The sequence below is a fragment of the Danio rerio genome, chromosome 13 (genome assembly GCF_049306965.1).
Source record: "Danio rerio strain Tuebingen ecotype United States chromosome 13, GRCz12tu, whole genome shotgun sequence".
Lineage (NCBI taxonomy): Eukaryota > Metazoa > Chordata > Actinopteri > Cypriniformes > Danionidae > Danio > Danio rerio.
In genome coordinates, this window is record NC_133188.1 from 22,387,278 (window position 1) to 22,459,366 (window position 72,089).

The window sequence follows — 72,089 nt, forward strand, 5'->3', positions numbered from 1 at the left end:
GTCTGAATCAGTCGTCTGATCTCAAAGCACCGTCACAGTACTTTGATGCCACATGCGACAGTCACGTGGCGTCAGCGCAGCATCAATCCGGACGAAATTCCTAACCAGCATGCACCGATTTAAGACAAATGTTGATTGTTTTGCGCACCTAAAATCTCAAAAATAGGATGAAAATGGGAGTTGGATCATTCTTCTTGTTAAAATAAACCAAGTAAAATTTATTATTTTAAAAATGTATGCCACCAACAATAAAAAAAAAAAATGGAATAATTTTTAAAGATATTGAAGGTCATATTAATAACTTGCAATTAAAATTCCCTTCTGCTGAAGTTATTTGGGGTGGTGACTTTAACACTATCTTTGATGGACAACAAGATAGATTTCCCCCCAAAGTTGACTATAGTGCAAAAGAATTAAGTAACGTATGTTTAAGGTTAAATATAGTTGACATTTGGAGGAATAAGAATACAAATTCCTTAGCATATACTTGGTCTAATAGGGACGGATCTCTTCAATAGCGTATTGACTTTTGGCTTGTATCAGAAAGTATGAATTTTTTTTTTTTTTCTGTTTTATCTAATCACAAGGGCATATCGATTAAAATTAGCGTTTCAGGTCAGTCAGACAGGAATAATGGGATGCTGGAAATTAAACAAAAGTTTGCTGAACAGTAAAGAATTTAAAGCTCAAATCAAAACTTTAATTATTGAATATTGGAAACAGGCATGTATGATCCAAATGTATGGAAAATACTGGGAACATATTAAATTTGAAACAAGAAAACTTGCTATATCATATAGGGAAAGTCCATTGCGAAGAGAGAAAAAAGAAAATGAAAACAAGATAATTAGTGAAATTTTCTAATATGGGCAGAAGTATATCAAGCTGTCACCGACTCGGTCTCAGTCATTCCCCTCGCTGGCCAGCAGAGGTCACCATCACCGGACTTCTAAACCATTACGTCATGCTCATACACTGATTGCTACACACACCTGCAGCACATCACAGTGATGATCCATGTAAACACTTATAATCAGCTCACACACTCAGTCCTGTGCGAATTGATATAGAAAAAGCATATGATATGATGTGGAAGGAGGGGCTATTGATTAAACTAAATGAGTTGGGAATTGGAGGGGTTATTTACCTGGATAAAAGATTTCCTTTCTAGAAGGAAGATTCAGGTTAGAGTATAGGGACTGATGTGTCAAATGTATGCAAAGCAGAAAATGGCACGCCTCAAGGGAGTGTGATAAGTCCATTACTGTTTATTATAATGATCAATGATGTGTTTGCAAAGGTACCAGAAGATATAGGTAGGTCTCTATTTGCGGATGATGGCGCTTTGTGGAAGAGAGAAAAGAATATGGAACATATAATTAAGAGGTTACAGGAAGCAACTAATAGGGTGGTAGAGTGGGTATATGATTGGGGGTTTAAGTTTTCTGTTGAAAAACTTAGTCGGTTTTCTTCACTAGGAGAAGAATTGCAGAGGAGCTTAAGATACAGATGTATGGAAAAGATGTAGAGAGGGTTGGGAATTTAAAATTTCTAGGAATTAAGTTAGACTCGTTTAACATTTGTAGACCACATTTATAAAATGGAGGAAAAATGCAAAAAAGTAATTAACGTAATGAGATGTTTGAGAGGAAGGGATTGGGGTGCAAGCACACAATCACTGTATAGAATTTATGTAGCTTTAATAAGGTCAGTGTTAGATTATGGTAGTGTAGTGTATGGTTCAGCAGCCAAGTCAAACTTGATTACATTAGAAGTAATTCAGGCGCAGGCACTGAGAATATGTAGTGGAGCTTTTAAGATAATTGTAATTTATCCAGAAATTGCTCCATGGAGGTTAGTTTGGCCAGAGGTAGACTGGTTTATTTTAGAGAAAAAGAATGAGGCAAGAGAAAGCATAAATCTGGAAAAAAATCTTTAATCAAAGGGTCGAAGAAAAATACAAAGAGTACACACAGATTTTTACAGACGGAGCAAAGAATCCAGATACTTGAGTGTCTGGATTGGGGGTAATTATACCAGCAAAAGAAATTGAAATAAATAGAAGGACATCTGATAATGTGGGAGTGTACACAGTGGAGATGCTAGCCATGCTAGTAGCATTAAGATGGGTACAATTGACAGGGCAGGAAAAATTTTGGTATGTTCAGACTCAGCATCAGCTCTTGAAAGTCTAAGATCATTTTCTTCAAGTAGACAAGATATCTTGTATAAAGTACTCCAGTGTATAACTAAAATAACAAGTCAGGGAAAGGAGGTAAGATGTATATGGGTTCCAAGTCATGAAAGGATAAAGGGAAATGTAATGGCTGATAAATTAGCAAAAAAGGGCATTAACAAAAAAATATAGAAATGCAAATAAGGGTTAGTAAAGCAGAAGTGAAAAGTCTAATATGGGAAAGAATAAATCAAAAGTGGCAAGAGAAGTGGGACAGAGAAAAGAAAGGAAGGCATTTGTATGCAATTCAAAAGGCTGTTAAACACAAAAGAGTCAGTAGAGGTAATAGGCGAGAAGAAATAGTGATAAGATTAAGATTGGGTCATTGTTTATTAAATAAAACACTTAAATTGATACGAAAACATGAAACTGGATTATGTGAGGGATGTAGTGAAGAAGAGCCAGTAGAACATCTGATACTAAAATGCAAAAGGTTTGAAAAGCAGAGGGAGGAAATGAGAAAAGATCTAAGGGAAATAGGGATTCAGGAAATAACATTAAAAGGTTTACTAAGTACAAAGGACAGGATTCAGACCAGAATACTTAAAGTATCTGAGAGAAACAGGTGTTTATGATAGGATATAAAATAAATAAAGTTATAAGGTAAAGGGAATATAGTTAAATATAACCAAGTAGTGGAAGTAAAAGTAGAGGTAAGAGCAATGTGGTGGTTATTATTATTATTATGGTATTAGTGTAAATAGTAGTATGAGAGTATTATGGTTATTATTATAACATAGGAGTAGTGTGTTTGCGCTTGTGTGTGTGCAAAACATGCCAAAGCCCGAAACTGAAAGCGAGACATGACTAAATCCATTTTATTTGCTCTTAAAGGCTGTCCCTTAAAATAAATTAGTGGTATACAAATTAAAGACACTGTCACATATCTTGGTGTAATAATATGCAAGGATTTGAAACAAAGAAATGAATTAAAGCCCACCATTGAAAAGATCAAAAACAGATATAATATGTGGTTGGTCAGAGATCTGTGCTTATCGTGTGTTGCTGTCTAAGCAGAAGGAATTTCAAGGTTTGTAAATTAACGTCAATGGAAACTCAGAAAAATGTTAAGGAATTATATAAAACTCTGATTTTATTTGGCTTAAAAAGGCTCACTATTTTAAAAAAAAAAGTGATGCATTTTACAGATCTCAAAGAGGCATTTAAGATAAAATGAATAATTGAATACATTAAAAAAAAAAAGAAACTTTGTGGCATATCTTTCCAAATTTTATATTTAACTGTGTGGGTAGCATACAATTTCTTTTAAAATGTAACTTCTCTATTGATAAAATCCCAATTAAATTGGCAAGTTTTGATAAGCAGGCACTGCTGGCTTGGCAGCTATAAACATCATTTTACACCATCTGTACTTTCTTTGGAATAATAAAGCTCTCCTGTACAAAAGGAAATCTATATTTATGTAATCATGGTATGACCATGAAATATTTTCATTTTGTCAATTACTTGATGAACATGGATTGCTTTTGTTACACTCAGAATTCCTTAAATGTAAAGTTCCTGTAAAACCAGAAGAAACTATGCTGTTATGTGATGCAATACCAAGAAAAGTTGTATCTGTAACGAGGAGACTGACACGGAGGGATCCATTATGCAGTATTTATTAATCAAGCTCTCACTCAAACACACAATATGCACCAAAGTGCAAACACACAACAATAGTCTGAAAGGTTTCAAGACTGACGGTAAACAGACACTGAAGGGATTTACCAGGCATGGGTCAAAGGCAGGCTGCGAGAATCAGAGTCAGTGTATCAGGCTAGGATCATGGGCAGACAGCGAGTATCAGAGTCCGTATATCAGGCTTGGGTCGTGGGCAGGCAGTGAGTATCAGAGTCCATATATAAGGCTCGGGTCGTGGGCAGGCAGAAGGCGAAGCAGAGTCAGAAACAGGCTGGAGTAATACATGAGAGAACAAGCAGGGAATAGCGCTCAGTAATGCTGGCCGGGGCTAAACAAGACTTTGCACTGACTGAGTGTTTGAGTGCGGCTTATAAAGGGTACGTGGGTCGTTAGCTAGATTCAGGACAGGTGTGTGCACAATCAGCGTAAGTGGATGATGTAATGCTAGAAGTCCGGAGATGGCGGCCTCTGCTGGCCAGCGAGGGGAGTGACTGGGACCGAGTCGGTGACAGTATCACTGTTGCGTATTTCCATATACAATGTGGACCAACAGCCAAAGACAAGTAATGGTTTTATTTATTGCTGATATTAATGTTGTTAAAGATTAATGTAGTAATAGATATATTAGAAATCTATTTAAAAAGAATCATATACCATCTTCAACAGTCTTCTGGGCCCGGTTTTTTAAAAAGTTTAATCCGGATAAAACTGATCCGGATTTAGTAATCCTCTTTTTGCGATCCGTGATCATGTAATCCAGTTTACTTTTTGAGCCAGTTTTTCAAAGCAACATTGGATTGGATCAATTTGATCCGGATAGGAACTTTTCAGGATCACTAAATCTGGATTACCAGTGCTCAATCACAATGTAGTTGGATAGATAGGCCTATGTAAAGAGCAACAAGTAGAATAGCCAGTGTGGGGTCAATATGACTTTATTTTTTTTAATGAAAACACACACATTTAAATAAAAATAAATACAAGCAATAAAAACCCCACCCCATCCTCTTCCAGCAGTCCGCTCATCTGAGACCTACAACACAAACACTGTACATTCAGGTATTTTTAATAAGTGTAAATAAAAAAGACTTAATGTCAAAAACTCTGCAATAAGTTCAGACTTTCTCATCTGATGTGGAGAGAGCAGCTTGTCTGAGCAAAGCCTTTAGGAGGCGAATCTCAAGTCTGGCCTTGGTTTGCAGCAGTTTAGTCAGAGTCAGTTGTTCCTCTGCCAGATGAAGTGTGGTTCTGCCCAGTCTCTTTTTGCAATTGTTGAAGGTGATTTCAAAAATCAGTGATTGCCATTCTTTGCATTTTTTTTTTTTTGGTTATTCTGTAATCATTGCATGCATCACTAATAAATATTCTAAAAACAAAAATATTTTTTCCATTGTGATGAATATATATATATATATATATATATATATATATATATATATATATATATATATATATATATATATATATATATATATATATATATCAATTACTGACAGAATAAAATGTATTGTTTTTGGTCAATTTTGACAGCTGTTTGGGGGATTATTTTATGAGGCCAAGCTATTTCTTTGCTGTAGCGCTATATTGAAAGGCTGAATATGCTAAAGCCAAAAATTACTGTAGCCTGACGGTTGAACAAATGAAAATAAAACCTTATGAATAAATAGTATATCTCGTAAGATACTGCATGATCCAAAAATAGTATTATTTAATACATTTTTTAAGTTTTCATTACATTTTGGGCATGAAATCCACACTAAATCCACCCTTCTGATGGGATCAGTTTAATCCAGGTTTTTTGGATCAAAGTGATCCAAATCCTACAAAAAAGGTCTGAAAAACCCAAAGTAAAGGTTTGATCTGGATTAAAACCAAGATTAGATCACGTGATTTAATCCGATTAGGTAATCCGTTTTTTCTTTTGAAAAACCCATTTTCAAGATTTGATCCAATCCCTTATCCAAAATCCTATTGGATTACTTTTGTAAAACCGGGCCCAGGTCATCAAAATTTGGAAACATTGAGGGGAAGAAAGTATGGTACTAAAAAATTATTTTAGTAATGAAGTAAGACAGGTGTCTTTTAAAGTTTTACACATAATTTATCCTGTAAAATAGTTATTTGAACCATTTGTTATTGATAGAAAAAACTTTTGTGATTTTTGTGGTACTATTAAATAATCTATTACTCATCTGTTTTTTCAATGTGTATACTTACTAGATTATTTTGGATTGATGTTTCTAACTTTATTTCATGGACATTTGGTACACTAATACAAATTGGGTTATATGAAGTCCTATTTGCCTTAGTTGAAGATAGAATTGATTCAAAAAGTACAACCTATTTTCTTATACAACTGATAATATTACTTGGAAAATACCATATACATGTCAAGAAATGGGCCAAAGCTAAGCCAAATTTTGAACATTTTATAAAGGAGATTAAACAATATGGTATTACACTAAGTAACAATTACAAAAAAAAACATATGAAGCATTATGTAAGTTTCAATTGATTGAATATTGTTCTTTTTAGGGGTTCAAGCGCGAAGCGCTGAAACCCTATTGTTTTTTTTTCTTTTCTTTTTTTTGTTAACTTTTGCTCTTCTTATTATTATGTTTTTTTCCGCCGCAGTTACTATTGCACAGACCCAACCATAAGGCCTAGAGCGCTGAAACTTGGTCAGATGGTAGTACTACAGTGCACTACATGCTCAACAAAAATCAGCCAAATCGCTTTGGCACCAAAAACCAACATTTTGGACATTTTTGGTCGCCATTTGTAGACCGTTTGTCGTAGACTCAAAAAACGTACATATTTGTAATCCCTGGATCACCCCAACCAAAAGTAAAGGACTCTTTACTTTTTGAGATTTTCCATACATTGGAAAGTTTTTCTGCCACAATTTATCCAAAACCTACTTTTGCAAACTAGTCCTAGGTTTTTTTGCCCAATCTGAACTAAACTAGTTCAGAAATGTACTCTGGACTCTGAATATCAATAATTATTTTAAAAAAAAGTTTAAATTTTGATTCTCGCACGAAACAGTAGACAAAAATGTTCAATGCTAATTGAAGCTAAATGCTAAGTGTAGCTATAACTTTTGAACGGAATAAGATATCATCACCAAACTTGGTGCAAACATGTGTTTTTAAGGGTCACAGTGCAAAACACGTGGACTTTGGTCACATGGTGGGGCTTTAAGGTTTAAAAACCATAAAATGACCCTAACCTTACAACCATTAGTCCAATCAACTTGAAATTTGGCATGCAGTGTCTTTGACCAAGTTGTCAAGACATAAGCTGCGTCCCAAATGGCATACTATACACTATGCACTATGTACTTATGCACTTACACACTCAACAGGATAGTACATGTATGTAGTGGCGTCCCAAATGGCACACTAATGTTTTTTTACTAAGCGAAAATTCAAACCGTTTCCCTGATGACGTTTGACGGTTGCCAAATCAGTGAAATAAACGACCGAATTATCAAATATTACCTGCCGTGAGTGTTGCCGCATTCACCATCGGGAGGCACTATAATCACTCTCATAGAAGAATTTTGTTCTCATCATCCAAAATAAATAAAGTTATTCAACATGTGCGTCCGATAGCTCCGCCTCTTCCGCCACGTAAGCAAACCTGCGGTCGTTGAGTGCGTGAAGTGTCCATCATTACACACTTCATTTTAGCGGCTGAATGAGTGCATCATCCGGGAAATTAAAGTGCACTTATTATTTTTAGAGTTTTCAGTGTGAACACACTACTTACACTATTTATACTACAAAATGGCGTAGAATAGTGCATAAGTATGCGATTTGGGACGCAGCTATACTATAAGGACAATGGCTTATCTCAAAAAACATGGCTGCCATTAGCTAATTAAGATTGAGCAGCCATTAAAGTAAGTTAATGATGAGTAATCAAAACGAAACTTGGTGGGCATGTTCGATTCATTGTCCTAGAGGTCTGTAAGAGTTTTGAAAGAAATCGGCCACTAGGGAGCGATTTTGTGTGTTTTGAGGTTGTAATTGATTGGTTATACACAAAGTTTTGCACATCCACACAAAATACATACCATATGATAGGTCTGCTTGTACTGAACAGTTTGACACTAAAACCACTGCTGTCACTTAGAACCTACTTTTGCAAACTAGTCACTGGTTTTTAGCTCAATCGCAACGAAACCAGTGTTGTTAGAGTCTCCTGACTGAGTAGATCAATAATTATCAAAAAAAGTTAAACTTTCCATTTTGGCTAGCTGTAACAGGCTCATTTACAAAAGGGGCATGTCCTCATGAACCTACATGTCTGTAAACCCATAAGGAAAACTCAAAACATCACAGAAATTGGTGAGCACGTGGCATATCAATGTGAAGAAACACTCAAACTTTTGTGGAGATCGGGCTATAAGTGGTGCTATAATAGTAGAAATTGTCCTAAAAAACATCCTAAAAGCAGTAAATGTGCTTCATTTACACACTTTTACAAGTTAGTCCAAGCTTATCACTGAAATTGTCCATCTTTGATGTTTTAAAGGTCTCAAAAACACATATTTTTAATGTTTTATAGTTTTAGCCACTTAAACAGACTTTTAATTGTCACCTACTATATTTAACCACTAGATGTCAGCACAAGACCACTTATTTGTTCATAACATTTGCATACCTTTTTTTTTTTTTTTTTTTTTTTTTTACATTTTTAGAGGTTAAAGTATGGAAATTGCATTTAGGATCATTCTGAGTCACATGTTGACATGATGCGAACACTGTTATTCATTAAAAATCTAATTTAGTCCCAGTTTAACTCTTCATAATAATTCTAATACTAAAAAACTGGTTCTATAGTTAAACACTGGGCCTGGTTTTTCAAAAGTAATTCACTAGGATTTTGGATAAGGGATTGGATCAAATCTTGAAAATGGGTTTTTCAAAAGAAAAAATGGATTACATAATCAGGTTAGATCATGTATTGGTTTTGATCCAGATCAAATCTTTAGTTTGGGTTTTTCAGACTTTTTTTGTAAGATTTAGATTACTAAAAAATCTGGATTAAGCTGATCCCATCAGAAGGATGAATTCAGTGTGGATTTCATGCCCAAAATGTAATGAAATTTTTAAAAAGTATCAAATATTACTATATTTGGATCATGCAGTATCTTACAAGTTACCCTATTTCTTGAGGTTTTAATTGTATTTGTTTAACTGTCAGGCTACAGTGATTAGGTAGGCTTTAACGTATTCAGCCTTTCAGTATAGGCCTAAAGCAAAGTAGAAAGAGTTTGGCCTTATAAAATAATCCCCCAAACAGCTGTCAAAATTGACCAAAGACAACAAGTTTTATTTTGTCACTAATTGATATATATATATATATATATATATATATATATATATATATATATATATATATATATATATATATATATATATATATATTTTTTTTTTTTTTTTACACAATATTTATTAGTGATGCATGCAATGACTACAAAATAAACAAAAAAAAATGCAAAGAATGGCAATGAATGATTTTTTTAATCACTTTCAACAATTGCAAAAAGAGACTGAAAGGGCAGAAGCACAGCTTCATCTGGCAGAGAAACAGTTGACTCTGAACAAACTGCAGCAAACCAAGGCCAGACTTGAGATGCGCTCCTAAAGGCTATTGGGAGCGGACTGCTGGAAGATGATGGGGTGGGGTTTATCTTGTTTTTAGTATTTTTTTTTAAATGTGTGTGTTCTCATTTCAAAGAAAAATAAAGTTATATTGACCCCACACGGGCTATCCTACTTGTTGCTCTTTACATATCTATAGTTCTATATTGTGATTTCCCATCCTGTTTGAGCACTGGTTATCCAGATATAGTTATTCTGAAAAGTTCCTATCCGGATCAGATTGATCCAATCCGATGTTGCTTTGAAAAACTGGCTCAAAAAGTAAGCTGGATTACGTGATAACGGATCGCAAAAATAGCATTACGGATTACACCTTTAAAAAACCAGGGCCCTTGTTTTAAAACATATATTTAAAAATTACAACTCTGGCCACTAGATGGCAGTAACAGACCACTTATTGTTTATTTTACTGCTCTGAAGCAAAGAATGTAATGTAATGTAATGCCTTCTGAATCCCAAATTGACATGGCATGAACACGGTTAATGTAGTAATGCATTCAAGATCAAATTAAGTCAAAGCTTGTCAAACTTTTTACTCTGTAGATAATTATTTATTTTAATATAATACAAAATTTTTATTTTAATAACATGTTCATTCATAAAAGGGATTCCTTTATGCACACTAAAATTGCTGTAATCACATAAATTAATTACACTGGCCACTAGATGGCAGTAGGAAATCACTAATAGCTTATTTCACTGCTGTTTTGTCATTTTTATTGTGAAGGGCTAAAATAACCATAACTCATGGATGAATTAAAATATCTTCACCAAACTTGTTACTCATATGCAAGAGGTCAATCTAAGGTCATAGCATGAAATTTGTAGACATTGGCCTCATGGTGGCCCTATACATTGTAAAATCCTTTTATCTGAGTAACCATTTATCTGATAAAAATTTGACATGCAGTTTGTTTGTCTAAGGTGCCATGACTTGATCTACTCATTTTGTCATAGGGCTGCTTATATTGAATACTTTGACATAAAAAATGTCACTCAAAATGTTCATTAAAAATGTCAGTATGTAAAAAACTGAAGTTGCTTTTTTGGAGTGTGTAATCAAACATTTGTTAGCTCACTCTATAAACTCTAATACTCTAATAATTTATTTTATTGTCGAGTAAACTACTCACAGACTAATTGCTAAAATACCTTATGCTGCTAAAATGCTTGAACCCCGTTAATTTCTGCTTGCAGCTATTATAATAATAATAATAATTATTATTATTATTATTTTCTTACCTATTTATTTATTCATTTATTTATTTTATTTAACAGGGACAATGCTTGTTAATCAACAGTAAAACGGTTAATAAGCCAGAGTTAGCCACAAGGGCTAATTTAATTGTTAATTGAGAATCTAAAATTAGACCTAAATATTTAAAATCAGAGACAACCCTGAGCTTTTCTCCTTTAACAAATACATCAGGATGATGGGTAACTGTCAAATATTGAAAAACATACAAACCGTTTTACTTGTATTTAATTTAAGATGTGATTCACACAACCAATCAGATACATGAACTAATGCCTCGGTTAAATAATTTGCTGCCAGTTGTTTGTTTTTCGCGTGCACATATAGAAATGTGTCATCAGCATACATCTCAATATTAATATTAGGACAGACTTGTGGGAGATCATTTATATACAGACTAATCAGGATAGGGCCCAAGATGGATCCTTGAGGAACTCCACAATTACTGATTCTGTATACTGATTGATTATTACCAAGGCGCACACATTGTTTCCTATTTGTTAGATATCAAGTTATCCACATAATCGCCTCTGATAAAAGTAAAAAGAGTGAGCTTTGAAAGGAGTACCTCATGATTTACTGTGTCAAATGCCCTTTTTAAATCTAAAAAAAAAACTGCTCTTATTACTCCACCTCTGTCAAGTTTGGATTTCATATTCTCTAAAAGAAAACAATTAGCAGATTCGGTTTAATGATTATTTCTAAATCCAAACTGCCAAACTGCATTGGATGTAAAGGGGTATGTCCGGCATTCAAGTAAGCAATTATTTGCTGTGTGGCTTTAAAAATCGGTGTCACTATGGCTAATTTCCAAGGATCTGGGTATACCTTGTGTAATTGAAAGATTTAAAAGATGAGTGATAGGGCCAGCTAGTATATCCTTGTATGTTTTTAAAACACAGAATCTAATCCATAAGTGTCTTTTGCTTTTGAAGTTCTCATTGAGTCTATAATGTTTAAAACCTCAGAATCAGATATATCATCTATTTTAAATATTGGTTTATTATGATTTATTGGACTACGTGTCGTACATTTAAATGAAAAGTTTTTAGCTATAGTTCCTCAACAGAATTAATAAAATAATCATTAAAAATATTTGCAAGTCTTTCCTGATCATGAATGAGATTTCCATTTATTTTTAGTCATAATTCACTTAGTCTATGGTCAGTTTTTTTTTCCAGTCAGTGTATTAATATTTTTCCAAATCATTTTTCCATTACCTCTAGCATTATCTATTATTCTTATAAAAAACTCCGCCCTAGCCTTCCTCATATTTTTTACCACTTTATTTCTTAGAGATGTAAAAATGTGCCTATCATTGCAAAGTCCTGAATTAAGTGCCGTTTTCAATGCAAGGTCACGCTCTTTCATTTGTTGCCACAGGGCTTGATTAAGCCAGGGTAGTGTCATTTTTTTTTGTCTAGTTTTACTTTTACCTTTTCTATTAAAAGAAGATATTATTTTATTAATAATTTTAAGAAACATATCACTGCTGTTAATATCTTGACTACTCAGTAGATTTGACCAATCAATCTGCTGTAGAGGGTTTTCAAAGTTTTTCATTTCATTTTTTGGATAGCTCTCATGAATAATTTTTTTGCTGTGCTCTACTATCAAAGCGTTTTTTTTTTTTTTGTAGTTTTCGTAATATTAATGTAATATTATGATCTGATATACCCGTCAAAAGATTATATGTTTTTGTTATTCTTTCTGGTTTATTTGTAAACATCAAATCTATTTGCATCTGTGAAGAACTAGTTCTTGTTGGGCCTTATTGGGACTAATTGGATATAATTAAACATACAATTTCTTTGAGCTTTTTCCTATCTGTTTTATTCTCCCAGTTTATATTAAAATCCCCCATGATTAGCATTTCTTTTGTCTGATCACATTCCTTTAACATTTTGTTAAATTTTTCATAAAAACTAATATCAGCAGATGGTGGCCTGGCCTATACAAACAAATTACATTTCTAGAGATGCATTCCAGGTCATTCCAGGTCTGTTTCATTTGACAACATTTAGGCTAAGTGACTCTTTAACATAGACCAACACACCTCCCCCTGCCTATATTTCTATCCCTTCTAAACAGATTATATCCAGAAATACTTAAAGCAGCGGTTGGGGAGGATTTAGTTAGCCATGTTTCCTACCAAGGAAGTCCAAATTTGAAGCAGACAATAAATGTTCCAGTTGATTACTTTTCGAAACTATACGGATATTTAAATGTCCACCCAATATTCCCGTTGGTTTAGAACAAGGTCCCATATAATTTTTGCATAATTTACAGTTTAAAAAATTCCCCTGGCATATGTTTATACTTTGTATAACTGAGATATTTCTCTCATCTTATTTTATTATTATTTTGTTCATAATTGTTGTGAGAAGTATTCTCTTGTACTATATTGGTAAATATTTACAAAAAAAAAAAAAAAAAAAAAAAATACTGGAGCTGCGCGTGTGCAGAAACGCGCACATACGGGAACTCTTGTCCTCCTCGCTGGCGCAGTTCACGTGCGCGAGTCCTTTCTCGCTAGCGCAGCGGTAAGTCACAGCGCGGATGGACAGGCAGAGTCAATAAAACAGCCTCGACTACCTAAAAACTGCCTGCTAGCAAGCCACAACCATGCCAGCCTATTTCCAGCGACCGGAGAACGCTCTCAAACGAGCGAACGGTGAGTGAATATTGTTCCCGGTGGTCTGTAGACTGCAGTCGTGCATTTAGCCGTTAGCTCGATATGGCGCGTGCTAGAGAAGCCATATTTCCATCGGGCTCGTGCAGGCCGGATGTCACAGTTAAGTTACTGGGCCTGCGTGTCATGTATGAAGAAGAGCGTTAAATGTAATGTATTACCGTGTCTCCTCTACTTTTTCATAATGAACTTAAAGAGAAGATATAGATTAGAAATATAGGCATATTGGCTAAAAAGTAAACAAGAAACCGTTTTTGTTGTTGGCGTGCGTGTTAGCAAGCTATTCCAACGTTAGCTTAGCGGTGACAACTAACGTTTGTAGTTTATGTAACTTGGGTTGAGGATTTGCTGACGATATGCGACGAAAATGAAAAGACTCGTCTGCTAATTTATAAATGATAAGAAAATTCGCTGTTAAATGAACAAAAATGTGAGCGGAGTGGCACCATTGTGCACCTGCGATTAGGTTTAACAACGTTTGACCTTATTCCTTTTTTATTCATGCCTAATAATATGCATAGTTTTAAAACCATAGTAACAGGGTTAACAAAAGACGTACAAAAACCAAACTAATCAGGAGCCAGATGATAAGAGTAATGTATACAAAGAATGATGAAGGATTGATTATTAAAGTAATTTAATTCATATTTTTGTTTTTTCTTACTCATAAGTTTTCACTTGTACGTGAAGAAATTGCCAAGTATTAAAAACATACTGAATATGAAAACTTTTGTTGTAAATTATACTGAAAGTGCTTACATTTGTACTACTGACACACATAATGTTTTCAGAGAGACATCTATAATTCAAAGTGCATTCACAATAAATACTGTGCTCAGCATAATTGAGTACACCACATTTTGAAAATGAATATTTTTATCCAATTGTCAGTGAATATAGACAATTTATTTTGGTGCATTTAAACAAAACAGATTTATTAAACATATATTTACTAAAATAATATTTTAGTCACCAAACATATTTCAAAATTAAAAGATAATACAATTAAATTCAAGCTAAATATTGCAAAATAAAAAAATTACAACCTACAAAATTTCAACTAACATTTTCATTTTTTTTTTGCTTCTCTTTATCCTTCCTCTTTTTAAAATTTGTATTTAACATTTTTCAATAACTTATAAATTTGGATGTACTATTGTTTGGACTGTTATCATGAGTGTTTTTGTTAGATAAGCTCCAGATTTGGCTTTAGTATTGACTAACCTAATGTATGTATGCACAAATATAATATTGCATAGCTTCCTTTTAAAAATATGAACTTAAAAGATAGATTTGTGAGGGAAGTACTTGTATATGCTGAGCACTGTATGCACAATTGTCTCTTTAAAAAAACAAATAAATCTAGTGCCATCTTTTAAAATAGAATTTCAGGATTTTCATCTTCAAACAAATAATAGAATTGCTCTAAATAAAGCAAAGGTTAGGTGAAAGTATGTAGTAACCACATTTTCATTGTTCATGTCAAAAGTGAGCAAATTTCTTCAGGTTGTGACCATCTTTTTGTTTCTCTTTCTCAGAGTTTCTCGAAGTTGGTAAAAAGCAGCCAGCTTTAGATGTGCTCTACGATGTCATCAAGAGCAAAAAGCATCGAACATGGCAAAAGATCCACGAGCCCATCATGCTCAAGTACCTGGAGCTCTGTGTGGATCTCCGCAAGAGTCACTTGGCAAAGGAGGGACTGTATCAGTACAAAAACATCTGTCAGCAGGTTTGTACCCCTTTTTTATATTTACAGTTGAGTTCATTTGTCATGTGAACAAACAGAAAAACCAGTCATATTACATCTGCTTGTCATAGATAGTGATAATAGCCTTATGAACTGACAGTGATATCTATGGATTTTAATAGCATTCAGCTAACGTCTTCACTTCATATTATTGTAGATAAAAAAAGTCTTTAATGACTTTAGTAGCTTTTAACATGTACAACATAAATCAAAACCAAACATACATAATAATAATAAATAGTAAAAAAAAAAAAAAAAAAAAAAAAAAAAATATATATATATATATATATATATATATATATATATACACACACACACACACACACACATACTTATACATAAGTAAATGCATGTACTTACACATACAATATTAAGGTACATCATAAAATAACAACCACGTTTTATCAATAGCGGATGATACAAGTTATACAGAGAAAAGATTTTTTTATCAGCTTTTTCAGGAATCCTACAACAGGATTCCAGATTTTGAAAAAATTAAGTTTTTTTCTTGATTTGTTCTTAAGCCAAATAATAAGACAATCCCAGCAACCATTGTCCAAAATGCGGGCTTTCTGTATTTTTCCGAAAGCTAGCTATTATAAGTTTTGCATGTAATAAACAAAGTTAACAGTTTGATTATTTGAACAGTAAAAGTGTGTGTGATAGAATTTTTTCTAAGTTTCGGACATTTGGTTATATTCTGTTTCAATACTTTCTATTATTGCCGAATTATTTGATTTTAACATGCACAAGTAAAGGACAAAGATTCAGAAGCCTTTGAATGAGCTACTAAGCAGTTTTACAGAATACAGAACTTTGCTGTTCATAACTAGAATTTAAAATTTCAGAAGGAAGTTAGACGCTTTAAAGTCAGCTTGATGTGAACGTATAAGGATGGATGATTTTATTAGGACTACACAATGTTGTAAAATCGGACATTGCAGTATTTTTTATTTTATTATTATAATTTTTTTGATTCAACGATTATATAATGCAATATTATTACAATTCCACCAGATGAGTTGAATAACTATTTGGGAAGAATTTATAAATAAACAATCCACAAGATACAAATTAAATAAACAGCATTGAATTGATTTCCAAGGAGTATTCAGGTATACAGTAATTGAATAATGTAATGTATAGTAATACTACATAGTCTACGTTTTTTTAAATAATTCAGTAAGATTCCTTTTCAACGGTAAAAAAGTTACAAATGGTTCAATTTGTTATGCCTAAGGCTGGGCGACTTTTCAGATTTTTTTCGATTAATTTAAATGTATGTTTTAAGACTATTAAATTTTGAATCAAATCAAGAAATCGCGATTTTTAAAAATATATGTATATTTAATACATTATAATGGCACCAATGCGCTTTGGTTCTCTCTATGAAGCAGGAAGCACACCAGAAGCGCTTTTTAGCGACGCGACGCGCAGCACCGCAGCGCCATGGATTTTAGAATTCTAAACAGGTTTCTATACACACACCAGCGCCGCCCAGCCACGATTCACGAAGCAGTTCACATTTCAGCCGCGCCACAGAGTGCCATCTGATTAGTTTCATGTTAAATATCATGCGAATATGCACATTTGGTGTGTGATAGTTTAAACTGTCATGTGCACGCCGTGTTGCGGCGCTTCTGGTGTGCGACCTGCTTGACTGCCTGTTAAAGCGTGAAGTCATGTAGGATTTTACTTGTTGCATTAGTCTGAGTCACGTCTGTGTGGATTGTCAAGACATTCCCTTATCAAGTCGATAAACTCGATCTCAACATGTATGAAGGACGTAAAAGCCTGCCATGTGAAAAACCGCGCCGATCTTTTGGTTTGAACACGAGCAGAGGTGAGGGTCAGTAGCAGTGAAAATGAAAGTACCCGCCCCAAGACGTCATTTAGCGGACCTAGTTGAAAACCAGACAGATCAGGCAGCATAATGCAGAGAGTGGTGCAAAGCGCATCAAATGATCGGTATTTAAAAGGGGGGAAAAGAAAAATAGATTAAATATATAAGTTTATATTAGACACACATCTGGTGCTTGTATTTGCTCCTGCTATACGTTCACAACTTAACACATTGGGTTAAATTAGGCTTTACAGTTTCCATGTTCAGTCCTTTTCTTCCACTGTATCTTTTTAAGGAAAAGGCAGCAGCTTTACAACCTGTCATTCAATCAGAAGAAGACAAAGTCAAAGCCGAGCTGACAGCCAATCTTTCCTAGGCTCAGCAAAACTTGCAAAAAATACCTCTGTATTCGTGCAAGTGCAATATTTACACAAATATTTCTTATTCAAATCTTCAGCAACGCTAATTAACTTGTGAATTTGTTTTATATTTATTTACACCGTGACCAATTTTTGTATGACATGGCCATTAAAAATACAATGTTCCTTAACCAGATGGTTTTTCAAGTTACTTTTAAAGAGAATGTTACTTCAGTCATGTTGTTGTAATGTTTTGAGAAGACTAGTAACACAATAAAAAAAAAAAGATAAGAAATCTAAATCGTGAATCGGTCAAACTTTATAAAAAACCTTTTTTTTTTTTTTTGCCAAATCGCCCAGCCCTAGTTATGCCTGAACTGTTTTAAACCCCACACACAGTCACATGCCTAAAAAAAAAAAAAAAAAAAAGATAAATTATAATCCAGACCCAACATTCCGTGTACTCACGATGTGACCATTGCGAATGATGCTGAAACGATATATTGTGCAGCATTAGTGTACCAGATCAAAGCAAAAAGTTTTGATTAATGGAAGTTGACATTTTGTTGCATGAACATAAAGGCCTTCCACTATTTTTTTACAGTTTTTTACAGTTTCATCTTTGGGTAGAGAAAATAACACTAACTTACCCTTACTTTCAATAATATCCAGCTGAGCACAGAGTGACTTCATTCAACCGGCGTCTGCTACAGTGTGTGTCTAGTAGGGCTGTGTAATTAATCGAAAATCCAGTTTTGATTTCGATTTTGGCTTCCAACGAATATGAAAAAACATTAAAGCCCTATTCTTCCCTATTCTGAATAAAATAAATATAAACAGGGTTCAACGCTAAGGATTTTTTCTACTGGCCCGATCGGGCCAGTGGTTCTGATTTTTACTTGCCCTGCCCAAATTTTCACTGGCCCCACCCAAAAAAAAAAGAAGTTAATTGCTATTTGAATGTGTGTGTGTGTGTGTGTGTGTGTGTGTGTGTGTGTGTGTGTGTGTGTGTGTGTGTGTGTACACACACACACACACACACACACACACACACACACACACACACACACACACACACACACACACACACACACACACACACACACACACACAGTTGATTTCAGAGTTATTAGTCCCCCTAAATTATTAGCACCCCTGTTTATTTTTTTCCCCAATTTCTATTTAACAGAGAACAGATTTTCTCAGCACATTTCTAAACATAATAGTTTTAATAACTCATCTCTAATAACTGATTTATTTTATCTTTGTCATGATGACTGTAAATAATATTTTACTAGATATTCTTCAATACACTTCTATACAGCTTAAAGTGACATTTAAAGGCTTAACTAGGGTAATTAGGTTAACTAGGCAGGTTAGGGTAGTTAGGCAAGTTATTGTATAATGATGGTTTGTTCTGTAGACAGTCTGAAAAACAATTAGCTTAAGAGGCTAATAAATTTTACCTTAAAATGGTTAAAAACTGCTTTTATTCTAGCCAAAATAAAACAAATAAGATTTTGTTCAGCGGAAAAAATATTATCAGACAAACTATCAACATTTCTTTGCTCTGTTAAACATCATTTAGGAAATATTTTAAAAACAAAAAACAAAAGGGGGCTAATAAATCTGTATATATATTTACGGTAATTTTTAAAATGTTTTTTAAGGAAAATTATTCAGTTCATCAAGGCTGTATTTATAAATGTAAAAAAAGGTTTAATTGTTAAATATTTATCAACATTTTAAATAACTGCTTTGTTATTGTATGTAGTTTCAAATAAAATCATTACTCCAGACATTATTGATTTTATAACTATTACCACTAATAAATATAATAATAATTAATATTAGTGATTTCTGAAGGATCATGTGACTGGAGTAATGAAGCTGAAATTTCATCTTTAAAATCACTGGAATAAATGAATAAATTATATGATAAACTACTTTTGAACAGTTATTTTATAGTGCAACATTTCACAATTTGTATTTATGATAAAATAATTGCAGCCTTGGTGAGCAGAAGAAGCTTGTTTTAACATATTTAATCACACTGACCCCAAACTTTTGACCAGTTGTGTATAGAATATTTTATAAGTGAAAATGTGCACTAAAATTTTAACAACCCACAGACATCGTCACCGAATACAAATCGAGGTCAGACTTTCTCATATATACAGAGCCTCATTTCAATTGTCAGGTTTTGTAGAAATAGATCTATTGAATTAATCAATCTATTAAAGAAACGTTGACTATAATTCTGTATTTTAGGCTTAAATTATAGAGAGACATAGCAGATGAACCGAGACTGCATCAGATCAATGTAAATCTTTCTTTCGAGCTGTCAAAACAGCTGTCTTTCTTTCGAGCTGTCATGAACAAAACAACAGGCCTAATACAACATATTATACGATTAAAATATTGAAAAATTAACAGATAGTAATTTCGGTCAATTTTCCTGACGGATAAACCGAGATCAGGCTGGATAAACAGCTCTCGGTATTATTTCAGCATGCTTTCACTTTCGCATTTACCGGTAAGAATGACATCTCGCCCAGCTCATCATTCTCTCTTCATATAGCCGTATATATGGCTAATACACAATCATAATACACTGTGATATAGCCTGGGTCGTTAGTTCGTTGCATTGTTTTGTTTTCTCGCTACAATCAATCCGCTCAATAGGACAGAGACCGCGTCTCATTCAGGCGATCTTGGACTGATTGATTTGGCGCGGAAGCGAGCGCAACTGCTGGATATATGCCAAAAAAAAAACGCGCTAAGGGGTGAAACGAGACCGATTCCGAAACAAACATCTATGTGTGAAAGCACCGTAAGATTGTATTTGCACACAATTGACAGACAGTCGCAGCACGCAGCTCTGGCTCGATCTGGCTGGCAAAAAGGCAGCACTGGCCCGATCGGGCCAGTAACATTCTGTACACTGGCCCGAGTGTCTCGCACTCTGGCCCCGGGCCATCGGGCAGTCCTTATTGTCGAGCCCTGATAAAGATGACATTCACCTCTTACCTGATGTCTTTAACAATACATTTTCTACGTGTTTGCAAAATGGAAGTCAGACTTCAGTGACTAATGCTAAGACTGCAGTGAATAATGCTAAGCTGGCTCTCTGCTTTTTCACTGATCTACTGCCATGTCCCGCTCTACACCCGCAACTGACCTGCAATTAGCTAGTTATAATGTATTTTTTTTATTACCCGACCCGCGGTTTATCCGCAGCGCCCGCAGATAAAACTGTCATTTACGCATCCCTAACAGGAGGCAAAAATACAACCTTTACGGCTCCCCACATGTTTTTGTTGTGATGCGCGATTTGTAAAATAAGAGTCTGCATAGGCCTATTTGTGATAGTCTGTCAGACAAATTTTGTTAAAACATCCGCGGATATAACTGCACACACTTGATTATGTAATGCGTGGACGTGTCTCACAGCGCAAAGCATAACTAAACCTTTACATGTCCATGTTTAATCAGTCTCATCGATAAGATCTATCGATTAAAGTGTTATTGACAATCAATAGAACATCAAGTAATCGTTAGCATCCCTAAATAAAATATATTAAAGTATATTTCACCCTAATTCATCCAAAACTGAAAATTCTGTGACCATTAACTCACCTTTACTTGTTCCAAACTGGGTTTATTATTTTTAGTTTGGAAAAAGTCAGGAAAGTGAGTGTGTCTAGCTCTGTTTATGGGGGAGTGTTGGAGCAGGGAAAGAGGGATCGTGCATAAACATTTGCATGAAAATGGGAGTTTTGATTTAGGCACATGCTGATTTTCACAGAGCCAAAACAAACACAGACGCAGGGGAGAAAGACAGTGACTGTTTACATGGACATCAGTAATCGAATTATGTTCCAAATTATTAAATGGTGGACTTTAACAGCAGTTTGGCACTTTCATTCAGGAACATTACATACATGCCCCTCGTGACAAATGAGAAATTTGATTCGAGGAACTGCAGGAAGTGTGTATTTTAAATGGAATGTTTGATATGGAATCAGTTTAGTCTCAAAAGAAATTCATGCAAAAGACACGATGTACACATGCGTAGCCAAATTCACGTGCATAAAATCAAATTCATGTGCGTAAAATATTTATTTATATTCACAAAAATTTTCACGTGCTCAAAATAAAAATACATTTTCATAAAATGTTTCACAAATGCATAACACCATTTGCAAATGTATAAGAGTGTACAAAAAGTTTTGAATGTTTAAAACTTGCGAGTTTATCCTGAATGAGAATGTGCAAATCCTCTTTCACGTACGACTCCACCTGGATACGTGTGTGAGTATTTTTGAGACTTTCCTGCCAGAGGCAGGGTAACTCGTACCTTTCAGCCAATCAGATGAGAGCTGTAGTCAATGACACCAACTCTGCACTTCATTTGCGCAGACTGTTTCTCTCCAGCATGGCGAACAGAGAAAGCAGCAGTCGCACTTTTTTTCATTTATTTAATTATTTGACCATAGCCTCACACTTTTTATCCATTATTTTGCAGCAGCTCCGCTCTTTTTTGTGAATATAAATAAATATTTTACCCACGTGAATTTGATTTTATGCACGTGAATTTGGCTACGCATGTGTACATCGTGTCTTTTGCATGAATTTCTTTTGAGACTAAACTGATTCCATATGTTTGATACTGCACGACGAATGGGGGAAAAATCCCTTTGCATTTCTCTGCAACTTAAATGCACTCAGTAGGTTGCGTCAGAAAGCAGTGTGTGTTGTTCCTGTGTCAAAATGTGGCAAATCCTCGACGGAAAGTTTAATTGCAGTGTTTACATGTTTACACTCTGAGAGCTGCATTTATAGCAGATCTTTCGGTCTATAATATTGAAGCGATATTAACGTACTATAAACTTAGTAACTTAGAAATCATTTTGACTAAGTTATGTCTTTATACACTGAAAGAGTACTGCTGACGATACAAACTAACTTTGCCATCTGAATAAACAAACAAAGACCACTAATCGATCGCTTACCAATCCAACCATCTGTAGAGACAGGACAATCAACACCAACTGAAGCCGTGTCATTTTTCAAAGAAGACGAGCAGCAAATCCCGATTTCACCATTTCCAGATGAGAAAAGCTCTCGGATACAAAATGTTAGACGTGGACAAAATGGACACGTGAGTCCAGCTGTACTCTTATAGCGGGAAAATGAAAACAAAACCTTCATTGCAGCAAATTATAAAGGCAACACTGATGACCCGTATCTCCAAACAATTCTTTTACCACTTGTTTTGGCAACACAACATGGCGTCTCTGCCATCTGAACACTGTACAGGTAAAAACAGTCTTCAAAGCTATCATGCATATTAACCACTTAAACTCTGTGACGTCATCGACTTTCGGTTTAAGATTTAAAGGGCTAGCATTGCACTAGACCCCCGTAAGTGGTTTCGTTTGAAAGTGTAGAACCTATATTTTATGCACATATGCACATCACTTTGGTTTTTATTCTACTGTACAAAAGTTATTTACACTTTAATACACACTATTTTGGATACCCGAGCTAGGTATATTACATTGGTTCATTTTCATATTTTTCTCTTTTTACTCTTTTAAGGACATTTTTAACCAAATTGAACCAGAAAAGATTTTAGAATTTTTATCATGTATTTACACAAAAAAAATCTTATTTAATTGTTTTATTTTGTTTGTTGATTTTTAAATTGTATATTTATTGTTGAAAGATTCCTGCCATGAAAATAGCCTTGGTTGCTGACATGGCATTAAATAAAAAAATACATACATCATATTTTTCATGACACATGTACAAGTTATAGCTCAAATGAAAGCTCTTGCTTGTGCTCATACGGTTCTAGCATTCTTTTTACTGAATTATATTCACATATCAAACAGTTGCCAAATGAATTGCAGTGTTTCCATGGTGCAGAAATGAAAACAATACATTTATGATCACTAAGCAACCCCAGATAGCTTAGACAGCTGTCATCTCTTACCTTATGCTGTGCACTTCAGGGCCATTCTCCTCTGTTTTTGAGGTGATGTGCATAAGTAATCCTCTTATATGTCTGACGTGGTTCAAACTGAGTGAATCATGTTTGATCAAACAAAAGAATAGTGAAATATAAATACAATGATCGGTCCCTGTGGCTTGTATAGCACCTCTCATCAGTTGGAATGCAATAACTTTTGCATAGATTATGGTAGACACATTTTTCTTTTTTCTTATGATTACAGGCATGTGCAGGAACCACCAAAATTAATTACATCTCCGCTAGACCACACAGAACCTAAAAAGAACACTTTCAAATTTGAGTTCATAAAAAAAAAATACAAAAAGCGCCTCTTTTTTTCTTTTAGGTGTTTATTATAACACAGACAACATATACAGATATTTTAAACACTTTCAATAGTGTTTTATGAAAATTTAAAGGGTTTTCTTTAAAATGATCCAGGCAGAAATCCCAAAATAGCAGCAGAGTTTAACTGGTTAATGAAGTTGCACCGCATACACAATAGAGCGCTGATTGGTTAAAACCAAGCCTTTCTCATGAATGAATGCAGCACGCTCGGAGACGTCACAATGTACTCCCAGATACAGACAGCCAGTCTACATTCTGGAATACACGCAAGGATCTAATCGCCATGACGCAGCTTCTAAAATAAGTTTTAAACCGCAAGAACGAATTTGCTCGAAATAATGCAAAAACAACAGATTTTCACTTTTTAGTGCAATATATGTGTCCTAATAGTGTGTTTAGCAGCGTGGGACACATATGACTGTCAACAGCTCAAAAAATGTATTTTTGTGTTTCGTGACCCTTTAGTCATAATAAACGATTATTGCATCATATACCGCCTCCTTTCTAGTTGTACACATTTGTTGCTCTGCAAAGCTCAGTTCCATGTGAAAATGATTAAAAGCATGTAACTTCTGCAGCATGGGGTGTGCATCATTTATCGATGTACATTTTAAATCATTTATGTTTTTAAATGCGCAAAACAGCGCATGCTGTTGTGTGTGCGCACGCTTAGCCTTGGAGACGAGCAGAGCACACACATCTAACGCCATCTTACTGAGAGCACTTTAATGGTCAAATACATGCACTTTTGTGTCAGAGTGCAGTGTTTAGTGATTATTCATATTAACCCTCATTTGTGTAATAAATGGTTAAAATTTTCCTGGGTTTGTGCGCACACCAACTGGTAGGGCTTAAGTTTTGTATCCACGTCACATTGAAACGCCTAAAGACTCTTTATAAAGACGATTAATTTGAAGCACTATGAGTCGACTCTAATAGATGAATCAGTAGTTTAAACACTGTCCACTTTCAGATTTAAGCCTTAGCTGGATATTTCACTTCACTTAGAGCTGTGTTAAACACTCCATGAAAGGTCATTCTCAAAAACCCATAATAGGGGCTCTTTTATGGGTATAAAAATTCATTTTCCATTTTAACAAAAGTTTTTTAAATATATATTTTTTATTTATGTTTGTGTTTTAATTATAATTCACAATAAAATAAGACACAAATTGACATTCTAGTGTTTAAGAGTCATACAAACTTTAAACCATTTTATTTTATTAGGAAGACAACCTCTCTCTCTGGTTATTTGTGCAGTTTTTGCTTGTAAAAGAACCGACAAGTCAATTGTCCGTTATCTTTTTCACTGAATTGCTGACTTTTTTGTGGTTTAGGTGAATATCAAATCATTAGAGGATGTCGTCCGTGCTTACCTCAAACTTGCGGAAGAGAAGACCGAGACCGCTAAAGAGGAGTCTCAGCAGATGGTTCTGGACATTGAGGATTTGGACAACATTCAGACCCCAGAAAGGTACGGGAATCTGAAAGTTCAAACCATTTCTTCAAACCTATTGGTTGTCAGTGATTTAATCAAGCATTTCAGAATTTATCAGTAATTAGAAGTGACGTCTATGATCAATTTCTGTAAAGTATACACTATTGATTTAAAAACAACCAAAATGATGAAAGTATTAGTTCCAGCTTTAAAGGAATTTTAAGTTTTAATTTTTAAGTTATTTTATTCACCTTCTTGATGTTTCAGAACTGTTTCAGCTTCATTTTGCTGCTCGACATAAAGGACAAAAAAAACAAACTATGCAGTAGTTGGTAACTACTAATTTAAGAAGAATAAACGATGACTGTTCATTTTGAGCTACACTTTGGCTAAAATGGGACCTTTTCTCCTTCTAGATAATTTTTTTCTGTGTAATAAATGACTGTTTGAAGCTCTAAATTTCTAAAATGTTTTTTTTCAGTGTTCTGTTGAGTGCCGTCAGTGGTGAAGACACTCAGGACCGTACTGACAGACTTCTGCTGACACCCTGGGTCAAGTTCCTGTGGGAGTCTTACCGTCAGTGCCTGGACCTGTTAAGGAATAACTCCAAAGTGGAGCGTCTTTACCATGACATTGCTCAGCAAGGTCAGTGAGGACAAAACCACCTGCTTATTGGAGTTTAAGCAAATGGTACAGATAATGTTTATTTCTGTGTAATGTAGTTTGTTCCTGTTGATGTAGTTCAGTGTTCTGTGGAGTGATATATAAACTATAAATATATATATAAATCTATATTTATATTATAGTTTTGATTAAACTATAGCATCTCTAATGCTCAGGAATACTGCATTCAGTACATTATAAATAGTCAATTGGTAATATTGTGAAATACTGATAACATCAGATCATCAGTGTTGAAAACCATTTTAACTGTTTAATGAAAATGTGGGATTCTTTGTTGAATTCAAAGACCATAATTTGTTTTTATTTAAGGTATTCAAACTTAAACTGTTAATACTTTATTTTTTTTGTACAGCATTTAAGTTTTGCCTGCAGTACACTCGTAAAGCAGAGTTCCGTAAGCTGTGTGACAACCTGCGAATGCACTTGGGGCAAATCCAGAGGCATCACAACCAGAGCACTGCCATCAACCTCAACAACCCTGAGAGCCAGTCCATGCATCTGGAGACTCGTCTTGTCCAGCTGGACAGTGCTATCAGCATGGAACTGTGGCAGGTATGTCATGCTTGATGCATTATACCCTGATTGGAATGTGTTGCATACAAATACATTAAATTAAAATTTTCTTTTGTACTTAAGCTTTAAAATTTGTGTCAGTAAACAAGAAGGTGTTTAGCATAAAAAAAAACTACATTTTATTGATTACAGAAAAGGACAGTGAGACTGTTAGGGGGGTGGGGGGATTATTTATTTGCACTTCGAGATTTGTGCTTGCTACATGTTGCACAAGCTTTGACTTGGTAACTACATTTGCTTGTATGATTTGCAACCCATGCAGGAAGCATTCAAAGCAGTTGAAGACATCCATGGATTGTTTGCCCTCTCAAAAAAGCCCCCTAAACCCCAGCTTATGGCCAACTACTACAATAAAGTCTCAACAGTTTTCTGGAAGTCTGGCAATGCCCTGTTCCACTCCTGTACTCTACACCGACTCTATCACCTCTCCAGGGAAATGCGCAAGAACCTCACGCAAGAAGAGATGCAGAGGCAAGTGTTAAATATGAGCAATTTGGAAATAAATGCTTTGTGGAATCATTTCACTTGTGTTACGGTTTGTGCAGGAACTCTTAAGGATTTAAAAACAAATGTCAGGGAGGGGTCTATATATAGTTTATACATTTTGTAAATATTTAGTCCCCTGATGTAGAAGTCTGCAGCAGTGGGTCTGCCCCAGACTGTAGAACAAACAGTTAATTTTTTTTAATGTTGGGAGAATATCTTCTGTTCATGTATTCATTCATTTTCTTTTTCAGTTTAGTCCCATTTTTTAATCAGGGGTCGCTATAGCGAAATAAACTGGCAGCTTATCCAGTATATGTTAGTATGCAGCGGATGCCCTTCCAGCTGCAACCCATCACTGGGAAACATCCACACACTCACATTCACACACATACACTACGGCCAATTTAGCTTACTCAATTCACATATAGCGCAAGTCTTTTGACGTGTGAGAGAAACCAGAGCACCCAGAGGAAACACTGAGGGAGAACATGGCAATTCCACACAGAAATCCCAACTGACCCAGCCGAGGCTCGAATCAGTGACCTTCTTGCTGTTAGGCGACATCGCTACCCGCTGCGCCACCTTGCTGCCCAATAATCTCTGTTCTTTATGGCAAAATCAATTTTCATCCATCAAGAATATTTATCAGATTTTGTTTTACTCTGTGATTAGGCACAAACAAATAGACTTACTTAAAAGTTTAAAACCCTGTTGTTGTACTTTCCCTCAGAATGTCTACTCGAGTGCTTTTGGCCACTCTGTCTATTCCCATCACGCCTGAGCGTACTGATATTGCTCGGCTGTTGGACATGGATGGCATCATTGTGGAGAAACATCGCAGACTGGCTACTCTACTTGGCCTCCAGTCTCCACCTACCCGCCAGAGTCTCATCAATGACATGGTTAGGATAGCCCATCTCTTGTCTTACTGATCTAATTATTGGTCATTTTGTTTCTAATCCTCATGTTGTTAAAAATCCTATGACTTCAAGAAATTTTCAAGAACAAGTGAATATGTTATTGTAACCTAAGAGTTTTTTGATCTTTTACATAAAGTTGTAAGTTGTTGTTGTTGAATGTCAGTTTAACCAAAGCTTTTAAGTAAATGGTGATGTGAAATTTTTTAATTGCAACATTATGATTTTTTTGAAAAAAAAAAAATATTATAAATAACACATTTTGGGGGTTTTCTTTACCATAGGTGAGGTTTAACCTGCTTCAGTATGTTGTCCCTGAAGTCAAAGAACTCTACAACTGGTTGGAGGTGGACTTTCACCCTCTTAAACTGTGTGGAAGAGTGACTAAGGTGAGTGGAACATTATAATGTTATTTTGTTAAAACTGTTACCAGACTAATTTCTATTAACTGAATTATTATACAGAGGAAGTGTATAGGTCCTAAAATATTGAAATTGAATTCCTAGGTTTTATGGATGAGAATAAGTTTGAAATACTTTCCACTTGTACTGTATACTGTTAGCAAACATCGTAAGAGACCGATCACACCTAACACACTTTTACGTTTCAAAAACATGAGGCACACCACACTGCCTTTTTTGTTGACAAGGAAAACAGTTTTGTGGTGTTTTTTATATCACTACACCACAACTGAATCAGCTGCATATTGTGTGTATGTGTGTGTTGCTGTTGATATTGTTATAATTGTAATATTTAATAGTATTGTGATATTCAAGATCTCTTAAGGCATACAGAATACATACTGGACAACAAAAAACAGCAACTACTAGTTTCTCCTCCATCTTTAAAAGTCACTGTAGTCATCTTGACAACACAAACACTGCTGTCACCGCAATGAAAACCCCGGCTCTGCTTTCATTTGATTAGGAAATGAAAACGCAGTGTGCAACAGCAAAAATGCAAGGTGCAGCAATTCATTAAAATGCGAGGGGCACAGGGAGCATAAGTGGTGCTCAAAACACTTGTTAGACCTTCCGGTGGCGCAATAGAGATGGCGCACGCTTAAAAGTTAAGCTCCATCTTATTTTTTTAATAAATCCTGATTCAGGTAACTAGTTCTAATATAAGAAGAGTTTTCAGAATGAGTATGTCGACGAGATATAAGAGTACATAAAAAAAATTAAAATACGGAGAAAGAGACGACAAAATCACCTAGCCCTGCTGGACAAGCTAAAGCTAATGTTAGCCCGCGGGTGCCCGAGCTTTCTGAAGGGATGGACAAACTGAAATCGTTTGAAACGAAGAGAAAATCAAGACAGGCATAAACAAACGAAAACATCACTGACAAAATTGGAGACTTCAGTTGAGGACCCGAAATGCAAAATAAACGGTTTGGAAAAAAGAATTAGAGGCCGAGGAACGTATCAGAGTTGTTGAGGAGACCGGGATGCGGCATGAAAGGGCACATCGATATCCGCTGGAATGTGAGGCGGATCGCACAGAAAGATGCGAAGACTTACAAAATAGACTTCGCCGAAATAATTTGAGAATATACCAAGTACCCGAGGGCTGTGAAGGTTCTACAACTGCCTCAGGAATTGTACATAAAGATTGAAAGAGCACATAGATCCCTCTGCACCCCCTAGATCAATAATAGTGAGATTCTTGGAGTTTGCTGTTAAAGATGCAATCCTACGACACGCCTGGTCACAGAACGAGGTAATGTACAATGTGAAACGGTTCTACTTTGACAATTACTACTCACCAGAGTTACAGAAGAAAAGAGCACAGGTGCAAGACGACATGAAACAGCTCAGGACGAAGAATGTGCGGGTGCAGTGTGTCTATCCAGCACAGATAAGGATCTATCTTGAGACGGGAGTAAAGACATTCTCTACACTGGTGGATGCTGCTCTGCAACTACGTGAGCTGGGAATTAATGTCCGAGTGAATGAATGAGACAGACAAGTGAAAGAAATACTGAAAACTGTAAAAAAAAAAAACTCTGGACACAGAGGTTGAAATATATATATATATATATATATATATATATATATATATATATATATATATATTGAGAAAATGACTGCAGATTTGCTGCTGAAATCAGACTTTTTTCAACAGCCGTGGGCATTAATCGAAATGTACATAGTTGATTTTTGAAAGGCTGTCAGGGGATTTGTCTTTGTCATAGTTATTGCCTTTATATTAGAGTGTATTTATTTGTTCATCCCACCCCTCCTTTTTATTTTTATTAAAATTATTATTTTTTTTATTTATAATTTTTTTTTCTTTAAGCTGTCACTATTATTTATCTATTATAATAATTTATATCTATTATTATTTTCTTTCTAATTGTTTCCTTTTTTTTGTGATTGTAAACATTTTAAGTAAATGTTATTTGTATACTATGTTTATAAAAACTTAAATAAAAACAGTTCCAAAAAAAAAAAAAAAAAAACACTTGTTAGAAAACAGAAGATGCTCCTCAACACAAAAATATGTGTTTGGTGTGATTGGCCCTTAAAGCCTGGATTATACTTGTGTCAAGTGATCGGTGTGACCCACGGCGCATGCAACACGCATAGCTGTGTATTCATACATGCAATGTGTAGTTACATTTTTTTGAGAGGTGCGCATCGGCGAGGCCTATGCGTCCACGCGAAGGCTGCGCCGTAGCATGCGTGTGCGCTTGATGCAGTAGTATAAATCAACCTTAAGATGTCATTACTTAGCTTGTTATTTAGACTAAGCTTAGTCACAATATTCTTTCTTTTTAGTCTTAAGTCAGTTACAAAAATGTTGACCGCTCTACTTTAAATATAAAAAGCAAGACCGCTTACCCCTTGGCTGCAAGTGTCCAACCCTTTTTATATATATTTTGAGTTTCCAAAAGAAAATATTACTTGCATAATTTCTCATGCAAAAAGAGACTTACAGATCTTGCATATGCTTTGTATTTACTTTAACAACAACAACAACTATAAACAGTAAAACATGGGGAGCTGCAAATCCTTTAGAACAGGGGCCACCAATCTTGTTCCTGGAGGTCTGTTGCCCTGCAGGGTTTAGCTCCAACTTGTCTCAAACCACCTGCCTGGGTGTTTCAAGTATTCCTAGAAAGACCTTGTTTAGCTTGTTATATATGTATAATGTATATAATTAATGTATTATGTATATTATTAATGACATTCAGAGTGTCTGGAGCAAGTGTCTGTTCTCCGCGTCTCATGGCTTCAAACGCCCCCACGTGTTTATTGTGTGTCAGCATTGTTTTCTGAGGCACAAGTTCATTTATTAAGTAAAGCAAAGATTGATGCAGCTTCTTTTACCGCAGTAAATTCTGCTTTTAATGTTGATATTTGGCGCTGTTTAATCAGGAAGTGATTTTTTTTTTTTTTTTGTAATTAACATATTTGGTTGGAAACAGCTATTTTTTGTCTACATTTTAGTCACACAAAGAACAGTCACGTACGAGAACGGCTTGTCCTCTTAATAAACAAATAGCTTAAATTCACTGACCTTCGACAGGGACATGTAATTTTACTAGATTAATGGAAATATTAAAAAAAAAAACTTGTTTAGTTTTGCTTACATTTTAAATGTCATATCAACCTCTATCACTTGATCAATAAAAAGGCAGACACACAAGTGCACTTTTAAATCTATTAAAACTGATCAACGTGTATAAAAGTGGGGACGTGTAAAATTTAAAAATGTCACACAGAACATTACTTATTTTATAATGTTACACAAATGTTTTAACTTTCATGTAAAATTGCACATTTACTCAAGCTGTTTTCATACGCTAACTGTCTCTGTTTCACTGATGCAGCAGTGTTGCTTTTTAACATATATGCTCATATTTGCTATAACTTTGCTTGAGCACATCAAGTTCAGCTGGAGAAAGAAACAGTGATCTCTTTTTTTTCAGGCGTTGCCATGGTCACTCGTAATATCTGTGCTCCATTGATAATGCCTTTTTATAGTCACGGTGTGCACGCTTAACTCTGAGTTGGTCTACTCAAAGTTGATTGACCCAACTCAGATCTTCTGTTCTGAAACTGAAAACTCCAGAGTTTTTATTCTCTCTGTAAATCAACTCAGATTTCAAGTTTAAACTCTGAGTTGGTTGAATCTTCTTACTAAAACAGGCCACAGGTGTGTTTGATTAAGGTTGAAGCTAAAACCTGCATGACGCTGGCCCTCTAGGAACAAGTTTGTTGACCCCTGCTTAAGAAGATTGCCTTTTAAAGAAAATATAAATATTTATACACATTAAATTTAAAAGTTACAATTCAAGAAAAAATCCAGGCATATTGGTGAAACACCCAATCCATTTATTCCAAGTTAGAAAAAAATACTCAGTCTGTGTTCTTAATTACAAAGATAGTTTTTCCCATTACATTTGTAGTGTGACTATTAATTCATTCTTCAACTGTAGGAGACTCTAATTTTAGCCTTTTTTGTAATTACTTTTTACTAGCTGCCTGAAGATTAAATAACAGTTTTGAGAGTCTTTACATATGTTTATGCAAGTGACCACAGTTATTTTATTGCATTTGAGATTAATTACATGCTCAAGATCATATTTATGTTGACACATAAGTCTTCAATGTCATGATTTTATTGATGACAACACATTTGTGATTCCTGTTGTTTAGGTATTGAACTGGGTGAGAGACCAAGCTGAAAAGGAGTCAGACCTGCAGCAGTATGTTCCTCACCTGCAGAACAACACAATCCTCAGACTGCTGCAACAAGTTGGTTTAATCTACCCCCAGATTACCTGTTTGAAGAATGTGTGCCTGCCCCACTTACTTTGCTAATTTTCATTTCATTTTCCTTTCGGCAATAAATGTAACAGGTGGCTCAGATCTACCAGAGCATTGAGTTCAGCAGGTTGGCATCTCTGGTACCATTTGTTGACGCTTTCCAGCTGGAGCGCTCAATTGTAGATGCAGCACGGCACTGTGATCTGCAGGTACCATAAAAATAATTTTGTAATTAATCAATTTCTCACCTTCACTTGTCTTAAATTGTTTTTAGCATGCATGTGTGCTGAGTAATTTTTAGTGTTTGGGTATTTGCATGTGTAAGAGAATCACCAAATAATCAAATTTATACACATTTTTTATTAAACCTAAAGGTACGCATTGATCATTCATCCCGTACCCTGAGTTTTGGCTCTGATCTGAACTACTCTACAAAAGAAGATTCCCCAGTAGGTCCATTCCTACAGAACATGCCCTCTGAACAGATACGTAATCAGCTCACTGCTATGTCATCCTCCTTGGCCAAAGCCATCCAAGTCATCAAACCTGCTTCCATCCTGGTAAGAGAGCCACTCCGTTTTATCCGTTATCTCCCTGCTTCCTAGTTTAATTTTTCAGTTAATTGATCCATTCGAACTTTGTCCACAGCAAGACCATGAGGAACAGAGACAACAGGCGATCACAGCCTATTTGAAGAATGCCCGCAAAGAGCACCAGCGCATTCTGGCACGCCGACAGACAATTGAAGAGCGAAAGGAGCGTCTGGAGAGCCTCAACATCCAGAGGGAGAAAGAGGAGCTGGAGCAGCGTGAGGCTGAACTTCAGAAAGTGCGCAAAGCAGAGGAGGAGCGACTCCGACAAGAGGCCAAAGAGCGAGAGAAGGAGCGCATCATGCAGGAACACGAGCAGATCAAGAAGAAGACTGTGCGTGAGCGACTGGAGCAGATTAAGAAGACTGAGCTGGGAGCCAAAGCCTTCAAAGACATTGACATTGAGGTACTGAGTTTGTTAGGGCAGTGGACATTTTAACTTAGAACCTTTTTTTGTTTTTCCCCAAAAATGCTATGGCAGTAACATTTTAAAGTGTTTTGTTAGTTGAAATGGTTTCATTTTGTGTTGTAGGATCTAGAGGAACTGGACCCTGACTTCATCATGGCTAAACAAGTAGAACAACTTGAAAAGGAGAAGAAAGAACTTCAGGAGCGTCTGAAAAACCAGGAGAAGAAGGTACTGCTTTAATGACTTGTTAATGACATGCTAAGCATGCTGGTTAACATGTGTGCATGAATTAGGTTTAATTCTGTGCAGGTGAGTAGACTACAACCAAACCTTACACTAGAGTAATTTTATTATACATATTCCAGATTGACTACTTTGAGAGGGCCAAGCGCCTTGAGGAGATTCCTCTGATCAAAAAAGCCTATGAGGAGCAGCGCATCAAAGACATGGAGTTATGGGAGCTGCAGGAGGAAGAGAGGGTAATAATTGCATATAGCTTTTTGCTCTTGTCTGAATTACATGCCATTTACTTTGCCCTCTGGTCCATGTTTCAATTTTTGGCTAAAAGTAGCCTCAAATCCCCAACATACTTTTTCTCTAACTGTAGCTTGCAATATTTTTTGAGGTCTTGTGTTGTTAATGCCTGGATAATGACATCGCCCAAATGTTGTTTTGGGCAATAAAGCTAAAATTTGGTGTGTGTGTATATGTTTTCAGATCACTAACATGAAAATGGAGCGTGAGAAAGCACTAGAACACAAACAGAGAATGTCCAGGATGATGGAGGACAAGGAGAACTTCCTTTCCAAAATTAAAGCTGCTCGAAGCTTCATCTATGAGGTAAACAGAACTTTTAACTTCATGGCATTTAATCAGTCATTGATTTGCAGGTTATAATTCTGCTTCCGTTATGGGCAGTATATCATTGTTTAGAATTAGAGGTGTTGTTGCTCTTCACTTGCTTCACGGTTAGGTTAGGATTCAGAAAGTAACGATTTGATGATATAGTATTTCTTAATGTTCTTAATTTTTTTCTTCATTTAAAATAATACTTATATAGGTAGAAATTCCATGTTTATTAAAGTTGTTATTTTAGGTAGCTAAGCTTTAATTTTCATGTATCCAGGAAAAACTCAAGCAGTTCCAAGAACGCTTGGTTGAGGAGAGGAAAAAGCGCCTTGAGGAGCGGAAGAAGCAGCGTAAAGAGGACAGACGAAAGGCCTTCTATCACCAAAAAGAGGAGGAAGCTCAAAGAATCCGTGAGGAGCAGCTTAAAAAAGGTTGCTCTTTTTTTTAACCCTCCATTGCTTTGATTAAATTAACCGTTAAGTTTCTTTGCAGATTATGAAAAAAAAAACCATCATAAAATGATAGCTCTCTTTTTTAATCTTGAAGTAATGTGTAATTGCTTTTTCTCAATGATCTAAATTTTTTTTTGAATTGCTTTTTTAAAAAAAATTTTTTTTTTTAAGAACGGGAAGAGCGCGAACGCTTGGAACAGGAGCAAAGAGAGGAGGAAGAGCGTGAATACCAGGAGCGTCTGCGCAAGCTGGAGGAACAGGAAAGAAAGCAGCGTGCCAGACAACAAGAAATTGAGGAGCGCGAGCGGCGTAAGGAGGAGGAGAGGAGGGCACCAGAAGAAAAACCAAACAAGGTATCTCGTATGAAGTTTAAGCTTTGCAAGATTGCACACTGTTGCATCTATTGATCAAGAGTACAGTAGAAACATTAAATAGATGGCCTTTTTTCTAGTAAACACAAATGAAGGTGTGCGTGTGTGCGTGCAAGTGTGTGTGTGTGAAGCATCCTATAAATATATTATCTTGGAAGAGAGATCTGAGTGGTTTACTAATTTATGCTGAGCACAGTAACTTTTTTCAAATTATTAAAATATTTAACACAGGAATGGGCTGAGCGGGAAGAAAGTGGCTGGAGGAAACGAGGTGAGGGAGAGTCAGAGTGGCGACGTCCTGTTCCTGACCGGTAAGCGCCAGGTAGACGCAGAGGGACAAATACAGTTAAAGACACCAGGTATTGAAATTGAGCATCTGCTTTTATTTCACCCCAGGGACTGGCGTCAGGAAGGACGAGAAGGCCGTGAGGAACCTGATCGGGAAGACCGTGACCTACCCTTCAGAAGAGGTGGAGAAAGTGCTCGTCGTGGTGCTTCAGATGAAAAAGGACTCCGCAGAGGCTGTGATGACGATCGAGGTCCACGTCGAGGAGGTGATGATGAGCGTCCACCCAGACGGGGCTTTGATGATGACCGCGGGACCAGGAGAGGCTTTGATGATGACCGAGGTCAACGGAGAGGCGATGACGACCGTGGGCCAAGGCGTGGGATGGATGATGACCGGGGGCCAAGGCGCCCAATCGACGATGACCGCGGCCCCAGACGAAGCGATGACGACCGTGGCCCGAGAAGAGGATTTGATGATGATCGCGGGCCCCGTAGAGGCATGGATGAACCTAGAGGCCCTCGTCGTGGTGCAGATGATGACTGGGGCCCCAGAAGAGGGGGAGATGATGAGAGGGGGGGCCGCAGGGGTATGGATGACTCCGGCCCGCGTCGTGGAGAAGACTCTAGACCCTGGAAACCTCTTGGAAGACCAGGTGCAGGCATGTTTTTTTCCTATATTGTCAAGCATATGAGTTTAAAGGGGATCGAATCACAGGGAAATCACAATAATTAATTGATGAAGACGGTGTTTATATGGTCTTTTACAGCAGCAAGTATAATCTTATTTTATCCTCCATGTAAACTTTTGCAGGTGGATGGAGAGAGCGAGAGAAGGCACGGGAGGAAAGCTGGGGACCTCCTCGTGATTCTGGCCATGATGATGATGGTGGCGAGCGTGATGGAGATGACCAGCGGGAAGGAGAACGATTTAGAGAACGCCGCTCTGCTAGGTGAAAATCTTTCTACTTTCAGATAATTCTGTCTTATTGTCTTTTGTTTTGATCTAATTTGCTAGTAGCTCAGTCATGTTTGTTTTCTATGGTGTCAATTCTATTCATGTTTAAATCGGGAACACACCAAGCTGACATCAAAAGATCTAACGTGCCGTGTCTTGTCTGTTTTGACCAAAAAGCAGTGCTGAACAGCAAACGGACAACTGCTCACTGAAATTAGAATGTGTCCTTTTCCTGTCTGAGAGGATCTACCTTTCTGTACCTACAATAGCCTCACCAGACCGTACTGAAACACTAATACTGAGAACACATACAAAGTAGGGCTAAGCGATTTATCGACACAATTACATTTGCAATTTAGCAAAAGCTTCGATTATACTGGTCAGACTGGTCCGATGGCGCATAGCACGTCAGAAGGCATGAATTAATTTTGCTAATCTGCGACATGGTCATCATCAAATATTACCAACAATCTATCAGGTAATGTTTTTCTCTCTTTCTGTTGGTAAAGTGCTGTCAACAAATATTTTACTTCCATATCCCATAATGCACAGCACATTGGCCTTCGGCAGATGGATTAGTCCAAAAAGGTTGGGTCTGTTTTAGTTCGGATCAAATACTCACTACAAACAAACTGCTTCAGGGTTCGTTTGAATGCGTACAGAGACCACCTCTTCAAGGAGCTACGCATTTTTTGGTCTGCTTTTGGTGCGCACTCGAGTGTGATTGCTACATTTACTCCTGCCGCACCAAGAGGGAAAACGAACTCTAGTGCGATTCAACCGAACTAAATAAGGCAGGTGTGAAAGCACCCTTAAATCTAAAAACAAAAGTATTATTATTGGTTTATTAAATTTTTATCATTTTCACAAGTGAAAATATTTTCTAACTTGGATATTCGAAAAATATCCTTAGCAATTAGCCCTGTTTAAGACTAAAATGTCATTCATAATGGTCTTAAACACGTCTTGAATTTAACTTAATGAAACCTGCAGAAAGCCTGTTTTAAATAATGCACATGACAGTCACATGCAATTTATTGTTCAGCCCTAATAGAAAGCAAAATGAAGCAACTTTTGCAGTCAGTTTTCACAGTACTTTGTAGACCACCACAGAGGGTTTTGGTTGTGCAAACATGTCTGATAATCTGGTAATCCATATCGATTGGAAATATTTGAGAAATGCTATGAAATGAGTCAGATTCTTTGTGTTCCCTCTTGAATCATTTGTTTGGTTTCGTCAGTTTTTGCACTTGCATCTTAACCACAGCTTAACAGCCAATCAATCTCTCCATTTTACATGCCAAATTGGACAAACTCTCGATGACATGAGCCTGATGACAGAGGCTTATCAACAGACTGACGTAGCCTTTGTAGGTGTTTGGGAAACTGAAAAACAGAAGTTAAGATGTAAGGATTTCTGAAAGAAAACTTTAACATGAGTCCAGCAGATTTCAAAGCAAACAGCTGTCACTGTTGTGCATTTTATGCATGTTCTTTGACTTGTAAGAGCATGTGAGGTCATTTCTAAATTTAATGCGTCTTGCTTCAGGTGTCATTTGGTTCTAGCTATTTTTAGCTGTATGAAACAGTTCATTATGTTGCTTGATATTGAATACTGGTGCTCATTCTTGTGATTCAAAGCCATTTTTTGCAGCCATCAACTAAAATCTTCAGTGTCACATGACTCTTCAGAAATGTTGGATTATTTGATGCACATTTTGGCTTATCAAAGTTTCTTTAGCTGTCATCATAGATATATGTCCGAAGGTGACAGTTATGGAATACTGATTGAGCAGCAATACTAGAACAGCACTGAAGACTAGAGTTAAAATGCTAAAAATTCAGCTTTGCCATCACAGCAAAATTTCATTCAAAATATGTTCACATAGCAAAGTTTTTCGTAATTCATAATTTTACTGTTTTAATTGTATTTTTTTACCTAGCAAATGTCATGTAAATGTAAGCCTGTTGGCAAGAAGTGTAACTGTATAATGTGTGTATGTGTGCAGGGAAGAGGGCAGTGCCTGGAGGAGAGGTGGTGGCGGAGGTGGTGGTGGAGAAGAACAAAGCAGCTGGCGAGACTCTCGTCGTGAAGACTTTGACCGCGAGGATCGTCGTGAACGGCGTGACATGAGGGAGCGCAGAGACGATAGAGAACGGGATATCAGAGGCCCACAGAGAGACCAAGATGAAGGTGAGAGTCTTAAACACCATACACTGCTGTCTTTACAGGTGCAGTCAGTGTTTCTATACAAAACTTTTATTTCCTTTAAAATTTTACAATTGCTTGATGACAAAGCTGAATTACAGCGTTGGGTCATGAGTATCCGGATTTACTAATAGCAGCTGTATTCCAGAGAATAGTCGATTTATTTCCAGATGGTTTTTTATTAATTAAATCTGAAATGTGCTTCATCAGTTTTTTTCTGAATACGGTTACATTTAAAGGATTTGTTGTGGAGTAGGGGATCTGAGATACATATTCATAATGATGTTTGTAAATGTTTTATTTGGGTCTAGGTGTTTTAGATTGTTTTAACTGAAAATTACAACATTTACACCATTGCAACTTCCTCTAAACAATGCAGTTTAAAACTTCTTTTTTCTTTAGAAAATATAGTACATTGTTTACTTTTCAAGCGAAAACTAAAATGGGCTAACTTGTTTGCTAAAATTAGATTAAAATTAAACAAAAAGTCTTTGTTCACCAATGCAGGCCCGTCTCCACGTGGGGACCTTGGTGGTTCTGGCCCACCCAGCCCCTACATCAGTTAACAACATTTTTTTTTTTTTGCGATGCGTTTCATAACTGAGAAAGCAGCATAAGATGTAACTGTGAGCTTCAAAAAACATGTTTTTTGGCTCAAAATTGCGACCTTTTTGGTCGCATATGCGCCCGAAATTTTACCTATGCGACTTCAAAATATATTTGGGAGTATTTGTGCGAGTGCAAAAAATTGTTGTGCGCAACCAGTTTTTACTACAATATGTTCACCACATGTGCAGATTTGGGAGACATTCATGCATCTCTGCACTTGAAACGCGAAACGCAGTGCTCAGGAAAGGTTTAAAACAGTTGTCATGTCAACATGCTATAGTAAACAATGCCAAGTCCGTAATGCTCGTCCCGCCTTCTCGCTCTTCTTATTGGCCCACTGGTCTAGCACTGAAATATCAGCTGTCAATCACTCAGTCAATGCCTTCTGGCTTGGGATGACAGAGAGAGCTACTACCGCGAAAAATTGCAAAGCGCTGAAGATGAGAATGAAGATAACACTGACAGATTTTGTTTTAGAAACCATGGCATCTAAAGTTACAAATGACACATCTTACTAGTGGTCGTGTAGATGGTGGATTAACATTCAGCACTTTTCGAAGAGTGGATAAAAGACTTCCATTGGCTTCAAGTCCGCTATGAAAAGTCTGTGGGATGGAATTTTCCGGTAACTGCGTGCCACATCTAGCATGAGAGCTAGCCATCGCAAATAGGCTACACAGAGTAAACTAATATCAATACTCATGAAGACCGGTATGGCTATTAACATGATGTATGCATATAATATAACAGTACATGTCAAATCATCACTGCATTATCAAACACCACCTTGTGAGAACAGCACAGTTATATTGTTAACAGATTCATTTATGTCAAACAGTGTGTGCAGGGCCGGTGAGCGCTCCATGTACCTTTTGGTCACTCAGTTATTTAAAAAAAAAAATCTATATTCTTGTGATAACGGGATTTCGTTGAGACATATTTTCCTCACGCTTGCATATATATTTTTTTGCTTGTTTGATTAGTGTTAATTTCAAATGCAAAAAATATTTTTGTATAATACTTGTAGTAATGGTGCTTATAAGTGCGACTAAATTTTGTCTGATGCGCCTACATTTTTAATGTTAGGAGCACCGGTGCTACCAAGCAAAAAGGTTCATTTTGAGACCTGTTTCTACACATATAAACATAGTATTGCTTTTGCTTTACTCTCTAAACGTTCGCTCTTCTCTTGACGCACGCTGCTGCGTGTCCCTTATCTGTATAAACAATATCGAGAAGTTAGTAACTGAACTCATTTCAATATTACTGACTCAATTAATTAAATACGAAAGCCATGTAACATGGTGACGATTGATGTGTTGTCTTTTTTTCCCCTTTAAATCTCTCAAATTATCATGTGATCTCCTCTGTTATTGGACTTTTTAACTGATAAGGGAAAAACGTCAAAATCATACACAAGATATCTTAAACTGTTACTGTTCACAGTTGTGCTCAACAATAGTGCAATACAATATTCAAAATTCAGAGTTCAATAATGAATAGAATAAATATTGATAATTCAAGATGCTTCAAGGAGCAGGCCGACGCGCGCACACACAGAGCGCTATGATAAAGCACTTGAAACGCTGTGTGTGTCGATTAAAACATGTTATATGCGAAATAAACTTAGATTTTTTTTTTTTTTGATAGGCTATAAATGATAATGTATTAGATATCTACCACTAACAAGTAGGCTAATATGCAAAGAAAATTTGCTATTCAAAAATTTGTTTATGATAGTTAAAAAAAAACTAATGTCTATATTGGCTCTGGTGCATTAAATTATAATTAATAATAACATTAAGATTTTTTTAAATCACAAAATATAGAAAATGGTATGCAATGTTGATATTTTTGAAGGTATCATCTTAAAGTTGTAAATTCCAGCACTGTGACAACACAAAAGTTATTGTAAAGATTATTATATACATTAAAAGCAATATGGGTAATTATATTGCATGTATATTTTACATTTCAAAAACAGCTATTATTTCCAGTATCTTATAGAAAGCATATTTATTTTTTATAATTCAGTTTTTGCCAAACATACATGATTAAATGTTTTAACTTTAGGGATTGAAAAGTTTTTTTTTTGTTTGTCAACTCTGTCATGGATGATTTTAGTAATGTTTAGAAATTAATAATAAATCATAGCAAAAAAAATCCTAACGGGTAGTTACTAAATTGTTACTGAATTGACAGTATCAATTTTACAGCTTTTTAGCCAAACATTACTTGCTATAACTGCAAAGATCACATAATACTAATGAAGTCAGGATTAAAATATTTTTTAATTGTCCAATGTGTGATTGAAATATTCAGTTTTCCTTTTGTAATTGTTGTAATAGTATTGACAGTTTACAGTTTAAACATTTAAAATTAAAATATTGGTGAATTTTAATTACTTTTTTTTTAAAGAAAAGCAAAATAAAATATTTTTCATTGCACAATGATACATGATGGAAAGATACACTGACTAATTCGTACATCAAGAAATCATGATTTCTTCGTATGTAATCTTTGAAAATGATGAACACATTTTATAAATAATCGAGAATGTAACAATGTAGCATAACAATTTTTTAAAAGCTGAAAAAAGGATTGCTTTGGTCACTAAATATACATGCAACTATAGAATCACCCATATAGTTCATGGAGAGCAACATGTTTTTCAGGAGTTTTCTTGCAAACCTTGGCAAACATCACTAAAGCAAGCAAAGACTGAGATAAATATAATATGCAGTAAAAATAATAGTTTTAAAATAAAAGTTAGTTTGCTCTTAATAAAATGACAGAGAACATTAAAAAAGATAAAAACATTCATTTTAAAATGCTATAAAATTGTATTACCTTTAAAAAAAAAAAAAAAAAACACACACACAGGGCTCGAAATTAACCTTTTTTTCTTGGTAGCACCGGTGCTCCTAACTAAAAAAATTTAGACGCATCAGCCAAAATTTAGTCGCACTCACCAATTATAAGCATCGTTACTACAAGTTTTATACAAACAGATTTATTGCATTTAAAATCAACAGTAATCAAACTAACAAGCAAAAAAAAAAAAAAAAAATATATATATATATATATATATATATATATATATATATATATATATATATATATATATATATATATATATTAGAGCTGCACAATTCATCGTTAAAAGATCGCGATCTCGATTCGACCCCCTAGACAATCTTAATCAAGCATTTCTACGATTCTGTCAATCATATTTTCAAGTTCAGGAGAGAAGAAAAGGCGGCTGCACGAGTCTTTTCATTGTTTCACATACGTTGCTCAGTGACATTGACACCTCCAAATGATGTTGAATGAGTCACTTACTGTATTTATAAGGTGTAATTCCTTTACATTTAATGATGTTTTTGCGGCCGGGAAATCACACATGTTAAATTGTACATATCGCTGTCACTTGCACGGCGGACAGCATCTGGCGATTAAATGAAGGATTAAACTGAAGCTCTCATGCTAGTAGTGGCACGCAGTTACCGGAAAATTCTATCCCACAGACTTTTCATAGCGGACTTGAAGCCAATGGAAGTCTTTTATCCACTCTTCGATAAGTGTAGATGGTGGATTAACATTCAGCACATGATCACTACTAAGATGTGTCATTATTTGTAATTAGATGGTTTCTAAAACAAAATTTGTCAGTGTTATCTTCATTCTCATCTTCAGCGCTTTGCAATTTTTCGTGGTAGTTGCTCTCTGTCATCCCAAGCCAGAAGGCATTGACTGAGTGATTGACAGCTGATATTTTAGTGTTAGAGCAGTGGGCCAATAAGAAGAGCGCGAAGGCGGGACAAGCATTACGGACTTTGCTTTGTTTACTGCAGCAAGTTGACATGACAACTGTTTTAAACCTTTGCTGAGTACTGCGTTTCATGTTTCAAGTGCAGAGATGCATTCTGCGTGAATGCCTCACCACATGCTCAGATTTGGGAACATTTTGCAGTAAAAACTGGTCGCACACAATTACATGCACTTGCAAAAATGGTCCCAAATATATTTTGAGGTCGCATATGCGACCAAAATGGTCGCAATTTCGAGCCCTATATGTATATGTGTGTGTATATATATATATATATATATATATATATATATATATATATATATATATATTAGGGCTGGGCGATAATTCGATATCGATAATTATCACAATATAAAATTTTTCGGTAAAACGATAATGACGGTTCGATAATTGCTCTAATATATAGCTTATGTTTCCTTTTTAATATTAAAATATTTGTTTAGAAATCTGTAATACCACTATTGTCTCTCACCGACAGTAAAAGAACCAGCCTTTATATATTTAAAGGACATAATCACAGAGGAGAAATCAGATGCTCAAGGCATAATTTTTTAAATAATGACAATAAAAATGCAGCAAATATATGACAGAAGCACTTGCTATATGCTTTAGCGCCAAAACAATCCATCAAACTATTTTCACGGCTTCATTGTAATTCATTAACTAAGCGCGGTCTGAGCAGCATGGACTGGACAGTCTTTTCGCATCACTGATAGATTTCTTGGGTTACCTCGGAAGAATAAACTTGGATGGAGCTCAGAAGCTCAGTGTGTAAATAGAGAGGCTCCCCGCATGTTTTCGTTGTGATGCGCGATTTGAGAGTCTGCATAGACCTATTCGTGCTAGTCTGTCAGACAAATTTGGTTAAAACACGCGCAGATATATCGAAGATATTCGCATAACAAGGTTTTATGCGACCAGCAATATGGGATGTCGAAGGTGAAAGCATAAGTAAGGTAAACTGCACACACTTGATTATGTAATGCGTCTCAGCGCAAAGCATAACTAAACCTTTACATTTCTATGCTAAATCAGTCATCGATAAGGTCTATCAATTAAAGCCTTATCGACAATAGATCAAGTAATCATTAGCATTCCTAAAAAAATACATTAAAGTATATTTCACCCTAAATTCACCATACTTACCATTAAAAGGAGAGTTCATCGAAAACTGAAAATTCTGTAACTATCAACTCTCGTTGTTCCAAATCGGGTTAAGTTTTTTTTTTTTTTTGATGTTGAACAATAATATCCAATAACTTGTAGCTAATGTCTTTGGTTGTTGAAAACTTGAATAAGTAAATGCTGAATTTAATTGTTCTTTTGTTTATTATTTTATTATTTTTATTGTCAGACAGCTAAAGCATTTCACAAAATGTGTTAAATCAGCTGCACAAAGCGATTGGCATGCTGAAAATCTTGTATAATTGATAGATATAAAGATTTTACATTTATCGTGATAAATATCGATATCGACTAATATGAAAAAAATTTATCGTGTTAATTTTTTTTTGCCATATCGCTCAGCTCTACTTTTAACTCACCTTTACTTGTTCCAAACTGGGTTTATAATTTTTTTTTCTGATGTTGAACAATAATATCCAATAACTTGTAATGTCTTTGGTTGTTGAAAACTTGAACAGTAAATGCTGAATTTAGACTGTTCTTTTGTTTATTATTTATATTGTCAGACAGCTAAAACATTTAACTAAATGTGTTAAATCAGCTGCACAAAGCGATTGGCATACTGAAAATCTTATAAAATTGATAGATATAATGATTTTACGTTTATCGTGATAAATATCGATATCGACTGATATGAAAAAAATTATAATAATATTATAATTTTAATATTGATAATTTTTTGTCATATCGCCCAGCTCTAATATATATATATATATATATATATATATATATATATATATATATATATATATATATATATATATATATATATATATATAAATTTTTTATTTTATTTATTTTATTTTTTTTTTGGGCCCACCTGAAATGTCACTTGGCCCACCCTAAAGTTCCAAGCTGGAGCCGGGCCTGCACCAATAATACATTTATTTGACCAAAAAGGTGATGATGTGCGAAATTTTACATTTTAGAACAATTTGCTTATTTGAACAATTTAAAATTAATTTTTATATTATTTATTCCTGTGAACAAAAGTTTCATGCCAAACTAGTGTCTCGTAATCCTTCATAAATCAGTCGAGTATGCTGATTTGTTGCTTTAAGTGCTCTGATGAAAATAATTTGTTTTGCATAATATGGCAAAACGTTTTCCATGATACTTTAAATATAGTTCAAAATTAAGACATTTATTTGAAATAAAATATTTTGTAACAATAAAAGACATGTTTATTACACATCTAATCACCATATTAAAATGGTCAAGGAAGAATCGTATGACTTAAAAGACTGAAGCAATGATGCCGAAAAATCTAGCTTTTTTTTTTTACAGCAATTACATTTTAACTTGAAATAGCATAGAAACATATTCCAAGAACATATTGTATTTTTGATCAAATGAATGCTGCCTTGGAAAGCAGAAGAGGCCATATAACAAATTATGTTTTTATGATGTTTTTTTTTTTAACTCGGCACAAATGTCAACTACAAACATACAATGCATTAATAAATGCCTCTGTAAGTGCTGTTCTGCTGCACAACAGGTCAGACTCTAAAAATGAATGCAGAAAGTTTAAATATGAAAGGACAGGGGGAAGGCCCAACGTCATGTCATCCAGAGCAGCAGGTGTCAGTGTGATGCTCAAGACTTCTGGAACAAAGACTAGGCAGTGAAACCTACTTTGGTCAGATTGCTTATATCTTCTTTTATAACTCAAAGGTGGTTCGTGGCGTCGTGGTGGGGAAGAGCGACGGGAGGAGCGCAAGGAAGAGAGAGATGCTCCTCCCAGACCTCGTGAGCGAGATCGTGACTCTGGTGAGAAGAGCACTTGGCGCTCTGACAAAGATAAAGAAAACCCACGCCGGACCAAGAACGAGACAGATGATGATGGCTGGACCACTGTACGCCGCTAAAACTAAGGCATCAGTCTTTTGCTTGATGTTGTACTAAGCCTTGATGTGTTCTCTAATCAGTACAGGTCTCTGCTTACATTAACATTACATACATGAAGCTTTGCTGTAGAATTACAAAACTTACAAAGGGTTTTCAGACATGGCAATTTATATATGATCTCTTTAAAAAAAAAGACCTTCAACTTAGAAGCTAATTCATTTGTGTTATGCATGCTTAGATGATAAAATTGGTCACAGGAATTTAAGTAGATTTTTTTTTTCTTCTGTGGTTTGGATGTTGTAGAACATGAAAGTTTTTGCAGACTGGTGTTGAGATAAAATCATCAGGTTATCCTTACAGCTGTCTATGCTGTAGTTGCTGCTTATGCTGTGGTTGTATACCCTCTAGAAATGAAACAAATCTTTAATAATAAAGTCGATTCATCATTACACGTCTATAATTTCAGTTATTATCATGCAGCAGAAGACCATAAACTGTTTTCAGTTGCATGAGACTTCAGAATAGTTGGTTATTTTTCTGCCACTAGGGGTCACCTAAATCTCAGCAACTTTTCAGAAGCTTTAAACATCTCTAGTTACAAATGAACCCAGAACAATTGATTGGATCCTTAAAAAAAAATCAATTATGCTGTTGTTAGTAGAAAACAATGGCGTTTAATGCAATGCCGTTGGTCCTCCTGATTGATGCATTAAAAGTTTAGTAAATACACTTTGCAGTCTATTGTGTTTTTTTTTTTTTTGTGGCAAACAGGCCATAGTGCCCTCATATATAAATAAATAAATTATATATATATATATATATATATATATATATATATATATATATATATATATATATATATATATATAAATAAATAAATAAATATATATATATATATATATATATATATATATATAATTTATTTTTTTTTGTGGCAAACAGGCCATAGTGCCCTCATAAATAAATATATATATATATATATATATATTTATATATATATATATATATATATTTATATATATATATATATATATATACATATATATTTTTTTATATAATATTATTTATATATATATATATATATATTTATATATATATATTTATATATATTTATATTTATATATATATATATATGTTTATATATTTATATATATATATATATATATATATATATATATATATATATGTATATATATTTATTTATATTTATATATATATATATATATATATATATATATATATATATATATATATATATATATATATATATATATATATATATATATATATATATATATATATATAGCGTTATCCAGTCATAAACTCCACTAGAATGGAGGAAATTGTTTGGTGCTATGCAACCTTGTTAAAAAGACTTTCTGGCTCTTCGTTAAACTACATGGTGTTGGGGGACCACACGCACACGTTGATGAGAAGTAATCCTCGGTAAACCTCATCAATACGAGCTCTTAGTTTCGTCCAACAGCTTCTTTGGATCGTGAATCTTCCCCGCTGCGAGGGTGATAAACTTTTGCTAGCATTATATCATTATGCAGAAAAGACTAGAAGAAAGAAACAATTATGTTAGAGTCTTTGTTGCTTTAGTGGAAAATCCACAATATAGGCCAATAATCTCGCAATTGAAGACTCAAATTCCCACGCAAGAGGTTATGAACTCCTAAACTAGATTAGACCCTTATATTTGCTGAGACCATACTTTGTGAAGTTAGACCACGGGTCACCGTGTGTAAACTCGGCGAAGTCAAAGGGGTGCTACTTTTCAATGTGAGAGATTTATACCTCGGCAGTTATAGCTCAATCTGTGCATCTGCCACCAAGTGACATTTATCATTTTGCACACACATATGTATATATGTATATATATATATATATATATATATATATATATATATATATATATATATATATATATATATATATATATATAAACTTAACATTAACTTTATAAAAATTAAAAAATAAATCGTATATATATATATATATATATATATATATATATATATATATATATATATATATATATATAGATAGATAGATAGATAGATAGATAGATAGTGTTTGTAAGAATATTTTAATCCTGTTTGTCGTTTTACTCTAACTCCAATATCGAAATAAAGTGCACAAACATTTTAAACGTATAATCTTTCTGAATAAAAAGTATTTTTTTTACTTATTTTTTAATACATCACTGGACATTGATAATGAAAACCGCCTAGCAAGTAAATTAGAATTACGACACGTAAATTAAAATGTTTGCAGGAAGCCTGTTTTATAGTACTTCATTTTTGATAGTATTTTATGTCTTGTATAGCCTATATATAAATATGTAGTGGCCTACTTTACACACGGCTTGTCTAAGAAATATTACCACTGATATATTCCACCATGTCAAATAGTTTGTCGAATTTGACTTTTGAAAATACCGAAGCAGTAGATGATCGGATAACTGTGTTATTTAATAAAATAGATGCGTATATTGAAGTTGTGCATGTAAATATTAATTGCGGAACTCATTTGTTTTCGTAATTCAGATCAAATCTATTTATTAGAATTTAAATTGATGTCAACAAGTAGGCTACATTTTCCGCATTTATTTATATCGGGCCACAACGCCAATATAAATTATGGTGTCATTGCTCTGTTAATAAAAATAGTAGTAATGAATTAATAAGTAAAACCCTTAGAAAGACTGAAACGGTTAGGCTAGGCCACATATGCCATTTAGACTCCTGAACAAATAAAACTAAGCTGCCAAAAAAATTTCAAAGGGTTTGAGCAAAGTAGGCTATATGCGTTTACAAGTTATAAATGCAGTGAAAAAGAGCAGCTCTGAGAGGTAATTTTTTGTATTGAAATTGATAGGCCTTGCACACTGAATACTTGATCGTGAAGCCTGCAGTTTGATGAAAGAACATAATTCAGCTGACATTTCTATTGCGATGCTCTTCGAAAAGCTTTTCATGGGCGTCAGTTACATTTCATAACCTCTTTTCAAAAGCAATCCACATAATTATTGCGTATCCGACACATTTTTGAAGGATGCATCAGATAATTTGTCGAATAAAAATCAATGCGCCTTTGTTTTCCTTGGGATTTACGTTAGAGGCAACATTTATAATCATTTTTATAGAAAAAGTTTAGGCTTTTTTTCGCTTGATATCTTTGACACTGTTTGATGACACAAGAATATTAACCGACCTATATAATTGCTATTGGTATTAGGCTATTGCTATTTTAGAGAAGACAGATAAAACTAAATAAAAAAGAAAATCACAAAGCCTTGGAAATCCTTGTACGGCAACGGAGGTGTAAACATGCAATAGCCTATAGCTATAGCTATGCCCTAAAAAACATTTCTGCAAAGATGGTAATTTGAGATATAGACAATTGTCTATACAGTGAGTAACCTTACATTTCCTCTGGTGTTGCCGACTCTGAGAGTCCAGGCACTGGCAGTAGTGCATGTTGTAAAATCACCAGTTGGTGTCGCACTATCCTTACTCTTTAGTGCGCAAGTGAAGAGCATTTCTGACCCCCTTCGAACAGCATCTGCTCTTTAAGCGTATAGTGCCCTACCATCTATTTCTACACTCCCATCTATTTCTTTAAAATGCAAAGCTGGAATAATCATGTTAAATGTCTAAGAAGATTTTAAGAATCACATATAGCACACTGATTATTTAATTTTATCTTATTTAACAAATAGCCTACAAAAAAGTCGTAGAAGTGAAAATAATAATAATGTTTCTTTCATTCAAAAATGTGTGTATTATCTATTTTACTTTATAATAACTAATATAATTACTTTAAAAATGACTTTTAAAAATATATATTTTAAGTAATTTTATTAATTAGTTAAGCAATTTAAATAATTATATTACTTTATGATAAAATAGAAATGTGGTGACATGTTTATTTGCGGCCAATTAATAGAAGTGAATAAAATGTTAATGAAATACAAAGTGTAGCGCTATGACATTATCCATGCAAAGTACTACTTTGGAGAGTTAACAAGAAGAGCAAACATTACATTAACTCTATGCAGGACACTACATAGCATTAATTAAAAATGAAAATAGGCCTATGTGTTGATTCCGGTCTGCCACGCTTGAAGAGTTAAAGTAATCAAGTAATCAGTCGAATATTTAAGATAGGATTATGAGGATTATAAAAATAAAACCGCTAGTACACTAGAACACAACAGTCGGAGAATGTGTTAGCAATTAGACACAATATACATATATCGAACACAGTTATAATTATGATAGTAATAATAATAATAATACAGTTATTAATAGTATTTATTATTATTAAGTTAAATTAAATTTAAAAGACTCAGTTCAACCACTTCAAGTTAACACAAGCGAAAACAAAACAAACCAAAAAATGCAGTGTAGCTATATACCTAAGCGTGTAGGCTACATCAATTCAGCCCTGCTGCGATCGTGCGTTAAAAATTCTAACAAATTGTAGGCTACCTCGATTTTACCAAATATTGGGCGTTTAGACACGTTACTTTATAAACAGTGAAAATGTAAAGCTATTTGGCAATTTAATGATTCCCACATTGCATGAAGTTCCATAAAACATATAAAAACCATAAAACGCGTGTTTGCCACATGGACAAATTTAGAAGACTAGTTTTTACTTAATGTCTACAAATCGGAAGAAATTAAACAGTATTTTTTCTTACTCTTCTTCCGTTTCTTTATATTTTCGTATTTCTCTAAAATGTCATGCCTTCCACTCATGTGCATGTTAAGTTTATATATTATTGCATGACATTAATATGAAATTAAGTTAAAAAAAAGTTAAATCCTAAAAAAGTTTAAATGTTATTAAAATATCCACGAACCATCTCACGCCTCGCAAAACAGACTTTAAACCCGGTTTGACAACTGCATACCTGAATTTTTAAGATGCATTATGCACATTAGCAATCCATAATGGGATTGAACTCTGCTAATTTAATGAGTAGTTAGAGGGTAATAAACTCTTGTAGTCATAAGACAGACAAACAGAGCTGAAATATTGTCTGTGTCTAATAAGCCTTATCCCTGACTCCTGGCCAATAGAGAAAGAGAGTCTCTCATCCCTAAACTAATCACAAACCCATCGGAGAAAATAAAAACGTGGAGAGACAATGTAGAGGGGGGTTAAGCAGGCCCACCGAACTGCTAAAAAATTAGACCTGCAAAAGTTAAATATAAACCGTGACTGTCATTTGAAAGGATTTTCCTGACATAATTTCATTGACTGCACCTAGATGTTTGGACAACACTCCGCTTTTACGCATCATATTCATGCACAAATCAGCATGTGTAGCTTTCCATCTGAACGTGCATTGATTAAGAACTGAGGTGCTGTACTAAGAGGGTGTAAAAGCGTCGTTAGGCTCTGCGTGCAACACAAATACATGCTGAAGTACCTCGAGTCTCTCAATGGGATCAGCTGCGTATGTAAATTACTCCACAGCACTGTTTCTGGGCGAATCCGTTCCGTTTTGCTTGAATCCGCCTCTCCGTGCTCGTTCGTATTGACGCACTTAAAGACTCTTCCCTCAACCTTAAGGCGAGCGGCAGCGACCAATCACCAAGCCATTACAGGCTTCAGAGGAAACTGTTTATGTGACTCCAGAGCTAATTAGGCTCATGAACTAACAAATCGCTAGCACAACTGGTGAGGAACCGATCACATTCATGGATTGTCTGGAGAAGTCGACTACCTCTCCCACGATGTGTTGAGCTGTGCGCTTTTTCAAGATTTTTTACCCTTTCTTTAGCAGTCAATAACTTGTCTCTTGCTAGACAAAACTTTGGTCTTGGGTGTGGAGTATTTTTTAGTGCAAACGCGTGTGCCGTTTTCACTTAAACTGGGGAATCTTGACTGGTAAACTATGTTTCAACCCACACCGAAGAGGTGTTTTACCATAGAGTCTTTGGTAGCGAAGGATAATCCTTTGCCATCGTCGAGATCCGAGGAGCCCATACGACCAGCGGCTCTCAGCTATGCAAACTCCAGCCAGATGAATCCATTTTTAAACGGCTTTCACTCCAGCGGCAGGGGCGTCTACTCAAACCCGGACTTAGTGTTCGCTGAGGCTGTTTCACATCCTCCCAACTCCGCCGTCCCAGTCCATTCAGTACCTCCTCCTCATGCTTTGGCTGCTCACCCACTGTCGTCTTCGCACAGTCCGCACCCTCTTTTCGCAAGCCAGCAAAGGGACCCTTCAACTTTTTACCCGTGGTTGATACATAGATATAGATACTTGGGTCACAGATTTCAAGGTAAGTTTATAATATTTTATTCGTCATTTATTTTGACCAGTTGTACGGAGAAAAAAAGGCCACACGGCCCTGGGACGCGGCAGCTTTCCATCGATAAATAACTAAAAGTTCTTAATTTTATAGAAATGCTGAAATGAATGCTATCGAAAAAACTTTAGAACCATTTTATTATATCGAAATTTCAGCTAATGTTGTGAAGTTTTTGCTTTTTAAAACGGTTTTAGCCTATTCATTTGCTGAAAGAAAGAAACCTGGCATTAATCCATTTACAAACATTAACCTAGTTTAAAACTTATTATCTCGTTACAACGTTCATATATATATTTTTTTATTTATTAAAATAATTAGATAATTTAACAGACTTTGTTTTTGTGCTAATGTTTTTTTAAATAATGTTAGGCTACATATCGAACATTATATTGCCTAATAGTTAAATATATATGAAAATTGTAAATTAGGAATAATTGAAGCAACAAATGATTTTAATTTAACGCAAGTTTTATTTGCGTCCAGTTTTATTTTTCCCCTCGTAAATAACAATTTCGCCATAATCGGAAAGTGCGTCTCGGTCCTTAATGGTGTAAAATTGTCCTATTATTCACCGCAAGAACGAACATTGATAATTATAAAAGTGAATACCTTTGATATCATGCTAATGTTTATGCATTGCCTACATATTACAATGTAAATACACATGCATAATGCACAGATTGTTTTTTTTTCTTCTTTTTTTTGCTTAGCCTATATTTTATATACTTATATATTATTCTTTTACTATAATAATTCGATAATATTTGAGAAAACATTCATCACTCTAGTAGATCTGAAACAACCGCAGCGAAAACCTTATTTTAGCCTACTACAGATAAAGGCACTCAAGGCTGCTGAATTTCTTAAATTGACTTTCTGATTAAAAAACAGCCGTACTTAATTTGTTTTATTATTGTAAAACGTTATTTAATATTATTTTGTGCATATTTCTAATTAGCATATTTTCACTCGTTTTTTGAATTAGTTAATTTGCAACAAAAATTTTATTGGCTGCAGAAAACATTATCGCTATCTAACTCGTGCCAGAGATGATAGAAAAAAAAATGTTTTTCACATAATTGTGTTTGACAAGATCGGCTAATTGTTATTATTGTGAGATATATTTTAGTAAAGTATTGCATGCTCTCTTTCTCTCTCTCTCTCTCTCTCTCTATATATATATATATATATATATATATATATATATATTTTTATATATATATATATATATATATATATATATATATATATATATATATATATATATATATATTTTTTTTTTTTTTTTTTTTTTTTTTTAAACGTTAAGCCTAGTAAGAAATTATTCGTGGGAACACATTTGAAAACGCTACCGAAAAATATTGAGAAAGAATAATAATATAGCGGAGACGATGAGTTTTAATTATAGTCATTTTTTTTTCTTCGCAGGAAACGAAACGAGTCCTGAAAGCTTCCTATTGCACAATGCTCTAGCAAGAAAGCCCAAAAGGATTCGTACAGCTTTTTCACCATCACAGCTACTACGGCTTGAACATGCTTTCGAAAAAAATCATTACGTCGTCGGTGCGGAACGAAAACAACTCGCTCACAGCCTTAGCCTCACAGAAACTCAGGTAAGAATGTGTTTACCTGTCTTCATTAGCAGTCTTAAGCCGAAGTGCGCATAGTGCTATGGATATACGGCCTTAACAAATATTGAAATCAATACGGCTACATAGTAAAATAAAGTATACGTTTATTACATGCCGTTTTTGTGTTAAAAATGCAATTAAAAAAATTATAAACAATTGAAGCTTTCCATTTAAAATTGTATGCCATCATTTTCAACATTTAAGTTTTTATTTATTTTTTTGCCAGCGTATATAGTCGTACTAATTGGCTAATACGTGCCTTCTTTTACTGTATATTAAGTAGCCTATGCGTGGGGACAATTAGATTTCCAATTGACTATAGCAGAAAAAAAATAGGCCTATATATCTAATATATTTTTTTAATATATATATATACATAGGCCTATATATATATATATATATATATATATATATATATATATATATATATATATATATATATATATATATATATATATATATATATATGTGTGTGTGTGTGTGTGTGTGTGTGTGTTGTTGTTGTTGTTGCTAAACGTGGGCTACATGTGGAGCTATGCGTTGTTTTAAAATGCGTAATGGTTTGAAGTTAGTTAATTCCACCATTCACAATTCACCACGTTTTTTGTGAGGTTGAACGATTACATTTTAGGCAGATGACTCTCGTGGAAAATGTTTGGCAATTAACCAGTTAACCGCTTTAAATGTACATTTAAAAGAATGAGGCAGATTCTATGAATTTTCCCGACCATATTTAAGATCGTATTTGCACGTATCGTTCAGTGGCCCGGTCGGAGTCTATTGTCCCGGTGACAGCAGCGGCCCTTTTCTAAATACCGCTTTTCAAAGAACAAGAGAGAGAAATGGACTACGAGCCACTTCAGTGCCTCAATTAGCTCTCTGAAAGCACATTAAATGTGCCTCACTTGCCAAGTTGTCAGCTTTGAGCTTTACGGATGATATGAATGATAAAGGTGATGAATTAAGCTAAAGACTGAACTTTACCAATGTGTGCTTATAGAAAAGCTTTAATACGGGGATGCAGTAATGAGGGGATGAATTGTAAATAGGCCAGCTAACATACTGATCCGTGATAATAAGCGACAGTGTCGGTGAAGTTACACTGGCAGGCCTATTACACTATAATATACACGTCTATAAAAGGCATTCCGTTCAAGTTTATGAAGTTTGAGGTTAAAGTTGCAGAAGGGCATGATGGTGATGATTCAACCTGTCGTTCGTAAAAAAAAAGTCAGGTGCACTTTAAAAGGAAAGCCATGCCAGCGTGTATTTTTCCCCAACAATCTAATTCTCACATATCAGTAATATGTATTTAATACCTCAGTCAAATTCTTTATGCTGTTTTAATTAATGCAGACCACTAAATGAAAGTCGACCAATGGTCTCCCGACTAGATTGGCGGTGAGATACCTGGCAGTTCTTTGTCCGTCCAGCCCTAGTTATTCTTGAGGCGGGTTAGTGATACCTTCTGTTAGGCCAAGTCTCTTTGTTTAATTGTTCTATTTGAGAGCCCAAAAGAGAGTCGTTGTGTTTTACGCTGATTATTTTCATTTTTACCCCCGTCACAGGTAAAAGTTTGGTTTCAGAATCGAAGGACGAAGTTCAAGCGCCAGAAACTGGAGGAAGAAGGGTCGGATTCACAACAGAAAAAGAAAGGAACTCATCACATAAACCGATGGAGACTGGCCACAAAACAAGGAAGCCCTGAGGAAATTGACGTCACCTCAGACGATTAAAAGACTTAAACTGTTTGAACCCGGGACAGCGGCGTGGCTTGAAGAATGTCACGGATAAGGATGCTGTGTACTGACAGAGGGAGAGGGTAAAGCCAATATCACATTTTGATTCTTCGAGATCGGCAGCTTGAGGGTGAGAGATCCTGTTGGTGGCACTGCTGTCACTACAAGGGAACTGTCAATAATTTTCACGTTGCCAAGGCAAGGTGACTGACAGGTATTACACGCAGCCCCTCCCGCCCCATCACCACACTATACCTGCACCACCTCATCACCACTATCACAAAACATAGCTCAAATGCGCATAGGACATTTGCACTTCTGAGGGTTTTTTCTCTCATTTTATTTTTGCAAGACGTGAACCTTCCACATCAAGAAACCAAAATATACAACTGTTTTTGTAAAACTTGAATTGCATGGTAGAGCAATGATTTTTTTTGGTAGGTTAATTAATTTGACATTTTTTCAAAGTAAATTTGTTTTGATTATATTTTTAATCTGAGAAATGTTGTGTGCTTCTTCCTTTTTTACAACAGTGTGCAGTCTTTGAATTTATGATTCTCGTGTTAAAGTGATTGTGCAAACAATATGAAGTAGCAGTGCTGCGTTATAGTGTTTTTAAGAAGTTAACAAATTTAAAATCAGATTATAAAAAAAAACTTTACCACATAGAATAGTAATTATAATGAAAATTCTCCAAAACATTCCTTAAAATTTAAGCTTTACCATGACTCCGTAATCTTGGTGCGAATATATGATCGGGACTCGCCCCCCCTCTATAGAGTTGCCTCGAAGGATTAATGCAAGAATTGACAACCGCCTAGGCAGCAAAACTTCAAGCACTGAGCGTATTCCATGTATAGAGATACTAAAAGCTAATGTTTATGTTAAATCGTCTTTTACAAGAATGTAAATAATTTTGTGTTTGTGTTAAGTTTGCTACAATTTTAACACAAAGTATACTTCCAAGAAGTATGTAATTGTCAATATTTTGTCAATAAAGTTTTATCAATATGTTGCTCAGAATAAAAAAAAAAAACAGCCTTTTTGTTCTACCAAAAGGGGCCAAAATGAAACTTTTGCCATGTAGAGGTAATGGTTTGTATTGCATTCTATTATGTCTGTTTTTAGAAATCAATTATAATATGGGTATGGGTTGCAATGACAGTTGTCTTTAGATGCGGTCCATTGTTTCATTGTCCTTCAAATGACAAGCAGACAACAAGCGAGGTATCGTCATTTTATCAATGGAATTTTCCACTAGCTGCCTAATTAATTTGAGCACATGTAACGGGGAAATTGACTGGTTAAATTGCAACACACATAGAAATGCTAGCAACGGTCTTGAGCTCGGTTTTTCCAGAGCAAAGTGCTTGTTTTTTTCTTGCCTCATTTGCCGCTCAGTCTGATAGACTGGCATTAACCAGTTTTATTTCCATTGGTAGAAGAGCAGCGTCTGGTCTGTTCAAGCTACAAAGAGTCCTGCGAGCTTTTGTGAAAGTGCAAATCAGTTTAGGCAATTATCATACGAGTAATATGTGGGGGAAAGGGGATGCATTGCCCAGTGGTCCACTTTAATCTGTTAATCCGTGGATCCAAGGGGGCCTGGTTGGACATAATTTAGTACAATCTGACTACCTCTCACAACGCGATAAGAGAAGGTTTGCAATGTGCCGCAAAATAGGAGCTTTGTTTAAAATCTTGTCTGCAGCAACGGCTGGGCTCTATTTGCATTTGTTGTCAGTTCCTGTATTTTATTATATAAAATAACAGAACGTGAAATTTATATTTGTATTTGAGCACATGTAAATACATCCAGAGACTGTATTTTGCATCCATTTAAAAAGTATCCTAAAATAGTCAACGATTTCAAAACAAAATTGCATTAAATATCATTATTGATCAAATGTTACGAAACCCACAACAAACTATGGTTAAGCGTTTTTCGTGTTGTCCCAAAAACTTTTAATCATAGTTTGATAAATGTTGGAGATTTCAGACGGCTATACATACACATGCTATATAAAGGGATTTTTGAACGGTCTGTGGACTATAACGGTAATAAAAAAATCTGCAGAGAATACTATTAGCTTTGAAAAACCCCTAAAAGCTTTATTACAAACCCAGCTTTGAAATAGAGGGATTAGAAGGCTGAAAGGGTCCCACAATAGTTAGAAGAAAAGGTTTCATGCTAATGAGGTTAATGCCCTTTGTATCTCCGGACTCCACAACTTCATTACTCCTATCTCGGGCAACACCGAGCGGCTCAGAGCCCACAATCCACTCGAGCTGTTCCCTACCCTGCCTAAAGAAGGATTTGATAGCAGCCCTGTTCAAACTAGATAATTATATCTTTTCAAGTTGGAATTAAGATAAAGAAAGTGCAGTGAAGGCGGTGAGCCTTGATCCGCTGCAAACAAATTTGGCGCACTTTCTCCCTCCGTTGTGCCTCAAAAGACAGGACACCCCCTCGTTACCGCTCGGCTCCCCTTTATTAATTTTGCATTGCCGGTTTAAATGCGCCTGGTGTTTTGCATTTAAAGGTGGACAATTAGCTGAATTTAAAGGAGGGGATTTATATTTCAGTTTTAGAAAGTTTGTATTATTTGTTAACGTTGAGAACATTAAATTAATTAATTTTAGAGGCCCAGATAGCTTGCAAAATTAAGATTAAAAGGCTTTAATTGTGTGGCGAATTAATTAGAATATAATTAAAATATTACTAGGCCTACAATGTTTGTTTCTTTTTAAAAATGATGCAATATCTACCTACATAAAGGCCATTATTTACAAACAGTGAGCGGTAGACTATGATGCTACATTGTATAGGCTTGGCCTATTAATCGATTTGTTTTTCTTAACAAGCATACGGGCCATGGGACTCGCTGTATTGAGAACCTTCTGACCCGCTTAAGTTACCCCGTGCTGCGAAAACTTGCTTCAGAATCAACATTAACTTAAACGTTCAACAACGCCACGCTTATGCAGAGGGAAAACGATCAATCACAGAGGGCCATTGCCATGATTCATCATACAGTGAGGGGAAAAAGTTAGTGTAGCTTCCAAATGCTTGCAGTGGTTTTTGAAATTAAGGTCTGGGTTTTAAGCCTATGCAGGTGAAAAATCTGCGCTTTAAGAGTGATGTTAAATAATTAGCCGTCATTTAAAACAGCCTCCTATCAAATAACCCCAATGACCCAAAACCTCTAATCTGCAATTACTAGCTTTAATTACGTCCGCTGATCCTAAAAAGCAGTAGGCTACCATGGACGGTTTGGACTCTTGTGTGAAAAAGAAAGTTAGTTCATGCCTTGATTAAAAAAAAAAAAAAAAACATTAATGACCTATTGCACTAGCTATACGATTACATTTGAAAAAAAGAAAGAAAGCTATAAGTGATATACAGCCTGCCTTTCGTTCGAGTTCCACTTCAGTTCATTGGCAAAAACTGTTTTATTGATCGAAATATATACTGTACGGACCAAATTATTCGCAGGCTTCTGCTTTAGTTTATTGGACTCTGTATTTCCAGAGAGTCGCGTTCCAGTTGCAATTGGCCACTGAAGCTAGTTTGAGGTGATATTTATAGCATGCACTGAAATATGACGTCACGACAAACACAATCTATCCAGTTTCACAAATTGCTTTTGAAACTGATCCTTGTAATGGGAGAATGAACCCCCTCGCAATTCCCGTGGCCTTGCCATAAGGTACAGCGAAAAATACAAGACTAATGATCAATTACAGAATAATTACCCTTCAAACAGTTTACATTACAAATTAAATATCATCGTCTTAGATTTAAGGTTCTCCTTTTATTATTTACGAAGAACAGGTCTATGAGTTTCTATTCTTAAAGTAATGCAGGTCTGGAGGCGATTAATTGCAATGAATAAATTTAGGCACAACTCCTAGAAGACACACGACGGGATAATAGTTAATGGAGACTGATTTAATTGCATCGGCTACCTCATTTTTGCAGCCTTGGTCAACTGCGTTGTACTTATCTTTTGGCAGCTGTCAAATCCACTAACTTATCTTGCTTGTACGAAGGCTCCACCCCTGCCCCTTCACTAAACACAAATATCAATGGATCAAAGGTAAAACACGGGTGACAGGAGTGACACTGCTGAGACTTTATCGAACACGCAGCGTGAGATTCAAGGCTTACCTTAGCCTTGTTATGGCTTTCTCCTGCATAGCTCAGAGCGCATGCTTTATTGACAAATTTAACAGCATACGTTTTCCGCATTGAAACGTGTATTCTCATTTATCTGCAGTTTCTACTCGTGTTTCATTATTAACGCATTCCCAAATGGGATTTTATATACCATTTAAGGGTTTTTCGTTCGTTTTTATCAATGCAAATAACTTTTTTCATTACGAAGAGCATTTTAGCAATCGGTAATCACGTCAATTTAAATAAAAAGTTATTTGTTAAGAGAGTATAATAATTAAAATTAATCAGTTAATTAACAAAAATTATGTATAACTATTTGTGCAAAATGGGTTGCATTTATCGTGAGATTAAAAACGTAAAATATCTGAATGTCTCTCAACAATAAGTACGACAACTTAGGCCCATAAAAAAGCTTATACGACATAAATTGGATATAGCGATTAAGCTGCAAATAACACCTTTGAATAAATAAATAAATAAATAAAAAACCTCGACGTTTTCCACGACTGCACGTAGATCAATGTTGTAAAACAAAAATACATCGTCTTTCTGGGTCAAGTTCAAAGGTGGTGAACTACGCCCGTGAATTTGTCAGAGATCGGAAAATTAGTCTCCTAGGTTGATCGCCAACTTAATAGCATGAAATACTGTACATCACAATCGCACGTACTCAAAGAAGACATGTCTGAAATAAACCAACAGATGTCCTAAGGAAAATCTTCAGATTATTTGAAAAGAAGTATACTGTACGAAATAGGCTACCGTTCAACTAAAGAGATATTGAACATTATATAACAAAACGGAACAGCACCCTCTGGACTATTGTGGGACCCATTAGTTATTTTACCAATGCATTTTTTAATTGCAATAAATAACGTGGCTGCCATAGACAAGGCTGGAGCAAATTTGAACCTGCCATTTTAGAAAAAGGGTATGAGTAAGAAAAAGTGAGAGGTGCCCAGTTAACACAATCTCCATAAAATGTCCTTTGTTAACTTGGTAAAATCTAATTGAAAGTTAATTGCTTGAAATTATCATTCTTATCAAGCTCATAACCTATTCAGTTATCTATCATGTAAATTCAGACCTATGAAGTATCATAGACTGTAAAAAAAAGGTTTTGAAGGGAACGTTTGCAGCATTTGTTTTCTTAAATTTTCTTTTAAATGTAAAATTTGCGGTTCTGTACAATGGCCGTGCAATTATCAAAATGTAGGCCTAATAACTAATTTATTGGGTTTCCGAAGGTTTACGCAAAATGAGTGATTCGTTACGATCGTTTGTGCTGAAATAACTAAATGCTTTTAAAAATGTTATCTAATTAATTATCTTATTATGTGAAATATTTACAACTCCATAAAATTGTTTTTTTTTTTTGGAAAATTAAAGTAATGAAAACCTATGATATACGGTAAAAGGTCAAATCACTTAGTGAAACTAATCTCTAATTTTAGTTGAAAATTAACAATCTTTCCCTTTATGCATAAATCTCACCACGTCTGCATTTTTTGGTGTGTGAAGAGAGATACGCATACAGAAAGACCAAATGAGAGAGGGAAGAATCTGCGCGCGCACGCACACACCACAAATATTGTAAGCCTGAAAACAGACCTGAAGTGCTTAAATACCGTAATTTTAACAATTCCTTAATTACATAGCATAGCATCGGTTTGTTTGTCAGGCAACTGGCTATCTTGGATTTCACATGTCAGACTGGTGGACTGACCACATCGCATTTAAAGTGAGTTAAATCTAAATCACATTCGAATTAAGTGAACCTTGTGTATTTATAGCCTACACGACTTTCAAAAGAATCACTGGTATGGACATTACTTTTTATTCAGTGCAACTTGTCCCACAAACAACATTTGATCCAAATTGGCAGCAAAAGTAAATTCTAAGTCCAAGTGCAAAGCGCTTTCCTCAAAGTTTCTTTAGCTATTTTTTAGACTATGTTGCAACAACAACAACAACATCAACAACAATAGGGGATAATAATAATAATTGCCAAAAGTCATTTCCTTTAAAGTGCTAATGGTGCTAACATTCCACATGGCAGGACTGTACACCTGATTAAATATCTCTGGGGCCTCGCTGTTTGGAAAATTCTCGATTCGTTCCCTAAATAAAATAAACAATGGCTTTAAATATATCACGTGTTGCCGATTCACCTCGTCTACTGTCCTCGTGGTCACTCGTCTCATATGTGGCCTAAGTTAATGGTATGCTTTCTAAAACTAGTTCATTGAGGGTGTTTTCAAAGACATTATTAATGCACTCAGCCTTGAATTAGACAACACTCTTTGCACTTAGTCAATTTTGAGCGGAAACATACGCAATGCCATTGTTTTGCTTTCATGTAATTAAAGTAAAACAGAATGAAGTGGTATATATGCGAGTAATTGACAGTAAGTTGCTGAAATTATGTTTTCACAAGCACAAAAATCTCGCGCTTGAAAGTCTCTTACAGATTAATTTACTGAGATATGGCATACGGTATAAGTATATGATGTATAAAATGAGTATAATGAATACACAAGTGTAAAACGGTTATGCATGTCATGCTTTTAGGGCATGAGAGTTTAACTTAAGGCAATCTGATCTGCAACATCTGAAACATTCATGCTAAAGTATTTTGTGCATTTATTGTAAAATAATCTTGATATGAGAACACCCACATACTGTGGTCTTAGATACTCAGACTAATCTTGTTCTCACTTTGGAACATATTAATTCTTTGACATGTCTAATGCAGGCAGAAAACAATAAGTCACTGTCAGTGTCAAAGATTCCTGATTTAAACGGGCAAACCAGTCTCAAATTAGTTTCTGGTTTGTTGCCTAAAGTATACATTGTTCAACAATTGCAACACCCAAACATGAGAAAAAAAAAAGTTCTTCAAGGGGAAAATGCTAATGGTCCATGTTTAGTAAATGGAATTTAGTTGGAAAGCAGAGCAGAGAGGAGAGTGGATCATAAAACTGAAAAGTTGGAGAACTTTATTCACATTTGTGTTTAAGAAGGCTATGTATGTTGTGAATATGCTTACATATCAGATCAATCATTAATATATCTAATAACTGGATGTGAAGATTTAAAAAAAATAATAAAACCACAGTTTCAACTTTTTGACCTAAACGTTTTAATAGCCTACAACAAGGGTGCGTTTACCAAAAGCATCTTTAACCAACTATGTTTGCACTAAGTTGTGTCATTAACGATGTATTCCAGACGTTTAGTAAAAAAAAAAATGTAAAGAACATTTGCAAAGAGTATAGCAAAAGTTTGTGGTTAGGGTCATAGTTTTGGTAAAACAAGCACCCTAAGATGTAAAGCAATCTATATTGTTATGTGCCAATTTTTATTTGATAATGCTTTATTTTTTGTTGTAATGAGAAAAAAAATGTTGGTCTATTTCAGCAGCCTAACATGACTGAGAATTAAATAAGGTGAAATTTTACTGATAATATATCAGCTTCAGTTCAGCACTACAGTAATTATAAAACTTGATTATACTATTATATGCTAATAATAAATAATATTGATGGTAACCACTGACTTCCATTAAGTGGGGATAACACATTGGAAACCAGTGGTTATAGTCAACTCCCTAGTTATGAACATTTTAAAATGTATATTTCCTTTGTGATGAAAAAGCAGCTCATAAATGATTGGAAAAAGTGGAGGTTGAGATAATGCTGAATTAAAAATTAATTTAAAACTACTATTAAGATATTGTACTTTTCTGTCTATGAATTATCCCTCAAATATATAAAAAAAATAACATTAATTCATAATTTGAATTAATTAATTTTCAATCTTATTATTATATAATAATATATAATTAAAATGAAATAAAAGTACAAAACGCTCCAAAAATGTAAAGCGCATCAAATCTTTTTATAGTCTTACAGTTTGTGTTTACTGGAGGTTTGCTTTTTAATCTAAGTGAGAGGAAAAGAGTAAAGCAGGCCACTTCACACGTAAAAGGTGGTGTGTACATGTGTGCGCGCCTGAGCAGCTCTTCCTTTCTCCTGCCCAGTCACTTGCTGTCCTTTTAGGGACTCCAGAGGCTAGTTAAAAGGTGTCTGATTCTCACCATGAATCTAATTAGATCCTTGACTGAGGTCTTAACATTTCCTCTGAGAGAGGAAAGAGTGAGAGAGAGAGAGAGAGAGAGAGAGAGAGAGAGAGAGAGAGAGAGAGAGACAGAAAAGAATTGTTCAAAAAGGGGAGAAAAGGTGCTAAAACAGCAACTCGTTTCTCCCTCCTACGAGTCGCCACCCCCATCCAACAGGCCCCCTCTGAAGAAAAACAAAGACCAGCAAGCTAATGAAGTTGGTAATTAAGAGGCTTCTGTCAGGCACAATGGGTAATTAGGAACTTGCTTCCCTTGGGTGTTAGTGGTCCAGTCTCATCAGTGCTAAGGCCTGCGGTCTGACCAGGAACACTGGGCTCTCAGACCCTTCAGAAAAATGGAGAGAAACGCTAATTTTCACCTCGGTATGACCTGAATCTGTTATATCTCCCCCGCCAGCTATTCAGCTGTTTTTCCCACATTTTGAATCTCAGTTTGCCAAGATGTAAACTTGTTAGTTGGCAAATGGAGAAAGCTACGTAAAAGAGCAGGTGCAGTTGAGTTGGACCTGTTTATAGTTCCTTTATTTACATATGAGGTGTATTTTGTCGGTGAAAGAGGATCATAATTCACAGCTATAAGTACAATTTGTAATTTGTTACCAATTACAAATTACATGACAAAAGTTCTTAGTAATATAGTAGACTACATAGTTTAGGTAATATAATCTGACTACTTTTGGATTACTTTTGAGCTAACCTGTTTATCACATTGATCTGATTTGGATTTTCTTGATCCATCGGCTTAGTTCCTTTATTCATCAGGAGTCACCACAGCATATGTTTTATGCAGCAGATACCCTTCCAGCTGCAACCTAGTTCTGGAAAACATACACACTCATACACTACGACCTATTTAGTTTATTCAATTCACCTATACTGCATGTTTTTGGACTGGGGACAACCTGAGCACCCAGTGGAAACCCAAGGCAACACAGGGAGAACATGCAAACTCAACACAGAAATGCCAACTGACCCAGCCAGGGTTCGAACCAGCGACCTTCTTGCTGTGAGGCAACAGTGCTCCCACTGAACCACTATGAAGCCCACTTTTCTTGTTCCATATAACATATATTTCATGATTTGGTATCAACAATCTGAAGTGGATTTGACATCACATTACACAGGTTTTCAAAAAGCTGAATACTTAATTAAATTATAGAAATGTAAAATAGTAATATATTTTAAAAGACTACAAAACACTTATTAAACATGTTGCACATTAACGTAAATAGCAATGCAAACTGGAAAAGGTAAGAATTAGAGAATATATATAATTCCTAATTATTTACTGTGTGTTATGTAATAATTGTACAGAAAGTTACAAACAATATAAAATATAACTGCTATTAAAACAACTTATTTTGGAATTTGATTATATAATGCCCATTGATATATAATACTACCCAGCACTGACCATTATCAAAAAGAGATCTGCATTAATGCTCAGTTTCCTGTTTGCATACTGTGTATGAAGAACTGTAATGTTCTCTGCATTAGTATTTGAACCTTCCTGTGTTAATAGATGAGCCATAGTGAAGCATCCTTCAAGCAGCCCGGCCCACTCACCATTCTGCGGGAACACAGCTTTGCTCTAATTAGCACATTTACTTTAGATTGCTTGACTGTGGTGCGGATAGAGAAAGTTCACTTGGCCTCAATTAAGCATATTTATCTCAGATTATCTGACGGGACGATTTCTGCCTGGGCAAAGAGATTATTTTAAAGAGGTGGCGATATGCGGGAGGGATGAAATATTCTGAAGACGTGATGTCTTTCAGAGCAGAAAAAGGAAATGAAAGATTTGGAAATTGAATCAGCTATAAAAAAAAAAAAAGTTTAAAATGAAGCTAATTTGTGGACACAGTTGATTTTCTTTTGTTGCCTTGCATTTTAATCCAGAGTCTAAATATTAGATGACACCAGGAATATATTGACAAGAATGATATATAATTAAAGCAAGATAAGATATTTTGTTGCTCAATGGTCCATTGAACATATTTGTATGTCTTTGTGTTATGTGGTGCCCACTTTTCAACAGCTAACTAAGCTCCACCTGCTCCACTGATGTGTTATTTGCCACTAAAGGGTGTGAGGCAGACATATTGCAGAGCTTTTACCACCTGAGGCACAAAATAATGGTGAAAAACACTCACTAGTTGTTGACATTGGTTGCAGCATAATACAAAACTTTCCTGATAATTCTAAGCTCTAAATAGCCAGAGACAACAAACAAAGTCACGTATGCAGTTTTAACTAATTAGCCACATCTTAGTTGTGTGCAGAAAAAATAACATAAACCACATGTTAATTTAAGCTTGGACAACAAATATAAAAAAATAATTAAATTAATTAATTATATTTAATTATTTATAATTAAATATAAAGGTTTGCAAAAAAAGGCTTTTTGTAACAATACCTCAGAAGAACCATTTTTGGTTTCCCAGAGAAAAATTCAATTAGCTGTTCTTAAAAGACCCATTTATTTCTCAGTGTAAAGAAAATCTTTTTTAATTGAATTTACTTATTTAAAAGGAACATGCACAAACTTACATTAAACTCAAAAAGGAAAGATGCATTGTGCCAGGTTTAGCAAGGTTAAAAACATTTTGTAGTTTGTGCATGTGATTAATTTAGTTGGAAAAGTATTCCATAGACTTGCGCTTTTTAGGAAAAAGAGGATTGGCCAAATGAGGTTTTACGTCTAGGGATAATACACTTCCCTCTTACCCTGAAGCATGTCGTTCAAGATATTTTTTCTGATGTAAGAGTTAAACAATTTCTTAAAGGAGTAGAAAGATTATAAATAATTTTAAAAACAAAAGAAATGTTGGAGTATTTAATCATATTATCAAAACTCAAAAGACTGTGTTTTTAGGATATTACAGAGATGGTATTGCCAAGGTATTTATCATGGATATTTTTAAGTGCTCTTTTGTATAATGATTCCAGAGGTGTTAGAGATGTTTTATATGCCTGTGACCAGCTCATTATACAATATATTTTTGATCTAACGATTTTAGATTTTATTAACCCTAAGAAATAGATATTTCCGCTGACTGAAAGGCTCTTTAGAAAATCAAAAATGTTTTTACTTTAAACAAAATTTTGTGGATTGGAACCACTGATAAGAACCTTCAATTTTAAGAGTAATGGTCAAAAAAGAAAGAAACGGTGTATTTCTTTTTTTCTTTGATGTTTAAGATAACCTCTTCCTGGCCAACAGTTATAGTGATGATATAATTTCCTGTTTTCATCCTAAACTTCAGCTCTTACAGTATGTTGACCTCATTACACTGAGACAAGCCAGCTAATAACACAGCTTACATCTTTGTCAGAGCTCAGCACTTAAACCAGCATGGCTTAACCAAAGACTCTCCAAAAGATACAGTGTAAACGGTATCCTGATTGGCTGGTTCCTTTGATCCAGTCGTGCACTTTCACATTCCTGAAAACCGTTTACACTGTTTAGACTGGAAGTGTCCTGCTGCAGGGCACAGCACCTGTGGTTTGAACCTGTGACCTTTCTAAGAGCAGCTGTTGAAGTTCCCTTTACCTCCTGGTCAGCGCAGGGATCAGCATGGACAGACAGCTGCATATCTCCTCATATCCGGTTAGACTCCTTGTCATCTTGGACGGTGTATCCAGCCCTGAAGACATGTCACCTGTGGTCAGGTAAAGGCAGTGAAGGAGTAGTATCAAAACAAAACATGAATGTACGTATAGACACATAAACACACGGGCGCAAAACATGCTTGTGTTATACAGTGGTGCATATTCCCTGCATGGCTATGTGCATTCGATTTGTGCACAATCACAATCTATTTGAGTTGGGACAACATGAAGGTATTAAAATGAACATTATTAATGAAACGTATTAGTTTTTACAGATTTAAGTGGATTAAACACTAAACAATTAAGTTTTAAAACCACATGAATTTGTCATGGTTTAGTGTACGTTTAAGAGTATGTTTTAGTGACTGATAAATATTGTACCCAGCTAGCATTTTTTGTTTTTAAAATATGTCTAACAGACATCTAAACATAGTCGTCTTGGCTAAAATAAGGCTAAATTTGGGCTGTCAGTGAAAATCGAATAGACGTCTAAGAATAGGCCAAAACTAGACTAGTCATCAAATAAACAGAAATAAATGACTACACTTATAAAATCTGTCTAATCTATCTATTTGACGACTAGTCCCAAGTTTAGCCTTGTTTTAGCCAAGCTGTCAATGTTTAGATGTCTGTTAAACACAAAAATGTTTGCTGGGTAGGTAAACAGTGATGAATCCTTTTCTGCTGATTCATAAGTGCACCTGTTTATGTAAAAAGGGTTTACTTATTACCCCACCCCATCACCCCTTCCCTAAAAACAAAGTAAAAATTATTATGTGACTACCTTGAAACCAGCAACAGCATGGTGAATCCTGATAACTGATGATGATAGCGCCCTGCCGCTCTCTCCCGCGTTTCTTCATTGGCGTGATACATCCGTGTAGTTCGCAGCGCCCTCTGTTGGTGAAATCATAGTCGTTAAACAGAGCAGCGTAACTAACATGGTAATTATGTGTTGTAATTACCGCGTGTTTGAACCGTAATATAAGTTTTTATTTTGTGTTTTTGCCGAACGTGCTGGAACATTTATAGGGACAGCTCCAACAGGACACCAAAACTTGGACTGTTCTTGGAACACTGGTATGTCTGGTCAACCTAACTTGAATTTCAAAGTTGAGGTATTTTTTTCCACTCTTTTCAGTAACGTTACTAGTAATTCACGTGTTTGGGAATTGTTTAGTGTTTAACTTAGGCGCAAATTCACACAACAGTCACACAGATTTCACTTTATGTTCAGGTTCATCCAGGGGTGTTTAAACTCAGTCCTGGAAGGCCGATGGTCTGCATTTTGCTCCAACTTTATTCAACAGTCCTCCTTGGAAGTTTCCAGTAACGTTATACCTAGAAAGAGCTTGATTAGCTGTGTTTAATTGGGGCTGGAACCAAAATATGCCGGACACCAGTGTGGTTTGGACATTCACCAGTGACAATAGAAAGCGGTTTAACGTTAGGTAATAGTTAACCTAAAATTCTTATTTGTAGCAGACACCCACCATAAGAAGAAGACGAAAAATAAGTAAAAAAACTTATTTGCCTTAACAAAAAGTCCAACCTGCTCATGTGAACCATTAGATTTTTGCCCTTGCCGCCACGCGATTAACGCACATTTTCTGGTAATGTTGCATCTGGGTATCCGTAGTAGCACTGTTTTACATTCCCGCAAAACATTTGAGTGCTAATTTAGTTTAACTTCAATGGAGTGATCGGGGTCAAGCGATGTGATATCGAAGCATAACAGAAAATCTGTCACACCAGTGAGGTTAGTGGCAGTTTGTTTTTGTCTGACAGCTGCACGTGACGTCATTCTAGATATTTTATTTGCAGAAACAACGTGCATTTCTTTTAGTCATTATATACAATTAATTTCATTATCTAAAAATAAGAAAGCAAACAGAACTATTTCATGTTGTAATGACTTTATGTACTTTTCTTGATTCTTAAATGTCTTATACCTCAAGTTTAAAAAACAAAAACAAAAAAACGTGCAGTTCTCAAAATGTTTTCACACATTTACATATTTTTCCCTTTATTTTAGTTAGAAGGTCAATCTTTATTTTATTTATTTATTTAGTAATATAGTTGTGCCATTAAATGACAGAGCAATTGACCCTTCGCTAAGCCACACCCAAAAACCGCCATCCACCAATCGTGGTTTAGCAACCGTAGCTACGCGCAGGGGCTCTGTCAAGCTTTCGAGGAGGGAAACAGACCAAAGCATTGTGCATATGGATTGTGCAAATCTAATAACCGGTATCCTAAAAGTTTGAACAGGAAGGTGGATTTTTTCCCTTTTCAAAACCAAAAAACCAAGAGGAGAAATGCCAGCGTGGATCAAGCTTTGTGAGGGGCGCTAAAGGAGAGGAGTTAAGTTGGTTTTGTTTTGATATTCCTCACACATTTAACATTAGTGATAGACGGCAATAACTCGCACACCTCTTACCCTAAACAGATCTAAACTGTGTTTCCTACAAAATTACAAAACAGGTTATGTTTCCCAGCTGTCTTTTTCATTTTTTTTTCGCTCGATATTATGACACTGCTCCGTAAGCCTTCGCTATAAGGTTAGTAACTTAGTCATAATAATAACAAATAGGTCATATGACATGAGTTATTGATCTGGTAAATACGAATCTGCGAATTTGTTGCTAACTTTACTGAACTTTATATTTCCATCTATTTCAAGCTACGAAAATTTGAAATTATAATTAACAGAACAAAACCGACATATGATCCAAACTGAGAACTTGCGATCAATGTACTTCACCAGCAGCTGTTTTTTTATTAATTTATAAAGAGCACACAAACACACTGACAGTAATAGGTAACTTACTCTACATTGTTATGGGCAGGGCTGGACTGGGGCAAAAAATCGGCCCTGGCATTTTGGGCCAGAGCGGCCCACTAAATTCAATCAAAATGCTATCTCTCTATGCACGTCCAATATTTTTATCAACTCATATTCTATAAAACACAAAAGCCATATATATGAAATAAATAAATACAAACTTTAATCTCAATTTAATTTCTGCATACTGTCCATAAAGATATTTGTTGAGTTCTAAAAAATACACTATTCATTCATTCATTTATTTTTCTTCGCATAAGTCCCCTATTTATCAGGGGTTGCCGCAGTGGAATGAACTGCCAACTATTCCAGGTATGTTTTATGCAGCAGATGCCTTTCCAGCCACAACCGAATATTGGAAATCCTCCATACACACTCATTTACACACACTCATACACTACGGCCAATTTAGCTTATTCAATACACTATTCACTCAGCCTATATTCAATAATAAACATAACAAAAACTGCCTGCTAATGCATGGGCAAATCTTCAAAGGGAACAGTGTTACATTTTAACCTCATTCACCTCATTCTGCTTGCTGTTTCACTATCTAAACAATGAAAACATAATATAAGTCAAATTTGTTTCATTTTGATATGATTAACAGACACCAAACAGCCTCGTGTAGCTGCATATTTATATGAGCATCATCTTCACTCTGCATATTTATAACAAAACAGGGCTTAAATATAACTGCCTCCTTTCATTTCCATTGAAAAGAACAAGCTTTGCCCTGTCTCTTTTGCAGAATATCAGTTTTAATAACCAATAATAGCCATTATAACAGTATAACATACATTAAATTTAAATGATAAAGGTAAGCAATCAGTCAATGTGCAGAATCAGTGTATGTGGTTACATAAATCAATATATTAGCTTATCTTTGCACTCAGCCAAAACAGTTAACTGAGAACAAGTGATTCAAAAGTCATAAGAATTGTTAGATAGAGATAACAAGATGAATTCAATATCACGTTTAACAACTATAGTGAGATGAGATCCAGCAGATGAACTGTCTGACATGCACTATACTCTCACCTGGGGTTTATGCTCACCCGCTGAACTGAGCTGCAGCTCTTGGCAGAGAGTGTGCATATGTGTGGTCACGTGATTTGCGCTTTTAGCCGTGTACTAGAATGAACGGAGAACTTTTCAGAACCGCTAAATGAAACGCTGGTGTATTTCCCGCGATTTATCTGCGCCTGCCTTGCGTTTCTTCTCTCTGACTCTCGACTATTTTGACAAATACACACAGACTACGCACGCTCACACGGAGTCCAAAATAGGAGCTTGTGATTGGGCCAGACCAATGTCAATAC

General features: G+C 35.2%; 2 protein-coding genes and 1 long non-coding RNA gene across 6 annotated transcripts; 2 read left to right on the forward strand and 1 right to left on the reverse strand.

Moving 5' to 3' along the window:
• The first annotated feature begins 13,311 nt into the window (after positions 1-13,311).
• On the forward strand, positions 13,312-47,014 carry eif3s10 (eukaryotic translation initiation factor 3, subunit 10 (theta)). Of its 2 annotated transcripts, none has more exons than XM_005156611.4 (22): positions 13,312-13,484; positions 15,041-15,231; positions 25,156-25,292; positions 25,738-25,901; positions 26,293-26,492; positions 26,776-26,984; positions 27,730-27,901; positions 28,201-28,305; positions 32,581-32,679; positions 32,784-32,900; positions 33,066-33,251; positions 33,340-33,687; positions 33,814-33,918; positions 34,056-34,169; positions 34,408-34,530; positions 34,817-34,970; positions 35,163-35,344; positions 35,594-35,673; positions 35,759-36,303; positions 36,462-36,600; positions 38,615-38,799; positions 46,112-46,734. In XM_005156611.4, the coding sequence occupies exons 1-22, from the start codon at positions 13,436-13,438 to the stop codon at positions 46,303-46,305; spliced, it is 3,798 nt and encodes a 1,265-aa protein (XP_005156668.1). In that variant the 5' UTR covers positions 13,312-13,435; the 3' UTR covers positions 46,306-46,734.
• A 4,961-nt stretch (positions 47,015-51,975) lies between these two features.
• emx2 (empty spiracles homeobox 2) lies at positions 51,976-56,649 on the forward strand. Of its 2 annotated transcripts, NM_131280.2 has the most exon segments (3): positions 52,000-52,593; positions 54,052-54,236; positions 55,823-56,649. In NM_131280.2, coding segments are annotated over 3 exon segments (744 nt in total). In that variant the 5' UTR covers positions 52,000-52,202; the 3' UTR covers positions 55,991-56,649.
• A 10,129-nt stretch (positions 56,650-66,778) lies between these two features.
• Positions 66,779-69,711, reverse strand: LOC141377167 (uncharacterized). 2 transcript variants are annotated; one of them, XR_012389271.1, is made up of 3 exons: positions 69,475-69,711; positions 68,707-68,819; positions 66,779-67,972 (listed from the first exon to the last, which is right to left on the reverse strand). It is a non-coding gene; the product is annotated as an uncharacterized lncRNA (long non-coding RNA). The 2 variants fall into 2 exon arrangements; XR_012389272.1 differs by lacking the exon at positions 69,475-69,711 and adding an exon at positions 68,888-69,194.
• Positions 69,712-72,089: the final 2,378 nt, after the last annotated feature.

What these genes read in the sequence shown, in the direction of transcription:
- eif3s10 (XM_005156611.4), top strand. Translation starts at nt 13,436, where the DNA reads ATGCCAGCCTATTTCCAGCGACCGGAGAACGCTCTCAAACGAGCGAAC. An exon ending in ACAAAAACATCTGTCAGCAG is followed by an intron (nt 15,232 to 25,155) that starts GTTTGTACCCCT and finishes TTTGTGGTTTAG; the next exon opens with GTGAATATCAAATCATTAGA. An exon ending in TGAAAAACCAGGAGAAGAAG is followed by an intron (nt 33,919 to 34,055) that starts GTACTGCTTTAA and finishes TACATATTCCAG; the next exon opens with ATTGACTACTTTGAGAGGGC.
- emx2 (XM_021480514.3), top strand. Translation starts at nt 52,203, where the DNA reads ATGTTTCAACCCACACCGAAGAGGTGTTTTACCATAGAGTCTTTGGTA. An exon ending in CTTGGGTCACAGATTTCAAG is followed by an intron (nt 52,594 to 55,822) that starts GTAAGTTTATAA and finishes CCCCCGTCACAG; the next exon opens with GTAAAAGTTTGGTTTCAGAA.